Genomic DNA, 60948 nt, shown 5'->3' on the forward strand with positions numbered 1-60948 from the left:
ACACACTTTTAGGTATAGTCTTTTTCTCTACACAAGCCAAAGGATAACTTCGAAAACACACAGCCCTCGGTTGAGTGCAATTTACGGCTGGAATTTTGCAATCGGCTGACTGCACACAAAAATTTTGAAGGTAGCAACGGAAGCGGGATCGGTTGAGCCAACACGATGTAATCATCTAATAGCGAATACGTTTTTGTTCAGTTTCAACCCCAGTGCCGCACTAACTGCTGTCAAAACGTTTTTTTATTCACTCAGTTTCGCACTCAGTGTCGCACTAGTTCGCCCCGAAAGCTGTTAGTTTCGCACTGAGATGTTTCACGGGTTGGCACTCGGGTTCACCAATACAACTATACTGAACTGTCAAGTTCCGAATATTGTTTTGGAAAATCTAAAAATAAAGACTATGAAAATGGAAAACCTGCTGCTTTTGCTTTTGTGTTATTGGAATCGTAATCCAATTCGGATTCTGATTTTGAAGAGTAAAGTAGACGGCATTTTGCTACGTGTGCTTTCATTGGGAGGTGAAAATAATGATGGATATTCAGGTGGAATAAATTTCAAAATCAAAATTATGAATGAAAATTTACTTTAACGCATCGAATATTTATTTTATGTGATTAAATAAAAGTTTTTTTCCGATATCGCAGAATATTGAACGAAAACTGTGTCTAATGATGGTTTTATATTATAATAGTAATTATTTGTGGAACAAACAGGAAATGCATCGACAAATGGTTAAGTGAGTGTCAGAACTACATGTGTTAGGTAATCAAACAATATTAAGTAAAAATTTTCATTCAAACTTTTATATGTTTACACTGCACTTGGCCCTTCTGATCTGATGGAGAACAATTTACCTCCCAAGCGCTAATATCACCACCAGACGCCGACACTGTACATTTGCCGTCGTAAATATAAACAAATCAGACTATATAACGCACACCAACAAACCACCGCATTCGTGAAACTGAAAACGTTTTTTTATTACAGAGTCAATTTGGCACTGACTCAGTTTTAAAAACGAATTCGCTATAAGACAAGACGTGACAACTGGCTTCTTACTCTTCTTTCTGCATTTTCTTCGACCAAGTGCTAGATAACAGGGAAGCGAGATGTGAAGTAGAGATGGGCAAACCGTTCACGAACGGTACGAAAGAACTAGTTCGCCGAAAAGAGTGAACGAACGGTCGTTCTTTTTCAAAGAACGTTAGTTCTCCCCATGAACTGATTGCGAGCGAACAGTTTGTGAACGAACTGATTCCGAAAGAAATGTTTGTGAGTGAACTAATTGAGAGTGAACCGTTTGCGAATGAACTGTATGGGAAAGAACTGATTGAGAGTGAACTGTTTGAGAACGAAGTATTTGCGGGCAAATTGTTTGTGAACGAACGAGTGCAGCTGAACTGATTTGCGCTGGACGGAATGAATAGAACGATTATGCTTGTAAGAAAAATAAAACGATATTGTTATTTACGAGCAAAATGCATATAACGCAGGGTTTATTTTGTTGATGTATACTCAATTTTGGGTTAAACATTGAATTAGATTTTCGTAGTTTTAAAACCGAAGCTATATCTTTTCAATTTCATGTATTTTTTTCAATTCCGCGAAACATTCATATACTTTCTGATCATCAAAAAAAAATCTGGGGGAAGCTGGGGCGATGCATGAATTAGGTAAACATGAAATCTTCTAGTGAGGGCAAATTGAGCAAAAAGGTTTTTCGTTGCTTTCAATCCATTGCATGGCCTATTGCGTGTACGAGTTATCGTAATTGTTTGTACGAGTGATTGTGAGTGAAGATCGCTGCTGATTTTTTTCTCTGAATGAACATTATGAAAAATGTTCTTACATGGAACCTATGTGTTGTCCAAACAGAAAATATGAAAAATTGCACATATTTTGTGCGCATCAAATGTCGGCCAATAACCATGTTTTCACATACAGTTTGCGACTTTTAAAGAAGAAGCAGCTCATCTTTCCCCACTAAATTTCAAAAATATGAATTCAACGATATCAATTAATAGCTGTCTATTGATGTTGGGTTTCAGCTAACATTCTATGTTTTTCTTAATATAACTGGACGAAAGAGCGAAAGAACGGTTCAAAAGAACTGATTCACTTATATGAACGGTTAGTGACTGAACCGTTCATCAAAGTGAACTGTTTTGCCCATCTCTAGAAGCTGCATCGAACACCTCTCAACAAACATAGATCATCGTAGCTAGATCATTTTCGACCCGCGCTAGTACATGCAATGCATCCGAAACAGCGCAGTCTGTCAAAACGACTCATTCGCGTTCGATGAACACTCTTATCCTCTCTCCCCTACCAAAACAACTTCGACATCTGAAACTGTCCCGGAAGAAACGAAAAATGCAGCTGCTCACTACTATTTTATTTATAATCGATTCGATTCAGACACCAATTCCGACGACCAAAACGTCACCTATACCATAGCCGAACTTAGTCGCACTCGCAACGCCTCCCGAAAAACGCAAATCGGGCTAGCTAGTTCACTCAACCGCCAATGGACAGTTGCCCACAAATCCGGTCGTTATTCTGGAACTAAGGACAATTGAAGCCCGTATTCTAAAGTACACACTGAAGGAAAGAATGGATTTCTGATACCTGTATGATTTCAATTGAAAACTAGATTTGTGTTTGGTTCTTGTTAATTTTGTTTTGTGGATTTGTGTTATTGTTTTTAACCGCCGGAAAATAAAACGTGAGTGGGGCTTTGTCTCTGAACCGTCGTTATGTAGAACTGATGGTGCTACGAATTACTGGCGTGGACAACGACGGCAAGGATAAGGCGCTCCCTACCGTACCATTCCCCATTCGTAAGTCGACAGAGAAATTGAAGGTGCACTCTCCGAAGGTGGCTGTGCGAAATTACACGCTGAAAGTCCCCCTAACAAGAAACAGGCAGAGAGACTACTGTAACTGACCAATCTAGCGCACGAAACTGAGGTGAGGAGAATAAAGCGACGAACCGACCCGACCACTTTCGAGGATACTTTGACGATAATACTCATTATAAACGGTACTCTAGCTCCGGAATTCATTGATATTTGAGTGTCAGAACAAGGCCTTACCACCCGTCGCCCATGCAATGCTTCAATTACTGGGTGTTCGGTCATACCAGAACAAAATGCAAACAAGACACGCCGACTTGTGGAAATTGATCTGAAAAACACGCGATTCCGGCGGAGGGTCCCAAATGCGAACGGACATTGTTTTGTATAAAATGTGGATCGAATCTCGTTCCTGTCCTGAATACTGGAAAGAAAACACCATCCAGAGCTTGAACTTGAGCTTGGGTAGACTGTACTCTCCGTTGCTCTCCGCGATTGAATTGCACCAAATTGCACAATGAAGACTCAGAATGACGCTTGGGACTAGCAAATCATTCTCGTTGTGCAATTTTCGGTGATTCGAGCTTTAAATGGGCAATAACGACGCCGGCCACGTCCTTACAGTCACCAGGGGAAGGGAAGGAATGTTAGTATGATATTCGCCGCCCGAAGGCCAGAAGGGTCACCTCTATAGCGTGGTTCCCTAGCGAATATCATGGAAGGGATATTTGTTAGTGGGGAAGGTAAGAATCAGGATTCACTGAGGTAAGTGATGTGATTATGTGAACGGAACTATCGATAGATCATCGTAGCTAGATCATTTTCGACCCGCGCTAGTACATCCAATGCATCCGGAACAGCGCAGCCTGTCAAACTCATTTGCGTTCGATGAACACTCTTATCCTCTCTCCCCTACCAAAACAACTTCGACATCTGAAACTGTCCCGGAAGAAACGAAAAATGCAGCTGCTCACTACTATTTTATTTATAATCGATTCGATTCAGACACCGATTCCGACGACCAAAACGTCACCTATACCACAGCCGAACTTAGTCGCACTCGCAACGCCTCCCGAAAAACGCAAATCGGGCTAGCTAGTTCACTCAACCGCCAATGGACAGTTGCCCACAAATCCGGTCGTTATTCTGGAACTAAGGCCAATTGAAGAATACGGGTAAAGTACACACTGAAGGAAAGAATGGATTTCTGATACCTGTATGATTTCAATTGAAAACGAGATTTGTGTTTGGTTCTTGTTAATTTTGTTTTGTGGATTTGTGTTATTGTTTTTAACCGCCGGAAAATAAAACGCGAGTGGGGCTTTGTCTCCGAACCGTCGTTATGTAGAACTGATGGTGCTACGAATTACTGGCGTGGACAACGACGGCAAGGATAAGGCGCTCCCTACCGTACCATTCCCCATTCGTAAGTCGACAGAGAAATTGAAGGTGCACTCTCCGAAGGTGGCTGTGCGAAATTATACGCTGGAAGTCCCCCTAACAAGAAACAGGTAGAGAGACTACTGGAACTGACCAATCTAGCGCACGAAACTGAGGTGAGGAGAATAAAGCGACGAACCGACCCGACCACTTTCGAGGATACGATAATAAAGGGTGTGTCACATCAAATTGCATTACGGAAAAAACGCTGTAGAAATTTAATTTTTAGGAATTATATTATCAGCTTTGGTTTTATAATCAGATAAGAGTGTATAGATCACGTTGGCCATGCTTCACTGTCAATTTTACGTAAATTTGGAAAAATGTCGTCGAACGAAAAAGAGCGTCGTGAATTAATCTTGTACACTCATTTCGAGAATCCGGAGTTGTCACATCGGGACATCGGTAAGATGCTGGGAATCGTCCAATCCACGGTCAGCAGAGTACTTAAACGATACTTCGAGAACCTAACCATCGACCGGAAGGTGAAGAAAGGCAAAAATGGATGCTCCGTCAGTGAAAAAGATCACAAGCGCGTAGTTAAGCAGTTTAGACGTGATCCGAGAAGTTCGGTCCGGGATGTCGCCAATAAGCTGAATTTGTCAAGTTCATTCGTCCAGTGGACCAAGCAGCGGGAGGGCCTGCGTACATACAAGGTTCAGAAGGCTCCTAACCGCGACGAAAGGCAAAACATGGTGGGGAAGACGCGAGCCCGGAAGCTGTACACCGAAATGCTGACGAAGCCGCATTGCCTGGTAATGGACGACGAAACCTACGTCAAAGCGGACTTTCATCAGCTGCCGGGCCTGTTGTTCTTCTCCGCAGAGGACAAATTCAGCGTTCCGGAGGAGATTCGCAAGCAGAAAATATCCAAGTTTGCCAAAAAGTACATGATGTGGCAAGCGATCTGCTCTTGCGGAAAGCGGAGCGCCCCCTTCGTGATGACCGGCACGGTAAACGGGCAGGTTTACCTTAAGGAGTGCCTACAGAAGCGCTTACTACCACTATTGAAGCAGCACGAGGGCCCGACCATCTTCTGGCCGGATCTCGCTTTGTGCCACTATTCAAAGGACGTGTTGGAATGGTACGAAGCCCACGGGGTCACCTTCGTGCCAAAGGAAATGAACCCGTCCAACGCGCCGGAGCTTCGCCCAATAGAGAAATATTGGGCGATTATGAAGCAGGCCCTCCGGAAGAACCCAAAAGTTGTCAAATCGGAGGCGGATTTCAAGAGAAAATGGATTTCTGTTCAAAAAAAACTACAACCTGACGTTGTACAGAACCTTATGGACGGGGTAAAGAGGAAGGTGCGAGCATACGGGCTGGGCTCGAAGTATGAATAAAAAGAAAATGCCAAATACCGGAAAGAAAACACCATCCAGAGCTTGAACTTGAGCTTGGGTAGACTGTACAATTCGTAGTTGCTCTCCGCGATTGAATTGCACCAAATTGCACAATGAAGACTCAGAATGACGCTTGGGACTAGCAAATCGTTCTCGTTGTGCAATTTTCGTTGATTCGAGCTTTAAATGGTCAATAACGACGCCGGCCACGTCCTTACAGTCACCAGGGGAAGGGAAGGAATGTTAGTATGATATTCGCCGCCCGAAGGCCAGAATGGTCACCTCTATAGCGTGGTTCCCTAGCGAATATCATGGAAGGGATATTTGTTAGTGGGGAAGGTAAGAATCAGGATTCACTGAGGTAAGTGATGTGATTATGTGAACGGAACTATCGAACGAAAACTCGAAAATCAAATGCATTTCGTAGCAGCATTATATATAAATGGGTGACCTGAAAAGGTCTCCTCTGCAATATGATCGTAGCTCCAGTAAGTGTTTTGATTCTATAAGTGCGAAAACAACAATTTGACGAAACGAAAACTCGAAAGCCAAACAAATTTCGTAGCCGCTAAAGATATTGAAGGGTGATCTGAAAAGATCTCTTCTGTTCGTCGAAACGAACAATCAGAAATCAAATGAAGTTCGTAGCGGCTGAATATACTAAAGGATGACCTGAAAAGGTTTCCTATGCAATATAACCGGAACTCCGGTAAGTGACTTAATGTTATAAGCGCGGAAACAACTACTCGACGGAACGAAAAGTCTAAAATCAACTAAAGATGTTGTAAGGCGGCCTGAAATATATTGGAATAAAATCCTGAAACTTTTAATACTTAAATATAAAAAAAAATAATACTTATCAAGAACAACCCGGTTTCATCGGGTTGCATCGATAACACAGCCGACACATGTGTTAATGATGACGTCACATTGCTGCTTCTACCGACATCGCTATGTTTACGTAGATGTATATCTTCATTTACTGGGATAGCAACTAACTCACACACTCAGAAAATTGCATAGACCGTCGCCCGTCTCGCTGCACACTCACATATCGCAGTTATCGCATCAAAAATAAAACCATGTTTGTCGTTTGCCATGTTGGCATACCGCAGGCACTCTCACAGTTGACGAATTATTTCGTCATTTTACATGATAATTCTCACGAGAATTAGACTCGAGAGAGCGGAGAGTCAGAGCAGCTATAAAAACATATTCACGCACACCCTCCCCACATCGATGAGTTAAAGATGGGGGAAATGAATATGTATCACGAGAAAACACGTTTCTTTCTTTGTTCTTCCGCTAAAATTTGATTGAATATTCATTTTTCTTGTGGTATCACTTCCCGAAGAAATGGCAAATCGTGTTTCCTAATAAACAGAATGATGCCAGAGCTATTTCGATTCTCACACACGCGGCGGGAATAGAATGTAGTTTCAACGAGAACACACGGGGCTATCCTTGAGAAGACTCTCGGATTATGGAATTCCCGCAGGAGAGAAACTAACACAGCGTGTTGTCGGTTTGGAATACAATTTTCTAATGACGTTTATTCAATAACGGTTAATATGAAATAACAGAGCAAGATATGTTAATCAAAGGTGGAGCAGAATGCACACTAAATATATTGTGATCAGATTGATCTCAACACCCCTCCTCAATCTAATCACTGTTTAATCCCTAAAGCAAAACAATGTTTCCTAAATGTAACTGGCGGTAGACCTTTTGTCAATAGATCTGCTGGCTGGTCACCGCTTGGTTTGAATCGTACGATTACCTTTTGCTTTTCGACGCAATGAACTGCAGCTTCACATCTGAATGTTTCAGCCTCCTTGAAGGTGCCTCCGATTCTGCGATTGCTATTGCTGATTGATTATCTTCATATAGAACAACAGCCTGATTCTTCCGCAACTCTAATTCCTCGAAAAGCTTGTTAATCCACAGTGCTTCGCATATACAGTCTGCCAGAGCACTGCACTCCGATTCAGTAGAAGAAAGCGCAATCGTTGTTTGCTTTTTGGTGCTCCAAGAAACAGTACAACCGTATACCTGGAACACATATCCAGAAACAGAATGGCGATCTCCAGGATCCGTCGCCCAGTTCGCGTCCGCAAAACCAATTATTTGATCGGCAGACTTCTGTCTACAATAGACCAAACCACCAATGCTGTGACCAATGCTCTTGTGACGGATTACACTGGAATTTGCTGAAATACAACACAGCCGAACTCAAATCTGGACGCGATGTCACCATAAGATAGGTTAGACAACCTACTAGCTCCCTTTATGGCTTCTCTAGGTTCTGCTGTTCTTTTGGCCTCCGCAACTGTAAGTTTGCACACATGGGAGTGGACGCTGGCTTACACGACTCCATCCCGAAACGACGTAGAATTACTTCGGTGTAACCCGGTTGACTCAGTTTCATTGTACCGTTGCTCACATCTCGTTCGACTTTGATCCCTAAGAACATCTGCACTTCGCCGAGATCCACCATACGAAATTCGCGCTGCAACATTTTCTTCACTACTTGTATTTGAGCCAACTCCTTACAAATAACAAGCACATCATCTACGTAGAGGAGAAGATAAATCGGACCACGCATGCTACTCCGCACATACAAACATCTGTCCTCCTTACAACGTCGAAAGCCGATTCTAGCTGCAAACTCGTTGAACCTTTCGTTCCATGCTTTCGAAGCTTGTTTCAGCCCATAAATCGATTTGTTGAGCTTACAGACTCGATTCCCCTCCTCAAATCCTTTAGGCTGACGCATGTATATTTCCTCTGTTAAACGCCCGTTGAGGAACGCGGCTTTCACGTCCATTTGATGGACGACAAGGTTTTGCTGGTTCGCTATGGCGAGCATCATACGAACCGTGGACATTCTAATCACAGGAGAGTACGTTTCACCATAATCGACGCCGTAACGTTGAGTGAAACCCTTGGCAACCAATCTCGCTTTTCTTTTCATGATTGTGCCATCCGCATTCGTTTTAATTCGAAAAACCCCCTTACAATCGACTGGCTTCCGACCTTCTGGTAAGTCGACCAGTTTCCACGTCTCGATACCCATTTATACCGTATCCGACGAAATAACAGCTCTTACTTCTTGACTCCAACTTATTTCGCTTCTCCTTAGGTACGACACTAAAAGCTCTGGAACCGAATATGCGAAACTTCGATACGTCCGGCTTGTGACCATACCACAACTCATACGGTGTCTTGTTTGTTGTTAACGCCGCCGTGGGACTCCTGTTTATAACATAAACCGCCGCAAAAACCGCCTCACACCACAATACTTTCGACAACCCAGCATCTTCAATCATGGCTCTTGCCTTGTCCATTATTGTGCGGTTGAGCCTTTCGCTCACACCATTCTGCTGTGGTGTGTATGGAACAGTATACTCAAGCTGAATCCCTTTTATACGGCAAAAATCACGAAATTTTCTTCCCACATACTCACCACCATTATCACAGCGCAGGCGAGATATGCGACTGTCGAAATGTGATTCTGCCATCGCAGCGTACGTTTCGAAGGCCTCAAGCACTTCATCTTTCGTACTCAGTATGTATACAGCGGTAAAATGTGAATAGTCATCAATGAAAGATACGAAATATTTCTTGCCATTCCATGCAGCAGGTGTCATCGGTCCGCACACGTCGCTATGAATCAACTCGAGGGGACGACCACTTCGAGGCAACGCCATCTCCATGAAAGGCTTCCTCGTCTGTTTCCCTTTGAGACAGGGCTCACAAACCACTCGTTCAGCTAATTCGCTTTTCTTCAAAATTAGACCGTTCACCATTTCAGTGTCCACCATCTTCACAAGTCCACTTTTTCCGATGTGGCCGAAACGCCTGTGCCATAGCTCTTCGTTGCTCATGGCGCTTTGAGACACTAGTGCAGCTGGCTCTTTCACTCGCGACACGTACGCGTTCAGTACATATAACTTGTCGTTCCGTTTCCCCGTGCAAATGACCTCTCCGTTTCGTAGAATCTCGGCACTGTTTTTCGCGAACACTACTTTCATTCCCAACTGTCCAATGCGTTGGATTGAAAATAAATTGTACCGCAATCCGGGGACGTAAAGAACTTCACTAACTATTCAATTGATGTCTAACCCCTGGTATCCGACGATTGCACGAGTGAGACTCCCCCGTAGTGATCCTCGATAATCGTTCGATTAATCGATTAATCGAATACTTCTTAGAGAAATCGATTATTAGTCGAACGAATCCTGCGCAACCAATAACCCACATTCAGAGATGCCAACCATCCTGATTTTTCAGGATTTCCCAGACTTTTTAGCACGCTCCCTGATATCCTGACGAACACTCAATTTATCCTGATTTTTCTAAAATGATCCTGATTTTCCCTGATTTTTGTACTCTTTAGATTATTCGTAATAAATATACTGGTTTCCATGCCAAGTTTTCTGTCATGATAGTTCTCCAGTTCGCACTTGTATACATCTTACATTAATTTAAACTTTGTACTTATCCTTTTTTATCTCTACCCTCTAATGTTTCGTGGCTTTCTAAAACAGTGCTAGAAAAATTCATGAAACCAGATTGTCTGACGAAATTATAAAATTACAACGAGATTAAGTTTGAGGAACAACATTGCTTTATTGAGGATAATGTATCCCCAGAGTTATTTATGTAGGAGTACGTTAGAGAGTGTAAAATTACTCAAAAGAAAATTTTTGAATTCTCAGTCAATGTAAAAAGATTTTATATGTAATTTGTTCGTCTGATTCAAAGTAGAATAAACTGGGTCTATGGTATTATTATTGTATTATGAGTATTATGAGCTACCAAGCATCCTGTTTCTCACATGTATGGCTCGCAGCAGTTTTCGACGAGGAAGCAAACATGTTCTGGGAGAATAGAATATTTAAGTTGTGTGAAAGATGGCGAAAAATTGTGAAACAGAACTATGGATATAAAATCAAATTATAATGCTTCGATTAAAAATGATGTTTTTGTTTTCCCAAAAATCGACATTAACTTCTCGAACAACCCAAAATGAGCTATCCTGATGTATCCTGATTTTTATTTTCATTCTTCCTGATTTTTTCAAATTATAGTTGGCAACCCTGCCCACATTCCGTTTTGCCTGCCAAGATCGGGTCGATGAAATGTCAACAATCGACCTCAAATGCTGCCACCTTGCAATCGAGTTATCGACCTTTCATATGCATTCATCGAACAACTTGACGCCACTTTTTCGCCAACATGTGCAAGGCGTCGACCTGCTTGCAGCGCTGCTTTCAGCACTGCTTGCTGCTTGTTTGTATTGGTTTGTTATTGAAAATGAAAAGGAAATACATTGATCGATTTTAATCATTTTATTGAAAAAAAAATAATAAAAATCCATGTATAATAAAAATAAGGTATATAATGGAATCGGTGCATCCGGGTTGTCTGGATTGACGATTCAAATCCGACTGAGTACATTGATGAATACCTCCTTGCCCTTGATGACACAGATATGTGGCTGAGGAGGATTCTTCAATGTGCGTGAAGCACGGGATCTCCGATGGGGAAAATTGCTCGAAATACTATCGATGGCCAGGACCTGCTGTTACTGTTGATGCTGTTCCCCGGAATAGCACCCTGGACTTAAAGGATACTGCTGCGGGAAAGCTGATGCTGTTGGCTGGTGTGACAGAAGTGGAAATAAGCAATGTGGTGATGAGGGAAATCATCTTTCTCACTCGCCGATTGATTGAGTCGGATGTATTCATAGCTGAAACAAAATAAAATGATTAGTAAGTGAAAAGCAGAAATGAATTCCCTACACACCAGTTGTATGATCCGGATAAAAATGCGAACATTAAAATATCATGCGATTACGTTCGCTTACCTCACCTATTTTCATTCTACTATACAACGGAATCAGTGCATTCGGGTTCTTCCGGGGTGGTAATTCAGCTGAGCAAGTTGATAAATACCTCCTTGTTGAGTTTTCGTGTCTGAAGAGGATTTTTGAATGTGCGCGAAGCACGGAACCTCTAATGAGGAAAGTTCTCCGCAATACCATACCATGGTCAAATTCTGCTGCTGCTGCTGTTAATGCTGTCCCCCGGCATTGCCAACAGGGGTTGTAGGTTACTGCTGCAGGAAAACGGATGTTGTTGGCTGCTGTGATAGAAGTGGAAATCCGCACTGTGGTGATGGGAGAAATCATCTTTCTACCTTACCGATTGATGGAAGCAAACGAGTCGAATGTATTCATAGCTGATAAGACAAGATAAAATAATTAATAATTAAAAAGCCGAAATATATTTCATACTCACCAGTTGTATGATCCATTTGTTTTTGTTTGAGATGACAGTTTAGCGGAGTGGAAAAAAGAACCACCAGTGATGCCATTTGGTTTGTTTAATTATTCAGTATTTCGACTAACGAACTATCCGCGTTGACGATATTGGGGAATAGGCATGACAGTATGGATTTGCAGAAGGAATAAATACACTTTTAAAATGAAAATTATGAATGAACATGATTTTTCCTTAATCAAATTAGTACTCTATGTAAGTGAAAATCACCATTGCCTGCAAGTGGTGAAAAAACGTCATAAAAAATATGTTTGAAGATAATTTTATATTATAATGACAAGTTTTTTTGAGAATATCTGAACGTCTATAAAAAATAATTCAATTTAGGGTCATGACAACGTACTTTAAGTTGAAAAAATTATGCCAAGAAAAAAATTTCATACAAATTTTAGCAAATAAAAACTGATTCGGGCCGACTAATATGATAGAGAATAGTTTTTTTTTTTTTTTTATTAAATCGTTTATTTTTACAGGCTCAGTTACATAAGTTTAAAGGAGCCAAACTCCTGACTGTATTGTTACAAGTATATATAAACATTTTTCCTTAATTCTAATGTTAATGGTGTAGAAAACCGATTACTCGCGGTCTACTCGAGTTTAGAAGGGTGACATATTTTCTTCAGGAAAAGGAAGGGATAAAAGGATATGTTGACAATGTTCACTCTCACATTCACACTCACATTCATTACACTCAATTCTTAAGCCTATCTTATATCTAAAATGTTTTTACAGTTCACCTTATTCTATTGTTAATAAGAAGGGATTTGATTTCTCGCGAAGAAAAAGGAAAAGGAGAATATAAGGATATAAGGATAATCAGACACGAAGATCGATAACTTTTAGGAAGACATATATTTGGGACATGTAATCAAGGTCTAAACCAGCCAACACATCTCTCACCGGCACATTGGGCTGCCTTCCTCTAGCCCGAAGAGAGTTTTCTAAATTCGATCTGGCAACAAGATACTCCTCGCACGACCAAACAACGTGTTCGACGTCGTGGTAACCTTGGCCGCAGGCACAGATATTGCTGTCGGCAAGATCAAAACGAAAGAGTAGCGCGTTTAACGAACAGTGATTGGACATGAGTCGGGAGAAGGTGCGAATAAAGTCCCGACTCAAGTCCAGACTTTTGAACCATGGTTTGAGGCTAACCTTAGGGATAATTGAGTGGAGCCACCGGCCCAATTCATCTTCGTTCCATTTGCGTTGCCAGTTAACGATGGTATTTTTACGAACTAAAGAATAAAATTCATTGAAGGCGATTTGACGCTGATAAATTTCGCCTTCAATTGCACCTACCTTTGCTAATGAGTCAGCCCTCTCATTACCCGGAATTGAGCAATGTGAAGGGACCCAGACAAAGGTAATGACATAACAGCGTCTGGATAAAGCACTCAAAATTTCTCGTATTCTCTCAAGGAAGTACGGCGAGTGCTTTTCCGGCCTCACTGAACGGATAGCTTCAACAGAGCTAAGACTATCTGTTACAATGTAATAGTGTTCAACAGGTCGTGAGGCGACGCTGTCCAGCGCCCAGTGTATTGCTGCCAATTCAGCAATATACACTGAGCAAGGATACTGAAGACTGTGTGAGGTGCTAAAAAAATTGTTGAACACTCCAAATCCTGTGGACTCATTCATAGAGGACCCATCAGTAAAGTACATATTATCACAATTGACACGCCCATACTTTGCTTCGAAAATCGTAGGAACGATCCCCGATCGATGATAATCTGGAATTCCATGGATATCCTGCTTCATGGACAGATCAAAATGTACAGAGGAATTGATGTAGTCAGGAAAACAAACACGGTTGGGAATATACGAAGAAGGATCAACCTGCATGGAGACGAATTCATGATATGAGCTCATGAATCCAGAATGAAAATTTAGCTCGATCAGCTGCTCAAAATTTCCGATCACCAATGGGTTACACATGACCTTACACCGGATGAGGAACCGAAGAGATAATAAATTGAAGCGATCTTTTAGTGGGAGTAGGCCTGCCAAAACCTCGAGACTCATGGTATGCGTTGAGGGCATACATCCCAACGCAATACGGAGACAAAGATACTGAATTCGCTCGAGTTTAATGAGGTGTGTTTTGGCAGCTGATTGAAAACAGAAACTGCCATACTCCATCACTGAGAGAATAGTTGTTCGATACAACATTATAAGATCTTCGGGATGGGCTCCCCACCAGGTGCCGGTAATTGTACGGAGAAAGTTTATTCTTTGTTGACATTTTTTACTCAGATACCTAATATGGGCCCCCCAAGTACATTTGGAGTCGAACCATACCCCAAGATACTTGAATGACATAGCATGAGTGATCGGTTTACCCAAAATTTGAAGCTTTGGTTTTGCTGGTCTATGCTTCCTAGAAAAAACCACCATCTCTGTTTTCTCCGTGGAGAATTCGATCCCTAGCCCAATGGCCCAGGTTGAAAAATTGTTCAAAGTATCTTGTAAGGGTCCTTGCAGGTCGGATTCGTTTGATCCTACGACAGACACCACTCCATCATCTGCAAGTTGTCTTAGGCTGCAATTTTGTGTAAGGCAATTGTCGATATCGCTTACATAGAAGTTGTACAAAAGGGGGCTTAAACATGAGCCCTGGGGGAGGCCCATGTAAGAGAACCGACTTACTGCCGAATCTCCGTGAGAAAAGTTCAAATGTTTCTCACAAAGCAAGTTATATAACATATTATTCAATAGAGGCGGCAGACCCCGAAAGTGTAATTTGTCTGACAAAACCTCTATTGAAACAGAATCAAAGGTCCCCTTTATGTCCAAGAATACTGAAGCCATTTGTTTTTTTCCGGCGTAAGCCATTTGAATTTCTGAAGAAAGCAACGCAAGACAATCATTCGTCCCCTTGCCCCTGCGGAACCCATATTGTGTATCTGAGAGTAAGCCATTCGTTTCAACCCAACGATCAAGGCGAAACAAGATCATTTTCTCCAACAATTTCCGTATACAAGACAGCATTGCTATTGGGCGGTACGAATTGAAGTCGGACGCGGGCTTTCCGGGTTTTTGAATAGCTATAACTCGTACTTGTCTCCAATCATCTGGAACAATATTATGCTCCATAAACCGATTGAATAAATTCAACAAGCGATGTTTCGCCACATCAGGGAGGTTTTTCAGCAAGTTGAACTTAATTCTATCCGATCCCGGCGCAGAATTGTTACATGAAAGGAGAGCAAGAGAGAATTCTACCATCGAAAACTCGGAATCAAGATCGCACCTATCTTGTGAAATATCTCGAACAATTTTTTGTACAGGAACGGAATCGGGACAAACCTTCCGTGCAAAATTTAAAATCCATCGATGTGAATATTCCTCGCTTTCATTCGTTGAAGAGCGATTTCTCATGTTTCGAGCCACTTTCCATAATTTTTTCATTGACGTTTCTCGTGACAGACCTCCCACGAAATTTCGCCAATAAGCACGTTTTTTCCCTTTGATCAAGTTTTTAAATTGATTTTCAAGGGATAAATACGTTTGAAAATTCTCAATGGTTCCACTTTTCCGAAAAGCTTTAAATGCATTCGATTTATCCTGATAAAGCTTGGAACATTGGCTATCCCACCATGGATTGGGAGGCCTTCGACGAATAGTGGAACCTGGGATGGGTTTCGTTTGAGCGCGAACCGCGCTGTCATAGATCAAACGAGAAAGGAAGTTATACTCCTCCAATGGAGGTAAACCATCTTTGGAATTGATGGCTAGAGCAATCGCGTCCGCATATTTTTTCCAGTCAATGTGTCTTGTGAGGTCATATGCCATGTTTATAGATTCAGAAGAATTCGACCCAATGGTGATGGAAATTTCGATTGGCAAGTGATCACTACCGTTGGGATCCTGGATTACATTCCACTTGCAATCTAACGATAGTGAATTCGAGCAAAGCGAGAGGTCAAGAGCACTTGGGTTAGCAGGAGGTTTAGGTACACGTGTTGTTTCCCCAGTGTTCAAAACGGTCATATTGAAGCTGTTACAAAGGTCATATATCAACGATGAACGATTGTCGTCGTACTGTTCCCCCCAGGCAGTTCCGTGAGAGTTGAAGTCTCCCAAGATCAATCGTGGCTCAGGAAGGAGTGAGCACATGTCAACAAGTTGCTTGCGGCTAACCGCAGATCTCGGAGGCCAATACAAGCTGACTATACAAAGGTCTTTGCCTCTGATGTTTGCATGACAGGCAACAGCTTCGATCCCTCCAATAGGTGGAAGGTCAATTCTAAAAAAAGAGTGACACTTATTGATCCCCAATAGTACCCCTCCGTATCTGTCATCGCGGTCCAAGCGTATTATATTAAAATCGTGGAAAGAGAGATCATTTTGAGAAGAGAGCCAGGTTTCGGACAGTGCAAAAACATCACAATTGACTTTATGAATTAGAAATTTGAATGTATCCAATTTAGGGGTAAGACTACGACAATTCCACTGTAAAACAGTGATATCTCCGACCTCTCTATTTAAATTAGACATCAAGAGAGATAATCATTGCAAGGAGGGGCCATGTTACATCAATTGTTGCAAAATTGTCTTTAATACTGGAAGCATTGAGATGACAATGGTCCTGATGGAGTCGGAAACATTAAAACACTTGAAGATTTGATCCAAAAGGTCAGACAACTTTATAAATCCCGATTGGGAAGTTGAGCTGGACGGAAAAATAGGGACAGTTGGGGTTTTTGATGTCCCCTCGAGTGCTGGGTCGTTCGAAGATGAACTATTCCCACGGAAACCAGGGGGAACCTGATTTTGCTTGTCCGCTGCACTCGATTTTTTAGACAAGCTAACAGGGGGTATCACCGGAGGGACTTGTCCTTGAACTTTGGGAGTGGTCACATTTTTGCGCCGGGGATTCCCTTTGGAAATAACCGTTGTGCCCCCGCTAGCTGTGTCCGCTTCTATTTCGTCAACTGGCAACGTAGCGAAAACATTATGTGTGTTGATTGGTTGTTGCTCTTGAGCCAGTGGAGAAGCGCCCTTCAAAATTTCCGCAAAAGTGCGCTTCGAGCGTTCCTTCAAAGAGCGCTTCTGTTTATCCCAGCGACTCTTGTAAGTTTCACAAGCTGAGAGCTCATGTGGGGATCCCCCGCAATATGGACATTTATGCTCAGTCGCACTGCAGGATTTCCCCTCATGTTGCTCTCCGCAAGTGGCACAGCGCTCCTTGTTGGCGCAATAATCTGCTGTATGACCAACTGATTTGCATTTGTTGCAAGTCATGGGCTTTGGCACGAAGAGTCGCACTGGAAGCCTTAATTTATCCACCATAACGTAGTCAGGGAGGGCGGAACCAGCAAAAGTTACTCGAAACGAGTTGGACGGCGTGAATTTTTTTTCTTCCCCATTCTGGGAAACTTTTCCTAGTTGCTGGCAGTCCAATATTTTAATTTGCTTCAAAGGGAGCTGTTTAAATCTGCCATCTCCCTCTTTTATTATTTCGCTCGTCAGACCCGTTTCTGTAATCACCCCCGCAATTTCTACGTTATGGCAGGGCACATATACGCGATATTCTATTACAAAACGATTGTCGACAACAATATCGTTAGCGTGCTTCCGATTAGCCACGACAACACGCAGTTTGTTCGGTCTAGCCTTTCTAATTTCGACCACGGAGGAATAATATCTTGCCAGATCTTTAGAAATTTGAATGACATTTAGAGATTTTCCTTTTGGTTTGGGCCGGAAGAAAACAACCCATGGGCCAGATCCAGGTGAATCTTCTGGATAGACCTTGACACGAGGAGAGGAAACAACTGAGGGGGACGAGGTCGATTGTTGAGCGGGATCAGGAACAGTAGGGCTGGGAGGCAAGTTCGGGAGTTGATCGGAAGCGGGAGCAGGAGATTGAGGGGGTGAAGAGGAAAGGTTTGCAAATTTTCTTGAGGGGGGCTTGTTTAGGTGACTTAACTCTCCCTCTAAAGAGACATCCGAGGGGGGAACGCGTTTAAGCGACTTTCCAGCTCCCGTAGATATGGAGGGGTAGACAGTGGATTCAATCTCCATGTCAACGGTTCCTTCTTCATCTGCCATTTAAAGTGGCAGATGTACACTTTTTAGTTAATTTTTCAATTTTTTGTTTGTTTTTTCTTTCTAAAGCTAATAAACTTAACCTAATAAAATTATTGATACTTATAATGCACACCACACCAATGCGGATAATCTCCAACGCGTATCAATCCTTCGGTGCAGCTGAACCGGTGTATCGCACCACAGCACGATAATGGTGTCGATGACGAGAGGCGATAAATTCACCAGCACACAGCACACAGCGCCCGCGCTGCAGGCCTTCTTCCTCCTGCTTGTTGTGTCCGCTTCAATGCAATCCAGCTACAATCTAGGGAATCCCGTTATTGCGCACAATCACTTGACCAGTCACGAGAATAACGGTATCACTTCAACGATACACGATCACGAAATATATGCGTCCGGCGGCTTCGAACTTAGGAAGACGAATGATAGAGAATAGTTTGCCTCATTCAAACTAATGCCGTATCCAGATGTCGATACCTAATCGTCGTCATCGTGAATAGGTAACAGCGTTAAGGTCGTTGTTAGGTCGATGTTTTTTTCGTCGATTGGATTGTGGGAATCGAAACGAACGAATAATTTACGTCGATTAATCGATCCAAACCCAGAGAGAAAAAAACGTACGACTGCCGCGGTTTTATCCTGAAAAACAATCATTATTTTTTACGCTCACCTAAACTCGTAAACGAAGCTCAACGCCATCAACGTTTCGTTTACGAGTTAGGGGAGCGTAAAAGATAAGAATTGATTTTCAGACGGAATGAACACTTTTTTGACGTAGGACTACGTCTTTCATTTCTATACCGGGGTGTAAAATCAAAGTTTCGAAAACGAAAGCGTTACGCCGGAGACCGAGACTTTGAGCGTTAATAGCTCCTAAACAACTGAACTAAATGGTATGATAAACACTTCATTCGAAAGATAAAATGTCTACGCGTTATATACTTGTTACTTTTTGATCCAAAAACTTGTTTCAATAGTCTTAAAATTGCTTTCAAAACAGGCTATTGAAATCACCAATCGGTATATAAGCGAGCGGCGCTCGGAAATCCACTCAGTTCTAATTGAACAGCGATTGGAGCATGTTGTCGCTGTTGCGGTGAAGCTCTTTATTTATCATGAAAGCGCGGATGAACGGTGTCACCAAGAGCCTGTTTGTGCACCCTAGGCCAGAAAGGAATCTATCAGGAGGAGAGTGATGCCACAAACGGTTCCCTGGGAAGACATCGCTACACACACATACACGCGCGGCTATTAACAGGTGGTTATCGAGTTGGCATTAACCACTGGTGGGCTTCCAGTATCGAGGAAAATGTGGAAATATCTAATCGTTACTGAAAATAATCTGCCAGTTCCTCTAGGAATTTTCAAAATATATTCATGTGAAAGAGTTTAATTGAATGTTTTCTATCCATGTTACACTGTGACCAAATATGTTTCAATCAAGTGCTATTAACAGGTGGTTATCGAGTTGGCATTAACCACTGGTGGGCTTCCAGTATCGAGGAAAATGAGGAAATATCTAATCGTTACTGAAAATAATCTGCCAGTTCCTTTGGGAATTTTCAAAATATATTCATGTGAAAGAGTTTAATTGAATGTTTTCTATCCATGTAACACTGTGACCAAATATGTTTCAAACAAGTGCTATTAACAGGTGGTTATCGAGTTGGCATTAACCACTGATGGGCTTCCAGTATCGAGGAAAATGTGGAAATATCTAATCGTTACTGAAAATAATCTGCCAGTTCCTTTAGGAATTTTCAAAATATATTCATGTGAAAGAGTTTAATTGAATGTTTTCTATCCATGTAACACTGTGACCAAATATGTTTCAATCAAGTGCTATTAACAGGTGGTTATCGAGTTGGCATTAACCACTGATGGGCTTCCAGTATCGAGGAAAATGTGGAAATATCTAATCGTTACTAAAAATAATCTGCCAGTTCCTTTGGGAATTTTCAAAATATATTCATGTGAAAGAGTTTAATTGAATGTTTTCTATCCATGTAACACTGTGACCAAATATGTTTCAATCAAGTGCTATTAACAGGTGGTTATCGAGTTGGCATTAACCACTGATGGGCTTCCAGTATCGAGGAAAATGTGGAAATATCTAATCGTTACTGAAAATAATCTGCCAGTTCCTTTAGGAATTTTCAAAATATATTCATGTGAAAGAGTTTAATTGAATGTTTTCTATCCATGTAACACTGTGACCAAATATGTTTCAATCAAGTGCTATTAACAGGTGGTTATCGAGTTGGCATTAACCACTGATGGGCTTCCAGTATCGAGGAAAATGTGGAAATATCTAATCGTTACTGAAAATAATCTGCCAGTTCCTTTGGGAATTTTCAAAATATATTCATGTGAAAGAGTTTAATTGAATGTTTTCTATCCATGTAACACTGTGACCAAATACATTTGGTTTTGTGGTTTTTCAATAAATCGCAATAAACAGGATAGCTTCAGAAGATTATTCTTCCCCATCAGTAGGATATTTCCGTATCCAATATTGTATGCGCCCGCAATCGATTATTGCTCATTCGCCGAAAGTTCCGAGCTCAGAGAGTTCATTCCCCTCTAGTTTGCCTTCCAAATTGCCATCGTAAACCACACCTTCTCTCGATTCAATCACACACAAAAAGCATACTTAAGCGATATTCTGGTGGTGAGACACATCATACTGATTTTAACCTCCGACCGAGAAGGTCGATTTTTCTTTCAGCAGCTCGGATTTTTGGCGTTTCTGGACAACGGACTGGGACGTTCCCCCTGGCGATTTTGGAAGGAGATTTGTTGCAATTGTTTAGACGTGACAGCAAAAGGAGAGCGGGAAAAGGCAATAGCTCGCTTCGACCGTGGAGAGCGGGCGCTCACCGGCTTGCCGGAAAAAGCGCACGCTTTTTCGGCGTCACCGACGCCACGCCCCCTTTTTTCTTTCGGGCAGTGTTGCCAGTTTTATTGTAGTGCCAGTAGTGAATCTTAATTATTGAATAAAATCTAAAAAGAAAAAAAAACACGCATACAAACAGTGAAGTGACTGAAGCAATTATTAGATTAAGTGTAATTTGCAATTTTTCCGCACCTATTGGTGGCTTTTCAAAGTGCTTTATTGGAACAAAGTGTAATTTTCTGGGAAAATACCCCTTAGTGAATATCCCCCAATAAGGAATTTTAGTGATTTTATATCCGTACCTGCTGACTATAACCTAGGTATAGTCAAGCAGAAGCATGGCTTCAAGTAGCTCCGGGCCTCCGGGAGGCCGGGCTACAAATTTCCATGAGGGCAGGCCCACCGAAGCCACCGCTCCACTATGGGCGGACCCCTCGAACGGTAATCTCCAGATACTGCTTCTGAGAGCTACAGGAGACAAGGTGCTTCCAACAAACCCCTTCACAGTCAGCAATACCATCAAGGCAGTTGTAAAAAAATTCAACAGCGCCAAACCACAGCGAGATGATAAAAAGAAACTCCAGTACATCTTGACAACCAGGGATGAGGATACAGTCGGTAAGTTACTTTCGATTACCAAACTGATTGATAATACCCCTGTAGAAGTGATCTTCCACCCAACTTTAAACCAACGCAAATGCGTTGTGACTTGCCGCGAAGTCCTGAATCCGAACTGGTGAAAGAACTCACCGCTCAAGGTGTGATCGGCGTCAAACGCATCACCAGAAAGGACAACAACATTGTTGTGCCGACGGCCACTTTAATATTGACCATTCGCGGAACTGTCGTTCCCAATTTCATTTACTTTGGGTTCATTCGAGCCGGGACTAGAAATTTTTATCCCAATCCCATGCAATGCTACAAGTGCTACAAATTTGGGCATACGAACAAGCGATGCAAACGCGAAAATCCGCTTTGCAGAAACTGCGGCCAAGAACATCCGGAACAACAAACAGACGCAAACAAAGTATGCGATGCTTCAGCTTTTTGTGTCAACTGCCAAGGGAACCACTCCTCTTCTAGTAGGAATTGTCCCGTATGGCAAACCGAAAATAAAATCACCAGAATAAGAATCGACAATGGAATCTCATACAAAGAGGCAAAGGAACAGCTGCAACTTCAAAACAATGCTCCAACATTCGCAAGTGTTCTGCAAGACAGACTATCCAACTTGCAAAAGCCAGCACCCAGCTGCAACTGCAAATGTAACTGCGCCTCGGCCGCTTCGGCCACTTCTAGCCGCGAAAGCACCCCCCCAATTGACACTACATTCGATACAACCATGACAGATTCAACAACTGGTAGTTCATCAACTGAATCCGAAAGCGAATCAGTCATTTCTATGGATACGTCTGATGTTCCAAACAAAAACAAAAACAAAAGAAAAATAACTAAAGGATCATCCTCAGAGTCAGATCAAAAATCTGAAGATGAGACCCAAACAAACAAGGACAAGAAAAGAACTAAGAATGAACAAAGACAGACACCAACAACAAATAACAATACAACCCCAACAGAAAACATCAACAACAACAACAACACACATCAAACAAAAAACAACAATAACAACAACAGCAACGCACATTCAACAAAAAACAACACAAACACAACAAACACTCCAAAGACTTCTACATCAAACAAAAACAACACCAATACCTCAAAGAAAGCTTCTCTTTCCAAGGGTAAAGGACCATCGAACTAATTCTCTTTGAATAGTTCAAACATACACACAATTAAGACTTAGGAATTAGAGTAAAAACACCAACACATTCACTCCAACACAGAAATTCGGGATACAATGGAACATCAGAAGTATCCGACGAAATATTCTAGAATTGAAAATGCTTTTTTCAAACTCTAATCCCACAGTCATAGCCCTTCAAGAAACTATGACTCCAAACAATTTCAATAAACACTTCATCTCAAAATACATCACATATTTCAAAGAGGGTCCCAACCCCTCAAAACAGGGAGTTGCAATCGCAATCAAGGATGGCACTCCACATGATCTTCTTCCCATTTCCACTGATCTTCAGGCAGTGGTAGTGCGCATTAAACACCCCTTTCCTATCACCGTCGTTAGCATCTACATCACTAATGATTCCGATCCGAACACTCTACGCGGACAACTGGACCATCTGTTCGCCCAACTTCCCGCCCCAATCATGCTTATGGGTGATTTCAACGCCCACTCATACGCCTGGGGAGGTGCATACTTCGATCGAAAAGGATCCATCATTGAGGATTTCATATCCGACCATTCTCTTCTCCTTCTTAACAACGGCCAACACACCAGAATCCATTATTCTGGTACTACTTCAGCCATCGATCTCACTAAAGTATCAGACAAACTCTCTTCAAAGCTTTCTTGGAACATCCACGATGATACTTGCGGAAGCGATCATTTTCCAATCTTCACTTCCTTCCGGCCAAACTTCTCCAGAGTTTTCAACAAGGCCAAGATGGAAATTTGAATACGCTGACTGGGCTGGCTATCAGTTTGACATTGAAAACCGCCTCTCCGCTAAACGAGATTGGACAGCCGAGGAATTCTCCAAAGTTGCCCTAGAAGTTGCAATGGTGCATATCCCCAGAACCAGTGGCATCCCTGGCAGGAAATGTGTCCCATGGTGGTCGCCTGAGCTGAAGGCAGCGATCAAAGGTCGACGTAAGGCCCTACGCAAATTAAGAAAGGCCCATCCGAACAGCCCACTGAGACCCACTCTGCTTACAGAGTTCCAAAGGGCTCGCAAAGAAGCTAAGACTGTTATCAACACAGCACAACAGTTGGGTTAAATTCGTCAGCGAAATTAATCCCAACGCGTCAACAAAGGAGTTATGGAGTAAGATTGGCAGGCTTCATGGAAAGAAAAGAAGCAAAGAATATAATCTTCTAATTAACGGTCAATACACCAATGACCGGAAAATCATCGCCGAGGCGTTTGGAGATTTCTTTGCATCCGCCTCCTCCAATCAAAACTACGACCAAACCTTTCTAACCCACAAAACGGAATACGAAAGAATTCCCATCGATTTTCATACCGATGTGGAATTTGACTTCAACAAAAACCTCTCCCTCAAAGAGCTCGATTGGGTACTGAACAAAGTCAAACAAGGATCCACAGGACCTGATGACATCAGCTACCCTATGCTTAAGAATCTACCCCATCTCGGGAAAAAAAGCACTTCTGAAGCACCTCAACAAAGTCTGGGACAGTGGAACCCTCCCCAGTTGCTGGAAAGAGGGTTTAATGATCTGTATCCCGAAACCAGACATGAACAACCATCTTCTTGACAATTTCCGCCCCATCACTCTTCTAAGTTGTGTTGGGAAAGTCTTGGAAAAAATGATCAATCGACGCTTAACGACTTTTCTAGAGTCAAATAAGCTGATTGATCCCAGACAATTCGCATTCCGTGCGGGAAAAGGCACAGAAGATTTCCTTGTAGCAATCGAAAAAATCCTAGACGACGCAACTGAAAAATTACACCACATTGATATTGTTTCCCTGGATTTATCCAAGGCCTTCGATCGGACATGGAGGTACCCAGTGCTGAAAAGCCTTTTCGACTGGGGGATTCGTGGGAGATTAGGTCTCTTCATTAAAAGTTTTCTAGAAAACCGGTCTTTCAAAACCGTTATTAACAACCACCAATCTTCTCTAAAAATCCCAGAAAACGGCTTCCCACAAGGCTCAGCACACATATATTCACCAACCCTCTTCAACATTGCCATGCAATCTCTATTCGAGATTATCCCGGACCATATAAAGATCATAGTCTATGCAGATGACATCACTCTTATCTCTACGAGCTGCTTCGGCTTAATTCAGAGAAAGAGGCTTCAAAAAACCTTAGACTCCATCCAAAACTGGGCTCTAAAAACAGGTTTCAAAATTTCCCCGGAGAAATCCAAACACATACATATCGTAAAAGCTCTCAGAAGGAGAACCTATCTTCAGCTCAACAAAATCTCGATCCCTACAATGAGGACATTGAAAATACTAGGGGTTACTTTCGACAAGAAACTCAACTTCCTATCACATTCTCAAAAGACCAAAATAGCCACCAGAAAGAAACTGAACATCATCAAGATTATCGCAGGCAACCTAGCCTCTGGTCATAGAAAGACGCTGCTAAATGTTGTAAATGTTTGGTTGGTCCCCCAAATCCTTTACGGAATAGGCACCTTCAGCCGTGGAGGGGACAGGGTGTTGAACACCATTCAACCAATTTACAATAAACATGGTTCAAAAATCTCACGAACAAAGATCTTCCCGATATATGTGAACGTTCATCCGCGACGGGAAGAAATTGGAACGTCAAACCGCCGAACAATAACCTTGAACTTCTCAAGGCAGTTCGGGCGGGAGACTCTTCTCCAAAAGTCAAAGCCTGCTTCAATAACCTCGTTGCATCCAATTTTCAAATTAATCACCAGGTATACACAGACGGTTCAGTCAGTGCCGATGGAGTTGGATGTGGAATCTTTGAGAGTAGATACACTGGTAGCTTTTCTCTTCCACCGCAATGCTCCATCTTCAGTGCGGAAGCTTTCGCTCTTTTAATAGCTACCCAAGAATGCACCCATGATTTCCTTCCTACCACAATATTCTCCACGATCTTCTGAGTGGAAACAGCAAACACCCATGGATTAAGCAAACAGAAGAGGCTGCTTCAAATAAAAACATCTCCTTCTGCTGGGTTCCTGGTCACTCAGGAATCCGCGGAAACACAGCCGCCGACATACTGGCCGGCAAGGGCAGCAAGATAGAACCCCCAGACATGCCCTGTCTGACATTGTCCGCTGGGTAAAACAGCAAGTCCGTGAAAGCTGGGACATAGGTTGGATAAACAGCCGTCCCACCCATCTTCTTCAAATTAAAAATTCCACTCTTCCTTGGGAGGACCGTCTCAATAGTAAGGAAAGGCAAGTCCTTACCCGTCTTCGAATTGGGCACACTAACTTCACCCACTCACACTTGTTCTGCAGAGCCGAAAACCCCCAATGTGCTTGCAACGAAGCTCCGGTTTCCGTTAGCCATCTTTTACTTGAATGTCAACATACCAAAGATGCTCGAGTCCGACACAACCTAGGTCAGAGTCTCCGAGATATCCTCAGTAGAGACGAGACCCAAGAAACCAATTTAATTGCGTTTCTGAAAGAAACCGACTTCTTTGGTAAAATCTAAATCGAAATACTAAGTACTTTTGAAATTGTTTATTTATTACAGTTCGCCACTTCACGGTCATGTATGCGTGTTCATGTGTGTATATACATGTATGTAACTACATACATATATATACACGCATCTATTAATACATATTCTCACATATATATTCCATTTATTACATTACTTAACTGATTTCCTAACTTTACAGCCACACTCACCAAGGAGGATAAATTCATTAAATAAACCTCTCCATTTTTCAGCTCTACTATATACCAATAAATTCAAAACCACTATATTTTATTGACGTAGGACTACGTCTAACCGGAAGATATAGGGGGTGAAATGAAAATCTAGGCACTGAACAAGTAGGAAAAAATGCAAGATTTGGAACGCTTATAACTCGAGCATTTCTCAATAGATCGCAAAGGGTTTTTGCATCAATTGATAGGAAATATATCTACGCATCTATCATAACGAATAACATTTCATTTTTCTTGAGATAAATAATTGAATAATTGTGAAATATCAAGCATTGTCCAAATGCACTATGTAACCATTTTTGATAGGTCCATTTTGTGCTCCTCAAATCGTACCGACCAAAACGGTCAACCAGAGCAGCAGCGAAATACAATGAAGCACGATTGGAAAGGAAAAAGAAAAAATATGAACGAAACATTGGTCGTAGTCTCACACATGCGTAATTCTCGAGCCAGCCAGTCAGCTTAAAAATCCCCGCTCCGCTGCCGTAGCGATCATTCTTTGTGTGGACACCGACTGGACAACATCGTTGCTGGACGAGCTGGATGGCTAGGGATCGAGTGCCTTTCTCAAGGCAATGGGGGCGGAGGTGTAATGAAGGAGTTAGAGTAGAGTTTTAAGGGCCTTTCTCAAGGCTAGAGACGAATGAACTAAAAAGTTTAAAGTCTCTATAATACAAAACCACCACCACCACCACCGTAACGATCATTCTCATCTGAACCGTACACCACATCGTTTCGCATGACATCACATCAACAAACCAACACAAGCAGCCATGGTTGGATATGGCAAAGGAGGAAAAGTGAAGGGAAAGGCAAAATCCCGCCCGAACCGTGTTAGTCTGGAGTTCCACGCAAGGGTAGCTAGGCCGAGCGCGTTAGTACCAGTGAATCAGTCCACCTAGCCGGCGTTATATAGTTTCGGCCGCCGAAGTGAAAAAGCTGCTCGCGACGATAAGAAAACCCGCATTCAGAACAGACCACATTCGGTTCGGTGGACATCAAGACAACACAACAGGCAGTTGCAGCGAGTGGCGAGTGGCAAACGCAATCGCAAAACGGCATCAGGTAGCAGAAGAAAAAAGTTTGTTCTTTATACAATCTGCTTTGGTGGCAAAACCAGAACAAGGCGGCATCGAGGGCGTTCGAAATGGTTTTTTTCAAAACCACGAGTACTAAGTTTTCTAAATTGGAACCATTCCAAAAAACACGGCGCTTATCAGGGCCATTAAACCTTTCAAAAAAGAGTTTACGAAATACAGTTCAATGCTTTCTAAAACAATATCCAAAATAATAATAAAACACAAATTGATTTTTTCATAATTTGTTTGCCAGGATATGATGAGTATGTGAATTTGGAAGTTGTTCTGAGCTTATTGATGGTTGGGGACTTTCCCGATTATTCAATTTTCACCAATTCTTAAATTGCTTCTAGATTGAAAGTACAGTAATTTATATTTAGCTCGACATTGAGCTAATTGGATGGATCTGTAATGCGACATTTTTGTAAACATAGAGTTCGGGGTCCAAATTATGACCCCACATTGAAAGTCGACACTGTACCACTGTCATCGGAAATGTTCAATTACAGGTTTCAATTGCCTCAAATACGACACTGAGTGTTTCTCCGGCACGTCGCATTAAATGTAATTTACTGAACAACATGTCACAAGCAGGATGGGCAGAAATTTTCCAACTGTGAAAGCTGTGGCGAGTGGCAAACGCAAAAGCTAAACAGGAAGGTTTAACCGAACAAGATGGGAATATCGAGTGATTAAACAGTAAACTAATCCATTTTTCAGGTAGATAGGTAGGTATTCACGTAGGAGAAGAAAATAAAACAATATATTTAAAATATATATTTAACAAAAGCTGTCCCCTTTGTATAGTCCTACGTCACTCCGGTTATGTCCCCGACATAACTCACCCGTCTTTTTATCTATTCAAACTGTATTTCATTTCATTTCCGAGGTCGAGGGTCAGATGTGATGAGTGATTTTTTTGGTTTCCCTTTCGCCAGTCCCCTCTGGGCTGGTTTTATTGTAGCTCTTCACTGTGCTAGAGGCGAATGAACTGCAAAGTTTAAAGCCTCTTAAAAACAAAGAAAGAAAGAAGAATATTCTGGTGGTGAGACACATTCATTTTTCGTGAGGACATCGACAAGACAACATCGATGCCTAACGTGCTGGAGGAGGTGGACGGCGAAGGATCGACACATACACGCGCAGAACTCTTTCCGTTAGGATGCCATTCAGCATCGAGAAAGTTCCGGAAAGATCTAATCATTGCTGGAAAATAATCTGCCAGTTCCTTTGGGAATTTTCAAAATATATTCATGTGAAAGAGTTTAATTGAATGTTTTCTATCCATGTAACACTGTGATCAAATACATTTGGTTTTGTGGTTTTTCAATCAATCGCAATTAACAGGATAGCTTCAGAAGATTATTCTTCCCCATCAGTAGGATATTTCCGTATCCAATATTGTATGCGCCCGCAATCGATTATTGCTCAGTCGCCGAAAGTTCCGAGCTTAGAGAGTTCATTCCCCTCTAGTTTGCCTTCCAAATTGCCATTGTAAACCACACCTTCTCTCGATTCAATCACACACAAAAAGCATACTTAAGCGATATTCTGGTGGTGAGACACATTCATTATTCGTGAGGACATCGACAAGACAACATCGTTGCCTAACGTGCTGGAGGAGGTGGACGGCGAAGGATCGACACATACACGCGCAGAACTCTTTCCGTTAGGATGCCATTCAGCATCGAGAAAGTTCCGGAAAGATCTAATCATTGCTGGAAAATAATCTGCCAGTTCCTTTGGGAATTTTCAAAATATATTCATGTGAAAGAGTTTAATTGAATGTTTTCTATCCATGTAACACTGTGACCAAATATGTTTCAATCAAGTGCTATTAACAGGTGTTTATCGAGTTGGTATTAACCACTGGTGGGCTTCCAGTATCGAGGAAAATGTGGAAATATCTAATCGTTACTGAAAATAATCTGCCAGTTCCTCTGGGAATTTTCAAAATATATTCATGTGAAAGAGTTTAATTGAATGTTTTCTATCCATGTAACACTGTGACCAAATATGTTTCAATCAAGTGCTATTAACAGGTGGTTATCGAGTTGGCATTAACCACTGGTGAGCTTCCAGTATCGAGGAAAATGTGGAAATATCTAATCGTTACTGAAAATAATCTGCCAGTTCCTTTGGGAATTTTCAAAATATATTCATGTGAAAGAGTTTAATTGAATGTTTTCTATCCATGTAACACTGTGACCAAATATGTTTCAATCAAGTGCTATTAACAGGTGGTTATCGAGTTGGTATTAACCACTGTTGGGCTTCCAGTATCGAGGAAAATGTGGAAATAACTAATCGTTACTGAAAATAATCTGCCAGTTCCTCTGGGAATTTTCAAAATATATTCATGTGAAAGAGTTTAATTGAATGTTTTCTATCCATAAAACATCCATATAATACATTTGGGTTTGTGATTTGTCAATCAAGTACAGTTAGGTTAGCAGGTTAGCTTCTGCAGATTATTCTTCAGAACAAGGTTTTTCGTATCCTATATTGGATGCATAAAACCTTGTGCCTCCAACGTAACGCTCTCGTTTTCGAAGTCTCCCAAATATTCATTCAGAATGGATTTAGATTCAACTTCAAACAAATGATCTAGAAACAAACGATAGTCCTACGTCACCCTTGGGGTTATACCATAGATATAACCCACTTCCTGTTTTGATTCCAGATGGCTCTCTAGCAAATGAGAAATATTAGTCTAACTAATTATTCCTCTTAGTGTAACGATTAATCGATTAATCGATTATTTGGGGCGATTAATCGTATCGAATAACAAACTGCTGAAAAGTATTCGATTAGCTGATGAACGATTAATTTCAAAAATCGGGGAGAATAAAAATAGATCGCGACGTGGATTACAAAACTGCATGAATAATTTTCGAAACAGAAAATGGTCGAACAAAAAGCTACGCCGCGGCCACTAGAGAAGTAAGCGGACAATCATCATCGACTGCGGAGGTTGCTTCTGACAAAAGATACTAGCTGATCTAGTGAAAATAATTGCGGAAAAGGACCTCATCATCGCAAACATGACCCCTTCAATTGAATCGCAGCGCACCGAAGCTGCTAGAGATGGGCAAACCGTTCACGAACGGTACGAAAGAACTAGTTCGCCGAAAAGAGTGAACGAACGGTCGTTCTTTTTCAAAGAATGGTAGTTCTCCCCATGAACTGATTGCGAGCGAACGGTTTGTGAACGAACTGATTCCGAAAGAAATGTTTGTGAGTGAACTGATTGAGAGTGAACCGTTTGCGAATGAACTGTATGGGAAAGAACTGTTTGAGAACGAAGTATAGGCGGGCAAATTGTTTGTGAACGAACGAGTGCAGCTGAACTGATTTGCGCTGGACGGAATCAATAGAACGATTATGCTTGTAAGAAAAATAAAACGATATTGTTATTTACGAGCAAAATGCATATAACGCAGGGTTTATTTTGTTGACGTATACTCAATTTTGGGTTAAACATTGAATTATATTTTCATAGTTTTAAAACCGAAGCTATATATTTTCAATTTCATGTATTTTTTTCAATTCCGCGAAACATTCATATACTTCCTGATCATCAGAAAAAAAAATCTGGGGGAAGCTGGGGCGATGCATGAATTAGGTAAACATGAAATCTTCTAGTGAGGGCAAATTGGGCAAAAAGGTTTTTCGTTGCTTTCAATCCATTGCATGGCCTATTGCGTGTACGAGTTATCGTAATTGTTTGTACAATTGATTGTGAGTGAAGATCGTTGCTGATTTTTTTCTTTGAATGAACATTATGAAAAATGTTCTTACATGGAACCTATATGTTGACCAAACAGAAAATATGAAAAATTGCACATATTTTGTGCGCATCAAATGTCGGCCGATAACCATGTTTTCACATACAGTTTGCAGCTTTTAAAGAAGAAGCAGCTCATCTTTCCCCACTAAATTTCAAAAATATGAATTCAACGATATCAATTAATAGCTGTCTAATGATGTTGGGTTTCAGCTAACATTCTATGTTTTTATTAATATAACTGAACGAAAGAGCGAAAGAACGGTTCAAAAGAACTGATTCACTTAGATGAACGGTTAGTGACTGAACCGTTCATCAAAGTGAACTGTTTTGTCCATCTCTAATCACAATGACCGACTGAGTGAGACTGACTTTGCTATGACGAGAGAGCATACCGAGAGCCGACGCATATGATGGACATTCATGTATGTGTGAATCATTCTACCACAAGTACTACCCCACAAAGTGTGATGAGTTGAAGTATTTGTTGATTTCTCTGCAATCATTTACAAACGCGTTATTTACGCTATGAATATAAAGAAGCGCGAAATTTTTATAACTATTTCCCTAAAATAATTATTCAAACAAAGCTCAATCTTGTCGATCCATATAAATCCCGTACAGCGATCATTTTTGCCTGCCCAACAGATTACTAACACATAACAGTTCGGCTGAAAAATTTATAAGGTAACACAGTTAAACAATTTTTTTTGCAACACTCAATTTTATTATTCAGCAGTCAGTTTGGAATTAAACCAGTTTCAAAAATGAATTCTCTGAGTTGCTGCATGCACACAAGGGACCATACGACACACATACATTTACATGCTCACTCACCTTTGAATCCGATGCGTGATGCTCTATGAGTGACTCCGTAAGCGCTCTTTTTTTCTGTCAAACCTTTTCTTCCAGCCTCTCTGGCTTTTCCTCTCTGCAATCGCAAGGAAATGTACGATCTACCCAAGCGGAAGGTCAATTTCTTATTCTACGTTCAAACAATTTCTCTAAAATTATAATCTCCGTACGTTGTACCATTAAACATTCATTCATTCCATTTTTCATTTAATTCTGACTCGTTTATTGTGATGACTTTTTTTTACTATCTATGGATACATTATTCGGGCTAATAGTTGAAAATGCATTCAAGTACATTTTTGGAATCTCAGACACTGATATCGAGCTCCCGAAACCACCTGATAAATTTGATTTACTTGGTGAAAATGCTGAGGTTAATCCATGGCATGTACTACTCGATGCAGATATTTCCGCTTGAATCACATTTAATACGTTAACAGGTGTAATTGTTAATCCAGGCAAAGAAGATGAAACAATTGTTGAAGGACCTGTAGGCACATATTTCGAATAGGACGTTGGAGCCGCAATCTCCGGCGTTAAAATAGTTGGCGTTGATGGTTGATGTTTGTTCACATTTACCTTGCGTGATTTAGTTAATCCTGGAATATAAGACTGAGAAATTTTGATATTAGTCAACAAAGCGTATATATTTTGAAACCAAATTTTAGGAGATCCGCTCAAAAATAAATTCGGTTTATATTCCCCTTATTCCGCGCGGCTAATGAGGTGAGATGACAAAGTTTCTCGGTTTATTCTGTAAGTCACCTTACTCCTAGCTCTAATTTGATACCAGACTTGATAAAATATGAACAATTCGAATCTAGCCTCTCATAAACTATAGTCACCCCATTCGCTTTCGGGAACACCGTGACTTGAGACATCTCACGTCATTCGCCACGTAGAATAGAAGGAATTATCTTGTAGAGTCGAAAGAGAGATGTGACCATGCTAACAATTTGGTCGGTTGGACTCAGAGAAGACATTTTCGATTATATTATCAAAAAGATGCTTATAGTTTGACCTCTGCTTTTCTCTTTTGGCCGAGTAGTTAGCGGCACACATATCATTACTTCAATTACAATTACAACGGTAACCTTCTACGGTGCACCCGTGGCCTAGTGATTAGAGTCACACCTGACATGCCGGGGGTTCGGGTTCGATTCCCGTTCTGGTCGGGGGAATTTTTCGTCAATGGAATTTCCTCTCATTGCACTGTGGTCCCGCGTATTCTAGAGCTTGCCCTCAGAAAGCATTCAAGGCGTGCTATTTGGCATAAAAATCTCTACAAAGTACTAATAAAAAATGACGCAAGTCATTTACTACGTTGAGACGGCGAAGTTCTCCTAGGTACGTTGGTGCTATTTAAGATGAAGAAGAACCATCTACGAGTCTGGGAGATCAACACAGCTTGAAACGGAATGCCAACGGACATATTAGGATCGAGACTAGTGAGATTCTAATTACGACATACTAAGGCGTCGTGCACAAAATACGTAACGCTAAAAATCCGGATTTTGGACACACTCCCCCCCCCCCCTACGTAACGCAATTTCCTATCTCTAATACACAGAAAGTAACGCAACCTCGACCCCCCTCCCCCCTCATGTTACGTAATTTGTGCACGACGCCTAACAAGGCCATACGATTTGGAATGATTTGGAAAAGACACTACAGGGATGTGAGCCGTATTATTCCGTTATGCCAGTAGAGCAGTGTGACTCCTGCTTGAAACGGCTAGCGGGTTAATGATGCGACTGCCCCCGTCCCGGTAAAACTTTGGCAGGCTTCCAGGTACGTTCAAAACTCGTTAATCATGAAGGCTCTGATGTAGCATTCCCAACTAGCGTTGATCAGGTTGATCTGCTGAAACAATCGTCAGCAATAAAAACAGGAAGTGGGTTATATCTATGGTATAACCGCAAGGGTGACGTAGGACTATCGTTGATTTAGAGATCATTTGTATGAAGTTGAATCTGAATTCATTCTGAATGAATGAATATTTGGAGAACTTCGAAAACGAGAGCGTTACGTTGGAGGCACAAGGTTTTATGCATCCAATATTGGATACGGAAATATCCTACTGATGGGGAAGAATAATCTTCAGAAGCTATCCTGTTGATTGCGATTGATTGAAAAACCCCAAAACCAAATGTATTTGGTCACAGTGTTACATGGATAGAAAACATTCAATTAAACTCTTTCACATGAATATATTTTGAAAATTCCCAAAGGAGCTGGCAGATTATTTTCCAGCAAAGATTAGATCTTTCCGGAACTTTCTCGATGCTGAATGGCATCCTAACGGAAAGAGTTCTGCGCGTGTATGTGTCGATCCTTCGCCGTCCACCTCCTCCAGCACGTTAGGCAACGATGTTGTCTTGTCGATGTCCTCACGAAAAATGAATGTGTCTCACCACCAGAATATCGCTTAAGTATGCTTTTTGTGTGTGATTGAATCGAGAGAAGGTGTGGTTTACGATGGCAATTTGGAAGGCAAACTAGAGGGGAATGAACTCTCTGAGCTCGGAACTTTCGGCGACTGAGCAATAATCGATTGCGGGCGCATACAATATTGGATACGGAAATATCCTACTGATGGGGAAGAATAATCTTCTGAAGCTATCCTGTTAATTGCGATTGATTGAAAAACCACAAAACCAAATGTATTTGGTCACAGTGTTACATGGATAGAAAACATTCAATTAAACTCTTTCACATGAATATATTTTGAAAATTCCCAGAGGAACTGGCAGATTATTTTCAGTAACGATTAGTTATTTCCACATTTTCCTCGATACTGGAAGCCCACCAGTGGTTAATGCCAACTCGATAACCACCTGTTAATAGCACTTGATTGAAACATATTTGGTCACAGTGTTACATGGATAGAAAACATTCAATTAAACTCTTTCACATGAATATATTTTGAAAATTCCCAGAGGAACTGGCTGATCATTTTCAGTAACGATTAGTTATTTCCACATTTTCCTCGATACTGGAAACCCACCAGTGGTTAATACCAACTCGATAACCACCTGTTAATAGCACTTGATTGAAACATATTTGGTCACAGTGTTACATGGATAGAAAACATTCAATTAAACTCTTTCACAAGAATATATTTTGAAAATTCCCAAAGGAACTGGCAGATTATTTTCCAGCAATGATTAGATCTTTCCGGAACTTTCTCGATGCTGAATGGCATCCTAACGGAAAGAGTTCTGCGCGTGTATGTGTCGATCCTTCGCCGTCCACCTCCTCCAGCACGTTAGGCAACGATGTTGTCTTGTCGATGTCCTCACGAAAAATGAATGTGTCTCACCACCAGAATATCGCTTAAGTATGCTTTTTGTGTGTGATTGAATCGAGAGAAGGTGTGGTTTGCAATGGCAATTTGGAAGGCAAACTAGAGGGGAATGAACTCTCTAAGCTCGGAACTTTCGGCGACTGAGCAATAATCGATTGCGGGCGCATACATTATTGGATACGGAAATATCCTACTGATGGGGAAGAATAATCTTCTGAAGCTATCCTGTTAATTGCGATTGATTGAAAAACCACAAAACCAAATGTATTTGATCACAGTGTTACATGGATAGAAAACATTCAATTAAACTCTTTCACATGAATATATTTTGAAAATTCCCAAAGGAACTGGCAGATTATTTTCCAGCAATGATTAGATCTTTCCGGAACTTTCTCGATGCTGAATGGCATCCTAACGGAAAGAGTTCTGCGCGTGTATGTGTCGATCCTTCGCCGTCCACCTCCTCCAGCACGTTAGGCAACGATGTTGTCTTGTCGATGTCCTCACGAAAAATGAATGTGTCTCACCACCAGAATATCGCTTAAGTATGCTTTTTGTGTGTGATTGAATCGAGAGAAGGTGTGGTTTACGATGGCAATTTGGAAGGCAAACTAGAGGGGAATGAACTCTCTGAGCTCGGAACTTTCGGCGACTGAGCAATAATCGATTGCGGGCGCATACAATATTGGATACGGAAATATCCTACTGATGGGGAAGAATAATCTTCTGAAGCTATCCTGTTAATTGCGATTGATTGAAAAACCACAAAACCAAATGTATTTGGTCACAGTGTTACATGGATAGAAAACATTCAATTAAACTCTTTCACATGAATATATTTTGAAAATTCCCAAAGGAACTGGCAGATTATTTTCAGTAACGATTAGATATTTCCACATTTTCCTCGATACTGGAAGCCCACCAGTGGTTAATGCCAACTCGATAACCACCTGTTAATAGCACTTGATTGAAACATATTTGGTCACAGTGTTACATGGATAGAAAACATTCAATTAAACTCTTTCACATGAATATATTTTGAAAATTCCCAAAGGAACTGGCAGATTATTTTCAGTAACGATTAGATATTTCCACATTTTCCTCGATACTGGAAGCCCACCAGTGGTTAATGCCAACTCGATAACCACCTGTTAATAGCACTTGATTGAAACATTTGGTCACAGTGTAACATGGATAGAAAACATTCAATTAAACTCTTTCACATGAATATATTTTGAAAATTCCCAGAGGAACTGGCAGATTATTTTCAGTAACGATTAGATATTTCCACATTTTCCTCGATACTGGAAGCCCACCAGTGGTTAATGCCAACTCGATAACCACCTGTTAATAGCCGCGCGTGTATGTGTGTGTAGCGATGTCTTCCCAGGGAACCGTTTGTGGCATCACTCTCCTCCTGATAGATTCCCTTCTGGCCTAGGGTGCACAAACAGGCTCTGTTCATCCGCGCTTTCATGATAAATAAAGAGCTTCACCGCAACAGCGACAACATGCTCCAATCGCTGTTCATTTAGAACTGAGTGGATTTCCGAGCGCCGCTCGCTTATATACCGATTGGTGATTTCAATAGCCTGTTTCAAAGCAATTTTAAGACTATTGAAACAAGTTTTTGGATCAAAAAGTAACAAGTATATAACGCGTAGACATTTTATCTTTCGAATGAAGTGTTTATCATACCATTTCGTTCAGTTGTTTAGGAGCTATTAACGCTCAAAATCTCGGTCTCCGGCGTAACGCTTTCGTTTTCGAAACTTTGATTTTACACCCCGGTATAGAAATGAAAGACATAGTCCTACGTCAAAACATGTAGTAATACCTCCCCCAAGCAGCTTGCAGCAGCTGTACGGGAACAGCAGTTTTGTAGCAAATTGGAACTTTGAACAGCAGTCTTGGAAAGCCAGAGCAGAAAAGGTGGAGACTGCATTGTAAGAGGCTGTACGCAGTAAGCCAAAAGAAGTGATTTCAACACCAACAGGAGGCTCAACTCCGTTAACAGTAAAGAGGAGAAAACAAACTACAGAGAAACAGAAAGAGGGCTGTAAAAAGTATTAGAGATGAAAATAAGCAACACCATGATGAACCGATGAGTGGCAAAAGGTCGCAAGAATTAAGGTGAGGAAGCGAAAGACAGGCCAAAATTCCTGAAGAAGTGGCTGAAATCAGATGCTCTGATCATGTCCACATCCGGGCATTACGACCTATACCGATATTTTAAGGATTAAAAATCATTCGTCCCTGGAACATCTCGGAGAGAATGTAGTGAAAATAAGGCGCACTCAGAACGGCGAAGTGTTGTTTGAACTAAAAAAACCGACGATAAAGAGTTTAACGAGATATTGTTTGGGGAACCAACGCAAAACTATGTCCCAAGAGACAGTGATCGAATGCAGGAATATGGATGATCACGATAGAGGAGGAATTGAGAAAAGCCTTAAACGAATAGTTTCAGCAGAGAGATGTCGCGTCGAACATTCAACTAGAGAAAGCGTTCGGAGACACGCAAACTGCATTAATAAGACTGTAGAAAATATAGCTGCTCGAGACAGGGAATATAAAAATAGGATGGGCGGTGTGCCCCCTGAGAGTTACCCGACAATTAGTAAGGTGCTTTAAGTATATGGATTTTGGCCACCGAGCTAAGGTTTGCATGAGATTGGATATATCAGGCCGCTGTATAAGATGTGGTAATAAGGGATATATGGCAAAAGATTGCATCAAGCTACCGAGATGCATGCTCTGCCTAACAGAGTCAGAAAGTGATCAAACTTCAGGATGCCCGAGATGCCCGAGATGCCCGGTCTTTAGAAGGGCGCTAGCTGCAATGACTAAATGGAGGTAACGCAGATAAACCTTAACCACTCGTGTCGTAGTTGCAGCACAACAATTTCTAGGGCCGGCTACAACAGAAACAACGCGATCATAGCAGAGCCGTACCAAGTCCCGTTGAACGATGGAGATTGGCTGGTCGATAAAGCCAGGATAGCCGCATTGGTGGCAATGGTATCCCATACAAGGAATGATGTCCAATGCATACGAAGGGTTCGTGGTTGCCAAAATCAACGGAATCTTCGTGTTCAGTTGGTATGCATCCCCGAGAGCAATTCGACCGAATGCTAAACATTTTAACAGAACAGCTAATCGGACGGAAGCCTGTTGTCATCGGTGGGGACTTCAACGCCTGTACACTGGAGTGGGGGAGTAGACTAACCAACGTTCAGGTTCAGTTCACTTGAAGCTTTGGCAAAGTTGAGTTCCAGCAGTATCACCATGAATTAGGGAGTCTGCGATAGTTATACATACAGTGACCACCAAGCGATTCACTACACCATTTAAATTCGGATCCCACCAATAAGGCGAGGGACGAGGGTAGACGACCGGAAGTGGAAGACAAAGTTGTTTGATAAAAATCTTCTCGTGGAAGCACTCCAAATGGAACGACCAATAACTTTATTGCAAGCTCATTGACAGATATTATTGTCAGAGCATGTGACATCAGCATATCACGAAAAGTAACAACGAAGAACGAACGGAGCCCAGTCTTTTGGTGGAACGAAGAAATCAATTCACTTCGGAAAAGTTGTATCCGAGCCTCCGAGTGCAATCAAACAGAAGAAACAGCAGACCATGTGGTCTTCGACTATCCTCGATTTGCTCGGCAGAAAAGAGAAATGAACCTACGGGGTGCGGAGACATTGTAGAGAAAATGGGCGAGAACTGTTGAAATGCAGTGAATAGAGATATAATCGAAATAATGACGGAACTCCAACGAAGGTGGAAAGTAAATCAAAGAGAAAACATAAGACACATTGAGTAAGGAGTGCATAAACCCAACCTCCTCTCCGAAGTAATAATAAACAGTGGTTCACTAACTCGTAAAACGTAGTTCAATGGCGTACCGTTCATTTCGTTTCCACCGTGAAGTGTATTCGAGAATCAGGCCCGATATCACAGATTATATATATATATAAGTGATATATATATATATATATATATATATATATATATATATATATATATATATATATATATATATATATATATATATATATATATATATATATATATATATATATATATATATATATATATATATATATATATATATATATATATATATATATATATATATATATATATATATATATATATATATATAGCAATTCCACGCCGATTTCAGCCGGTCGCTGCTGGGATCCTCTATGATGGTTCTACTCAGATTTATGGTTTTCATTATCATATGAACAATTTTAATTTCGACTAACCCTAACTTTTATCGAAGAATCGTAGCTCTAAATGTAGAAGTCTAATTGAAATATAAAATGCGGCAAAGTTGTTGAAAAATCAACAATTCAACTTTGCCGCAAATCAACAACAGTTCATATGAACTGTATACCCAGTTCAGAACGAACTGACGGCTGACTGAACTGTGTATACAGTTCAGTTCAGAACGAACCGTGTACGGTGAACGATGAACTGTGTATGCAGTTCAGAACCAGTTCAGAACGAACTGTGTACGATGACCGCTGGCGGAACTGTATATACAGTTCAGAACGAACTAACCACTGGCTGATCTATGCATACAGTTCAGAACGAACTGTGTGGGGTGATCGGTGTATAAGGCTAAGGTTACTTTGGATAGGAGTACGCACGAAAATTTGATTGTACGAATAGAAACAAACAATTTTGTTCGATAGAACGAGTGATAGATGAATGGTGCTGCAAGGTAAATAGTCCTCAAATTAACGAAGGGAAACAAACGATAGCCCCATGAAGCAATAAAAATAAGATGTCGGTATTGTCGTTTTCATAATAAAACGCAGCATTTCAGGATACGATGGTTTTTAAATTCAATTGTTTGATTATTGATCAAACAAAATTATAATTTCATATTTTTAAGTTGAGAGTAAATATTTCAGTAAGATGATATGTAAATCGACCTCACCAAGAAAATACAGTCGAAAACGAAATGTTCCAAACAGTCTTGTTAAACAGTAATTGAATATCGGGTCGCTGATATGAAACATTTTTTCTATCATATAATATTGTGCTCCATAATTTTGAGATAGGCGTTCGCGTTTTGGTATAGTTTTACTATAGCAGTTATTGTCAAACATCGTAAGAAGAGCACGCAAAGCTAGTTTGTGCTGAAAAAAGTAAATCAAGGTTCAAACTAAATCAAAATTTCAAAATCAAAGTTTGATTTGAGATATTTTTCACAAAATTCGGACGAATAATTATTCGCTAATAAATATAATTTTATGAATGAACAGAACAGTCCTACATAACATCCCACACTTTTTTATACTTGCTTTGACATATCCCTCTACTGTGCGAAAGAGTGAGTGAACTGCTCAAAAGAACTAATTCTTTTAAGTGAACGGTTGGTCAGTGAACGGTTCATTGAAGTGAACCGTTTTGCCCACCTCTAGTTTCGAACCCTCGAATCCATGATCCCCACGCATTTCGAATTTCCGATTATGGCAAATGCTTGTATTTAAAATGTGGTAAGTTGTATGAGGCGGGACTGAAGACCGATAGGTTTTGTTGGATTATCGAAGTGTTAGTTGCACCTTCGATCAGTTCTGGATCATCCATGTTGACTGTATCTGCCAATAATATATACAAAATATTTTTAATTGAGAGCATTTGCTTTTTCTCACATGAAATCCAAAGATACATATTTAAGTTTATTTATTTATTCATTTATTATATATTTCGGTTCAGAATCTACTCGGCATAATCCAATAGACCCTTTTATTCTGTAACTTGCCATAGGTAATATTAGTAATTCATTAGAAATCATAAACACAGTCATACCTGTTATTTATTGCAGCATTTAAGAGCATACACCTTGTCCTTTCAACGATCAACAATCATTCATTTCATCATTCTCGCTACATCCAAGAGCAATTATGGATTATTCAAATAAAATTCCAGTGGCCGACACATTTGTGCCTTTGTTCTTTGAATTTATTTCAAATACATCTTTTAAATTTACAACAACATAATTCATAACTCCATATTGATTTTAATTCCCTTTTTCACAACATCCAAGAGCGCCATACATACACTCTTGTGTGTATGTATGTACCATTTATTCACATAACAACCTTATTTCTTATTCCTATCGGTATCGATCCATAAGTGTGAAAAAAAATTATATTTTTTTCCCATCAATCACATTCGAGTACCATTTGGTAAAGGGTGTGTCACATCAAATTGCATCACGGAAAAAACGCTGTAGAAATTCGCCCAGTAGACCGATCCTTTTGAAAATTTTAGACAGTAAAATAAAAACTATTAAACAACTTTTGGCATTTTCTGTTTATTCATACTTCGAGCCCAAGCCCGTATGCTCGCACCTTCCTCTTTACCCCGTCCATAAGGTTCTGTACAACGTAAGGTTGTAGTTTTTTTTTGAACAGAAATCCATTTTCTCTTGAAGTCCGCCTCCGATTTGACAACTTTTGGGTTCTTCCGGAGGGCCTGCTTCATAAACGCCCAATATTCCTCTATTGGGCGAAGCTCCGGCGCGTTGGGCGGGTTCATTCCCTTTGGCACGAAGGTGACCCCGTTGGCTTCGTACCACTCCAACACGTCCTTTGAATAGTGGCACGAAGCGAGATCCGGCCAGAAGATGGTTGGGCCCTCGTGCTGCTTCAATAGTGGTAGTAAGCGCTTCTGTAGGCACTCCTTAAGGTAAACCTGCCCGTTTACCGCGCCGGTCATCACGAAGGGGGCGCTCCGCTTCCCGCAAGAGCAGATTGCTTGCCACACCATGTACTTTTTGGCAAACTTGGATAGTTTCTGCTTGCGAATCTCCTCCGGAACGCTGAATTTGTCCTCTGCGAAGAAGAACAACAGGCCCGGCAGCTGACGAAAGTCCGCTTTGACGTAGGTTTCGTCGTCCATTACCAGGCAATGCGGCTTCGTCAGCATTTCGATGTACAGCTTCCGGGCTCACGTCTTCCCCACCATGTTTTGCCTTTCGTCGCGGTTAGGAGCCTTCTGAACCTTGTATGTACGCAGGCCCTCCTGCTGCTTGGTCCGCTGGACGAATGAACTTGACAAATTCAGCTTATTGGCGACATCCCGGACCGAACTTCTCGGATCACGTCTAAACTGCTTAACTACGCGCTTGTGATCTTTTTCACTGACGGAGCATCCATTTTTGCCGTTTTTCACCTTCCGGTCGATGGTTAGGTTCTCGAAGTATCGTTTTAGTACTCTGCTGACCGTGGATTGGACGATTCCCAGCATCTTACCGATGTCCCGATGTGACAACTCCGGATTCTCGAAATAAGTGCGCATTTTTCCAAATTTACGAAAAATTGACAGTGAAGCATGGCCAACGTGATCTATACACTCTTATCTGATTATAAGCGAAAGCTGAAGATATAATTCCTAAAAATTAAATTTCTACAGCGTTTTTTCCGTGATGCAATTTGATGTGACACACCCTTTATCTTCATTCCAATTGATTTTTTTTCCACTCAACTGATTTCACCTTTTGTACTACATATGTGCTTCATTTACTGTTGCAGTCCATTGAACTCACTTTCATGTACCCGTGACCATGACCGTGGTTCCAAAGTTCACGCATGAATCTTTCTCACACAAACACAAAGCAGTCTAGCGATCCTGCTTCCACGCTGGCAATATTTTCTTCGGCAATCACACGCCTACATACTAAGCTAGGTCGCTATATACTAGAGATGGGCAAACCGTTCACGAACGGTACGATAGAACTAGTTCGCATAAAAGAGCGATCGTTCTTTGAAAAAGAACGATAGTTCTCCCCACGAACTGATTGCGAGCGAACGGTTTGTGAACGAACTGATTCCGTAAGAACGGTTTGCGAGTGAACTGTTTGAGAGTGAACTGTTGAAGAGTGAACTGTTTGTGAACGAACTGTTTGCGAGTGAACTGTATGGGAAAGAACTGATTGAGAGTGAACTGTTTTGGAACGAACTGTTTGAGAAAGAAGTGTTTGCGGGCAATTTGTTTGCGAACGAACGAGTGCAGCTGAACTGATTTGCGCTGGGCGGAATGGTTAAATATAACGAAAACGCTTGTAAGGAAAATAAAACGATTTGTCATTACCCCTCCTGTACTCGTGTGCAAAATCATAACACGTATACTCGCACACGGTGTCACAGACCGAAAATTAAACTTCTCTGTAATGTTGCCATTGTGTATTTTTCAGGCTTTATTGGCATTTATTTGAAGAAGAGGGTATGATTGAATGAAAAAACTCCAAAAACTATGTTTTCTTCGTCTTTATTATGTTTTAATAGTCATCTAATTCAGCCTCCTCAAAACAGAGTAATTTTTGATACTCCAACACAAATATCTAAATTCGAATTTTTCACTGTTATTAATTAAAAGTAAGCAACTGAATATAATTCATGGAAGTATAAAGAGCTATAAAATAACATAAAAACGTATTAATCGATTGTGGTTTAATTGGAGTAAGAACCAGAACGTAGCAACAAACATATTTTTTACATTTCATGCAGTTGTTACGTGTTTTTCGGGTTTTTTTTTATCAAAGAGAAGAATGTATAACGTATTCTAGATAATTACCAGATGATAAAGGTTCTGGAATATAAAATTTGCATATTTATAATATTCTTTGTCTCTGTATTCTTGGTAAACTAAGATATAATGCCTTTTTTAGATGAGGCATAAAAAGATTATATAGAAGGATTTCTAGGAACTTCCTTTTCTTTTTCTTGTTTTCTTGTAGATAATGTCCTTTATAAAAAAAATATCCTCGAAACTGTAACTGATAAAAATTACAATAAGACCGATTAGTTTATAGTGTACTGTTTACAATTCCTCCACAAGTTAAATTCTTTCACAAGTGTGTATATTTATGACCATTATATTTTTCGAATAACTCTACGAAAGTCAAACATTCATATTTTGCTTTTGAACGTATGAATCTAACGACGAATATATCGACGAATAGTTAATATATGGATCCGTTCAATCCAATTACAAAAGGGACTGAAATCAAATAGAATAGTCCGGTAATGATCTTATGCAATATATTCAATAAATATTCCACGCCGCTAACATAATTTTATACATTTCATTCAACAATATTCTAGAATATGAAAAATGGCACTTGTCCAAAAAAGTTACTCCTATACTCGCGTCGGTGTGTCAGACCGAAAGTGTTAAAAAAGTGGCACACGTCCCTTTTGTACCAACACATGCGATACGCTAAACGATGACGAACGACGAATAACGATGCTAGAGAGAATCGCAAAGTCGTAGTGTTGATATTTTCTGAGAAATGAACGAATTATTGATTTCTCGGTCTGACAGACCAATGCGCGAGTATAGGAGTGTTAATGAGCAAAATGCATGTAACGCAGGGTTTATTTTGTTAATGTATTCTCAATTTTGGGTTAAAAATTAAATTACATTTTCGTAGTTTTAAAAGCAAAACTTCATATACATATCATATACTTTCTGATTATCAGAAAAAATCTGGGGGAAGCTGGGGCGATTCATGGATTAGGTAAATATAAAATTTTATAGTGAGGGCATGTTGAGAAAAAAGTTTTTTCGTTGCTTTCAATTCATTGTTTGGCCTCTTGCGTGTACGTGTTATCGTGATTATTTGTATGACTGATTGTTAGTGAAAATTGCTGCTGATTTTTTTCCCTGAATGAACATTATGAAATATGATCTTACATGGAACCTGTGTGTTGTCCAAAAAGAGAATATGAAAAATTGCACATATTTTTGGCAAATCAAATTATTACATAAACTTTTGTCGACCGATATACATATTTTCACATGCAGTTTGCGACTTTTAATGAAGCAGCTTATCTTTCCCCACTAAATTTCAAAAATATAAATCCCATACGTACATTATCCAATCCAACGATATCAATTAATAGCTGTCTATTGATGTTGGGTTCCAGCCAACATTCTATGTTGTTCTTAATATCGCTGAACGAAAGAGCGAAAGAACGGTTCAAAAGAACTGATTCACTTAGATGAACGGTTAGTGAGTGAACTGTTCAACAAAGTGAACTGTTTTGCCCATCTCTACTATATACTATGAGTGAGGGAAGCAGTTTGTTATAAATATTTACGACGATCGTGCAGTGTTCTGAGCAGGGTGTTAATGCTCTTGCTCTCACATGTATCTGGTTGAGTAAGAGAGAGGAGATTATTTCTCCCCCCCCCATGTTCTCTTACACGTACTGTAATTCATGCTCGGCCTACCTCGTCGGAGCTTCCACAAATACAATTTCACCACCTCAGCATTTCAATAAATAGAAGAATTATGGATTATGATATGAATATATGTATCGGTTTGAGCACACAACATCAACACGAGTAGAATTTGTGTAGAAAATATTAGTATGTAAAGGCAAAATACATTTGTGCACAAACTATAAACACTCCAGCTCCGCACACGAGAGCGAGATTATTATTGGAATTGTAGATAACGTAGCGTTTCCTTCATCAGACCGTAATTGATCCACTACCAGGCACGGCATCCCTATATCACATTGTCAAAATATTGAGAGAAGAATGACATACCTTTAATCCATAGAACCCAACTTGGACTTTACAGCTTGCTAATCCATCATGCCTCACATCAACAAACACACTCTCACTATTTTTTTCCAAACACACTATAATTTCCGCTCTCGATATTTTGGATTAAATACACACGCGCACACACTCAATCGTTCTCTTTCAACTCTGGCACACTCCCATAAATTTCACCAAACTTCCCAATATGGCGCCTCCAACGGCATCTCTGCACCTCCACGGTATAACACGTGTTCTATTTGGTAGCCAAAAATCAATCTTTTGGCACTTTTCTGCATATATTGCATATCTAGAATTGCACTAGCACAGCTCTTCGATATAAAAATAAACAGCACGTTCCCTTAATTATTTCTATTAAGCTTTTTGACGTAGGACTACGTCTTTCATTTCTATACCGGGGTGTAAAATCAAAGTTTCGAAAACGAAAGCGTTACGCCGGAGACCGAGATTTTGAGCGTTAATAGCTCCTAAACAACTGAACGAAATGGTATGATAAATACTTCATTCGAAAGATAAAATGTCTACGCGTTCTATACTTGCTACTTTTTGATCCAAAAACTTGTTTCAATAGTGTTAAAATTGCTTTCAAAACAGGTTATTGAAATCACCAATCGGTATATAAGCGAGCGCCGCTCGAAAATCCACTCAGTGCTAATTGAACAGCGATGGGAGCATGTTGTCGCTGTTGTGGTGAAGCTCTTCGTTTATCATGAAAGCGCGAATGAACGGTGTCACTAAGAGCCTGTTTGTGCACATTAGGCCAGAAGGGAATCCATCAGGAGGAGAGTGATGCCACAAACGGTTCCCCGGGAAGATCTCGAAGCAGCCGCTACACACACACACATACACGCGCGGAATTCTTTCCGTTTGGATGCCATTCAGCATCGAGAAAGATCCGGAAAATTATCTGCCAGTTCCTGTGGGAATTTATAAATAAATTCATGTGAAAGAGTTTATTTGGATGTTTTCTATCCATGTAACACTGTGACCAAATACATTTGGTTTTGTGATTTTTCAATCAATCGCAATTAACAGGATAGCTTCAGAAGATTATTCTTCCCCATCAGTAGGATATTTCCGTATCCAATATTGTATGCGCCCGCAATCGATTATTGCTCAGTCGCCGAAAGTTTCGAGCTCAGAGAGTTCATTTCCCTATAGTTTGCCTTCCAAATTGCCATCGTAAACCACGCCTTCTCTCGATTCAATCCCGCACAAAAAGCATACTTAAGCGATATTCTGGTGGTGAGACGCATTCATTTTTCGTGAGGACATCGATAAGACAACATTGTTGCTGAGGCAGCTGGACAGCGAAGGATCGAGATCTGCTCTGAAACGCAAGCAGTTTGTTTGAAACTCTCCCTCACAGTTTCAAACAGAGAAGCCGATCCTTCAGGAGAAGAGAAGGTGACCATCGAAGCAGCCGCTACACACACACATACACGCACGGAATTCTTTCCGTTTGGATGCCATTCAGCATCGAGAAAGATTCGGAAAATAATCTGCCAGTTCCTCTGGGAATTTAAAAATACATTCATGTGAAAGAGCTTATTTGAATGTTTTCTATCCATGTAACACTGTGACCAAATATGTTTCAATCAAGTGCTATTAACAGATGGTTATCGAGTTAGCATTAACCACTGGTGGGCTTCCAGTATCGAGGAAAATGTGGAAATATCTAATCGTTGCTGGAAAATAATCTGCCAGTTCTCCTTGGAATTGAAAATTACATTCAAGCGAAAGAGTTTATTTTAATGTTTTCTATCCATAAAATATCCATATAATACATTTGGGTTTGTGATTTGTAAATCAAGTGCAGTTAGCAGGAAAGCTTCTGAAGATTATTCTTCAGAACAAGGTTTTTCGTATCCTATATTGATTGCATAAAACCTTGTGCCTCCAACGTAGCGCTCTCGTTTTCGAAGTCCCCCAAATATTCATTCATTCATTCATTCAAAATGGATTTAGATTCAACTTCAAACAAATGATCTCTAAATCAACGATAGTCCTACGTCACCCTTGCGGTTATACCATAGATATAACCCACTTCCTGTTTTTTTGACGTAGGACTACGTCTTTCATTTCTATACCGGGGTGTAAAACCAAAGTTTCGAGAACGAAAGCGTTACGCTGGAGACCGAGATTTTGAGCGTTAATAGCTCTTAAACAACTGAACGAAATGGTATGATAAACACTTCATTTGAAAGATAAAATGTCTACGCGTCATATACTTGTTACTTTTTCATCCAAAAACTTGTTTCAATAGTCTTAAAATTGCTTTCAAAACAGGCTATTGAAATCAAAAATCGGTATATAAGCGAGCGGCGCTCGTAAACCCACTCAGTTATGATTGAACAGCGATTGGAGCATGTTGTCGCTGTTGTTGTGAAGCTAATTTCGCTTATCATGAATGCGCTGATGAACGGTGTCACCAAGAGCCTGTTTGTGCACCTAAGGCCAAAAGGGAATCCATCAGGAGGAGAGTGATGCCAAGGTTCCGCTTGAAACGGTGTCACCAAGAACCTGTTTGTGCACATTAGGCCAGAAGGGAATCCATCAGGAGGAGAGTGATGCCACAAACGGTTCCCCGGGAAGATCTCGAAGCAGCCGCCACACGCACACACACACACATACACGCGCGGAATTCTCGTTGCTATCATCGTTGCTGAAAAATAATCTGCCAGTTCCCCTGGGAATTGAAAAATACATTCATGCGAAATAGTTTATTTTAATGTTTTCTATCCATATAACACTGCAACCAAATACATTTGGTTTTGTTATTTTTCAATCAATCGCAATTAACAGGAAAGCTTCTGAATATTTTTTTTCCCCATCAGTGGAAATTTTCGTATCCAATATTGGATGCATAACATGAAAAACGGAAAATGTTTCACATCGCGAAAATCAAGTCATTTTCGAGCGATTATTTGCTTTCTACTCATATAATGCTTCGACCAAATACATTTCGTTTTGGATTTTTTCAATCAAGTGCGATCAACGTAAGACCACGTCTATCGGCAATTTATTAGAGGTGCAATGAATCTTTAGGAATTCCCGCTCTACGCGCACTGGCAAACAATGTTTACTCAACAATTTCTCAAACTAGAAATGGGTGTTGTGAGAAAGGATTAGCGAACGCGAAAACGACAAACGGGAGAAAGATACGTTTGGAGGTTGAAGGAAATTGGCAGAAAACTTCTTCATTCTATCATTCAAATAATGTGATTCATACCACATCGTTTTGCCAGAAAGAGATTATTAATGCTCAAAGGAGGAATCGAGTCCTCCGAGGAAATTACCCAGCGCAAATTAGAGTCGACTATCGATTGCGGCATTCGTACACAAATAATTTTATAATGCAGTTTCACCAAAGTGATTTCTTCGGATATATTCACTACATCATGTCATGTATTTCATATTCTTCATAAGGAAATCCATATCCATGGCACCTATCGGTAACGAATTATTATCGAAACCACGATTTTCGCTAAATGCTCCTTTCAGTTCTGCCTGTAAAAAACTTTTCTGTACTCTAATCCCTCAAATTTGGAGCCCTGAAAAGGGCCGTTGATTATATGCTAAGCTTATATAGCACGCTCTCCTCGGATACGATGGGCCAGCTGGATGTCCTTGGGCATGATGTGACGCGTTTTGCATGGATAGCACACAAATTGGTATCTTCGAATAAGCCTCCTGCAGCGTCATAACCGCGGAACTTTGGAAGCGCAAGTCGGTTTTGAAGTCCTGAGCAATTCCACGAACCAAATGCTGCAAAGGTAGCTTGCGGATCAGCAATTCGGTCGATATCTGATAGCGACGAATTTCATGCGAAGTTCACGGTCGATAGCGATGTGGCTTCTCCACCTATCCTGCTACTGGTGCGCTTATCCGAGCTGACTTCGTGTGCCTTACCACCGAATGACTAACGAGCTGTCTGCGAAAGACTAACGAGCTCGAGTCCTCACGGTGCGAGAGTAGAGTAAGAAATGAACCAAAGCAAAGGAAGCGTCATTTTATAAACCATAAAAGTATAAAATCTAAATCCCACCCTTATTATATTCGTGAGTATACAGTAAGCTTATACAATAAAGAGGGTGGGGTTTACATTCGATTCTTTTCTGTTTTATAAAATGACACTTCCCTTGCTTTCGTTCATTTCTTACTCTACTCTCGCCCCGTGAGGACTCGTTTCATCGGGACTAAGCAGACAGCTCGTTAGTCTTTCGGTAGTAAGGCACCACGAAAGCAGCTCGGATAAGCGCATCAGCTGCAGGAAGCGTGAAGAAGCCACATCGCTATCGACCGGGAACTTCGCATGAAATTCGTCGCTATCAGAAGTCGACCGAATTGCTGATCCGCAAGCTACCTTTGCAGCATTTGGTTCGTGGAATTGCTCAGGACTTCAAAACCGACTTGCGCTTCCAAAGTTCCGCGGTTATGACGCTGCAGGAGGCTTATTAGAAGATACCAATTTGTGTGCTATCCATGCAAAACGCGTCACATCATACCCAAGGACATCCAGCTGGCCCATCGTATCCGAGGAGAGCGTGCTATATTAGCTTAGCATATAATCAACGGCCCTTTTCAGGGCTCCAAATTTGATGGATTAGAGTACAGAAAAGTTTTTTACAGGCCGAACTGAAAGGAGCATTTAGCGAAAATCGTGGTGTCGATGATAATTCGATACCGATAGGTGCCATGGATATGGATTTTATAATGAAAAATATGAAATATATGACATGATGTAGTGAATATATCCCCATATCGAAGAAATCACTTTGATGAAACTGTTTACCGTTTGTCGTTTTTAATTGTTGGGAAAGGGCATTATTTCTGCTGACTAAATTCCAAGAAAAAATCCATTCCTTCTTTAAGCGTGATTCATTCTGCTTCGGATCAACGGAACAGTATGATAATCATTTCATACAAAAGATAAAATGTCCAAGAGTTATATGATTGCTATTTATTGAGTCGAAAAATTGTTTCAATAGCTTAATGATAGCTTCGAAAACAGGTTATTGAAATCATTCGTATCCGTATGTAGCGCGCCCACTTGGAAACCCATTAATCTTATTGGAATGTGAGATGGGGGAGCTCATACTTACGTATATGCATTATGCTGTACACTACAGACTTTTTTCTCCGTATTGATTAAGAAGCCGACCGAACTATCGGTCGACATGTCAGTCTGCAGTCGGCGGGGTCTCTTAATTTCGTTTTTGCAGGCCGATCCGAAAAAATTTCAGTCGAGTTAACTCTTTTTTACAGTAATGCTTTTGAATCCGGACACTTTGCATTACATTCAATATCATACCACAGCCATAACATTTTTTTCATGTTGAATTTATGCGATTAATAGTTGCTAATATAGTTACTGATAGTTTCTTGATAGTTACTTATCAATCGCATTAATTCAACATGCACAAAATGTTGTGGCTGCGGTATGGTATTAAATGTAACGCAAAGTGTCCGGATTCAAATACATTACTGTATACTTACTTCGATGTTATTCGTTTCTCTCTCAGGGTAAGCAACGAATATAATAAGGGTGGGGTTTAGATTCTATACTTTTATGGTTTATAAAATGACGCTTCCTTTGCTTTCGTTCATTTCTTACTCTACTCTCGCACCGTGACGACTCGTTTGTTTGGGACCAAGCAGATAGCTAGTTAGTCTTTCAGTGGTAAGGCACACGAAAGCAGCTCGGATAAGCGCACCAGCCGCAGGATAGGTGAAGAAGCCACATCGCTATCGACCGGGAACTTTGCGTGAAATTCATCGCTATCGGAAGTCGACCGAATTGCTGATCCGCAAGCTACCTTTGCAGCTTTTGGATCGTGGAATTGCTCAGGACTTCAAAACCGACTTGCGCTTCCAAAGTTCCGCGGTTATGACGCTGCAGGAGGCTTATTCGAAGATACAAATTTGTGTGATATCCACGCAAAACGCGTCACATCATGCCCAAGGACATTCAGCTGGCCCATCGAATCCAAGGAGAGGGTGCTATATTAGCTTAGCATATAATCATCGGCCCTTTTCAGGGCTCCAAATTTGATGGATTAGAGTTTAGAAAAGTTTTTTGCAGGCCAAACTGAAACGAGAATTTTCGTTTGGATGCCATACAGCATCGAGAAAATTCCGGAAAGATCTAATCGTTGCTGAAAAATAATCTGCCAGTTCCCTGGGAATTGAAGAATACATCCATGCGAAAGAGTTTATTTTAATGTTTTCTAATTATATGGCGAACACAGCGACCAAATACATTTGATTTCGTAAATTTTCAATCAAGTGTAATTAGCTAGAAAGCTTCTGAAGATTATTCTTTCCCATCAGTAGGATATTTTCGTATCCAATATTGGATGCATAACATGAAAAACGGAAAATGTTTCGTATCGCGAAAATTATATAATTTTCAATCGATTATTGCTCAGTCGCCGAAATTTTCATACTCAGAGAGTTCATTCTCCTCTAGTTTGCCTTCCAAATTGCCATCGTATTGCCTCTCGATTCAATCACGCACGAAAGCATACTGAAATGATATTCTGGTGGTGAAACCGATTCATTTTTCGTGAGGCGTCGTGCACAAATTACGTAACGTGATAAGGGGGGAGGGGGTAGATGTTGCGTTACTTTCTGTTTATTAGAGATAGGAAATTGCGTTACGAAGGGGGGGGGGAGAGGTGGTTCAAAATTCGGATTTTTAGCGTTACGTAATTTGTACACGACGCCTGAGGACATCGACAAGACAACATCGTTACTGAACGAGCTGAACGGCGAGGGATCGAGGGATTCATTACCTGGCCTGACCTGACCTGATATGCAATCAGTTTGTTTTAACTGTGAGGGAGCGCAGGAAAGCCGATGCTGATACTCTCGTGACCAAGATAGTATCAGCATCGAAATACGGTTTCTCGGGAAGACATAGAAGCAGCCGCCACACACACACATACACGCGCGCAACTCTTTTCGTTTGCTGGTTATCGAGAGGAAACCTGGAAAAAAAATGATCGTTGCTGAAAAATAATCTGCCAGTTCCCCTTGGAATTGAAAATTACATTCAAGCGAGTTTATTTTAATGTTTTCTATCCATATAATACTGCGACCACATACATTTGGTTTTGTGATTTGTCAATCAAGTGCAGTTAGCAGGAAAGCTTCTGAAGATTATTCTTCAGAACAAGGTTTTTTGTATCCAATATTGGATGCATAAAACCTTGAGTCTCCAACGTAACACTCTCGTTTTTGAAGTCACCCAAATATTTATTTATTCATTCATTCAGGATGGATTTAGATTCAACTGCAAACAAATGATCTCTAAATCAACGATAGTCCTACGTCACCCTTGCGGTTATACCATAGATATAACCCACTTCCTGTTTTTTTATTGAACTATTTGCTTCTGCCGGGGTGGATTCTGAGAACACTTTTTTCCATTTTTTTTACCTGAATATTTCACATCACTGCAGTTTTACCTTTTTTTCTAATTAAAACCAAAAATTCCACTGCTTATATTTCTTTTGTTATTCTTTTTATATTTGATATGTGATCGAAATTACTGAGGGTACACATCTCTCGTCGCCATCTTGTAGTAATCAATAACTTGCACACGCGATTGCTAGAAGCCGAAAGATCGGACCGATCACAATGACCGACAGAGTGAGTCTGACTTTGCTATGACGAGAGAGCATACCGAGAGCCGACGCATATGATGGACATTCATGTATGTGTGAATCATTCTAGCACAAGTACTACCCCACAAAGTGTGATGAGCGTTGACATCACAGCCGATGTTGAAGTATTTGTTGATTTCTCTGCAATCATTTACAAACGCGTTATTTACGCTATTAATATAAAGAAGCGCGTAATTTTTATAACTATTTCCCTAAAATAATTATTCAAACAAAGCTCAATCTTGTCGATCCATATAAATCCCGTGCAGCGATCATTTTTGCCTGCCCAACAGATTACTAACACATAACACATTTGCAAAATACAATTTTATTATTCAGCAGTCAGTTTGGAATTAAACCAGTTTCAAAAATGAATTCTCTGAGTTGCCATACGACAGACATACATTTACATGCTCACTCACCTTTGAATCCGATGCGTGATGCTCTATGAGTGACTCCGTAAGCGCTCTTTTTTTCTGTCAAACCTTTTCTTCCAGCCTCTCTGGCTTTTCCTCTCTGCAATCGCAAGGAAATGTACGATCTTCTCAAGCGGAAGCTCAATTTCTTATTCTACGTTCAAACAATTTCTCTAAAATTATAATCTCCGTACGTTGTACCATTAAACATTCATTCATTCCATTTTTCATTTAATTCTGACTCGTTTATTGTGATGACTTTTTTTTACCATCTATGGATACATTATTCGGGCTAATAGTTGAAAATGCATTCAAGTACATTTTTGGAATCTCAGACACTGATATCGAGCTCCCGAAACCACCTGATAAATTTGATTTACTTGGTGAAAATGCTGAGATTAATCCATGGCATGTACTACTCGATGCAGATATTTCCGCTTGAATCACATTTAATATGTTAACAGGTGTAATTGTTAATCCAGGCAAAGAAGATGAAACAATTGTTGAAGGACCTGTAGGCACATATTTCGAATAGGACGTTGGAGCCGCAATCTCCGGCGTTAAAATAGTTGGCGTTGATGGTTGATGTTTGTTCACATTTACCTTGCGTGATTTAGTTAATCCTGGAATATAAGACTGAGAAATTTTGATATTAGTCAACAAAGCGTATATATTTTGAAACCAAATTTTAGGAGATCCGCCCAAAAATAAATTCGGTTTATATTCCCCTTATTCCGCGCGGCTAATGAGGTGAGATGACAAAGTTTCTCGGTTTATTCTGTAAGTCACCTTACTCCTAACTCTAATTTGATACCAGACTTGATAAAATATGAACAATTCGAATCTAGCCTCTCATAAACTATAGTCACCCCATTCGCTTTCGGGAACACCGTGACTTGAGACATCTCACGTCATTCGCCACGTAGAATAGGGGGAATTATCTTGTAGAGTCGAAAGAGAGATGTGACCATGCTAACAATTTGGTCGGTTGGACTCAGAGAAGACCATCATTTTCGAATATATTATCAAAAAGATGCTTATAGTTTGACCTCTGCTTTTCTCTTTTGGCCGACTAGTTAGCGGCACACATATCATTACTTCAATTACAATTACAACGGTAACCTTCTACGGTGCACCCGTGGCCTAGTGGTTAGAGTCACACCTGACATGCCGGGGGTTCGGGTTCGATTTCCGTTCTGGTCGGGGGAATTTTTCGTCAATGGAATTTCCTCTCATTGCACTGTGGTCACGCGTATTCTAGAGCTTGCCCTCAGAAAGCATTCAAGGCATGCTATTTGGCATAAAAATCTCTACAAAGTACTAATAAAAAATGACGCAAGTCATTTACTACGTTGAGACTAGGGATTGCATTACCGTGCCAACATTTCAATAACCGGTTATTCGGTAATGAAAATTTTATAACCGGTAAAACCGGTAAATTACCGGTAAAAAATATACTTTAAAATAAATCATTTTCTTGAAGCAATGGCTTTTATTTGTAATAATTAATTTACAAAAAAACATTTTGCAAGTTTTTGCTGGTTAAAGTAATACTTAAGGACACAGAGAATGTTAATTTTGTCGTCTTCTAATCAAGATCGGATCTCATTAACGAAGTTTCCAGAAGAGGAAAACGTCTTTTCAGAGTTTTTTATGTTGGGTAGAAGAGTATCGAATACCATTGTCATTTGCCTCTGATGCCTTCTGTACGAAAACTCTTGTCCGAGGGTTTTCATCAATCCGTTTATAGACGTTGAGTTTGGGCTGGACGTTGATACCTTTTATTGTTGCAATCGTGCAATCGTTGCGCAGGTTTCGCATCGTCCAGTGGTTTTTTTCCTCCTGTTGTCCAGCTACTGAATCAATATCATAATCGTCAAATTTGATCAAGTCAAAAACAATTTCCAATGGCTGCTTAATCAATGCAGTCCGTGACGTCGATAGAAGACGCCAAAGTCATCATCAGTGTTGCCACACGTACAGATTTATCTGGAAAGGTACAGATTTTTCCGTTATTTTTAGTGCAGATTCTGTACGGTAAATAGTACAGATTTTCGTCAAAAAATACAGATTGGTACAGATTTTTTCCGCGGGTGAAATTTTTTACATTTGAACAAAGCTACATTAAGGTACTTTTTTGAGCCTTAGTATCGCTTGGTGCGGTGGCCCGAAATTTTTAATAAATCATTGTATGCAATCTAGATTTAGAAAAAACAATGCATAAGCATCATCAAACACACGAATGGCGAATGAAATGTAAATCTGATATTTGTAGTAAATAAATGAGTTTTTTTACTATGAAATGGATTTTTTCTCTACAACGAATATTTTCGATGGTACAGATTTTTGGAAGAAAAAGTACAGATGAGTAAGATTTTAAACCCCTCTGGTACAGATTAAAATGTGGCAACACTGGTCATCTTCAATTGTGTCACGATCACGAGCAGAATGATTATTCATATACGGTAACAAATCTGCATATACGAAACGTCTTTCTGCAATCTTTCCAATCAGGACTTCAGCAGCTGTTTCGAAATTTCTGATGGTTGCTCCGATAGCTGTCTGTAGCAATCTGACGTGAGCTTCATAAAGGGTGCATTTCTTCCACAATAGCAGTTCAACAGCGACCAGAACTGGTACGAAGGCATCTACCAATTCTTTTATCGCTGTCAATTCTTCATCGCTGAAGCTTATCTTGTGTTTTATTTTTAGATCTAGCAGCGATTTTTGAACTGAAGTTCGTAGGTCGTAGAGTCGGCGCAACACTGCCAGTTGTGTTTTTTCGATCTTATTTGATTCTCGAGCAATATTTCAAAGCGGCACAAAGGCAAATACAGTGGAACCCCGATTATCCGCGAGCGGATAGCTCCATAGTAAATCTATAGGGCTTCCCCGAATTTGTCAGTGAATAATAGGCTCATGCACTTTTGTTTTGGGCATGGCTTTCACATTATCTGATCACCGGTGTACACGACCTGGTAGATTGATACGTTAATGAATTCTGTATTGATAAAACATTGTTTTCATGCTGAAATACCTTTTTTTCGTGTTTGGAACTCATTTTTAGTCCTTCATAACGTTATCCGCGATTTTTGTTATTCGCGGTGAGATAGCCAGGCTTTTCCGCGGATAATCGGGGTTCTACTGTATTATTTATGGTGTAAGAATTAAAATTACTGAAATTTCCGGTTATTGATTGTAAAATTACCGGTAATTCGGTAATGGAAAATGATCCGGTATCACCGGTGAAACCGGTAACGGTAAAACCGGTTAACAATCCCTAGTTGAGACGGCGAAGTTCTTATAGGTACGTTGGTGCTATTTAAGATGAAGAAGAACCATCTACGAGTCTGGGAGATCAACACAGCTTGAAACGGAATGCCAACGGACATATTAGGATCGAGACTAGTGAGATTCTAATTACGACATACTTAAGGTGTCGTGCACAAATTACGTAACGCTAAAAATCCGGATTATGGACACACTCCCCCCCCCCCTACGTAACGCAATTTCCTATCTCTAATACACAGAAAGTAACGCAACCTCGACCCCCCTCCCCCCTCATGTTACGTAATTTGTGCACGACGCCTAACAAGGCCATACGATTTGGAATGATTTGGAAAAGACACTACAGGAATGTGAGCCGTATAATTCCGTTATGCCAGTAGAGCAGTGTGACTCCTGCATGAAACGGCTAGCGGGTTAATGATGCGACTGCCCCCGTCCCGGTAAAACTTTGGCAGGCTTCCAGGTACGTTCAAAACTCGTTAATCATGAAGGCTCTGATGTAGCATTCCCAACTAGCGTTGATCAGGTTGATCTGCTGAAACAATCGTCAGCAATAAAAACATGTAGTAATACCTCCCCCAAGGAGCTTGCAGCAGCTATACGGGAACAGCAGTTTTGTAGCAAGTTGGAACTTGGAACAGCAGTCTTGGAAAGCAAGAGCAGAAAAGGTGGAGACTGCATTGTAAGAGGCTGTACGCAGTATGCCAAAAGAAGTGATTTCAACACCAACAGGAGGCTCAACTCCGTTAACAGTAAAGAGGAGAAAACAAACTACAGAGAAACAGAAAGAGGGCTGTGAAAGTATTAGAGATGAAAATAAGCAACACCATGATGAACCAATGAGTGGCAAAAGGTCGCAAGAATTAAGGTGAGGAAGCGAAAGACAGGCCAAAATTCCTGAAGAAGAGGCTGAAATCAGATGCTCTGATCATGTCCACATCCGGGCATTACGACCTATACCGATATTTTAAGGATTAAAAATGATTCGTCCCTGGAACATCTCGGAGAGAATGTAGTGAAAATAAGGCGCACTCAGAACGGCGAAGTGTTGTTTGAACTAAAAAAAACGACGATAAAGAGTTTAACGAGATATTGTTTGGGGAAGCAACGCAAAACTATGTCCCAAGAGACAGTGATCGAATGCAGGAATATGGATGATCACGATAGAGGAGGAATTGAGAAAAGCCTTAAACGAATAGTTTCAGCAGAGAGATGTCGCGTCGAACATTCAACTAGAGAAAGCGTTCGGAGACACGCAAACTGCATTAATAAGACTGTAGAAAATATAGCTGCTCGAGACAGGGAATATTAAAATAGGATGGGCGGTATGCCCTGAGAGTTACCCGACAATTAGTAAGGTGCTTTAAGTATATGGATTTTAGCCACCGAGCTAAGGTTTGCATGAGATTGGATATATCAGGCCGCTGTATAAGATGTGGTAATAAGGGATATATGGCAAAAGATTGCATCAAGCTACCGAGATGCATGCTCTGCTAACAGAGTCAGAAAGTGATCAAACTTCAGGATGCCCGAGATGCCCGGTCTTTAGAAGGGCGCTAGCTGCAATGACTAAATGGAGGTAACGCAGATAAACCTTAACCACTCGTGTCGTAGTTGCAGCACAACAATTTCTAGGGCCGGCTACAACAGAAACAAAGCGATCATAGCAGAGCCGTACCAAGTCCCGTTGAACGATGGAGATTGGCTGGTCGATAAAGCCAGGATAGCCGCATTGGTGACAATGGTATCCCATACAAGGAATGATGTCCAATGCATACGAAGGGTTCGTGGTTGCCAAAAACAACGGAGTCTTCGTGTTCAGTTGGTATGCATCCCCGAGAGCAATTCGACCGAATGCTAAACAATTTGACAGAACAGCTCATCGGACGGAAGCCTGTTGTCATCGGTGGGGACTTCAACGCCTGTACACTGGAGTGGGGGAGTAGACTAACCAACGTTCAGGTTCAGTTCACTTGAAGCATTGGCAAAGTTGAGTTCCAGCAGTATCACCATGAATTAGGGAGTCTGCGATAGTTATACATACAGTGACCACCAAACGATTCACTACACCATTTAAATTCGGATCCCATCAATAAGGCGAGGGACGAGGGTAGACGACCGGAAGTGAAAGACAAAGTTGTTTGATAAAAATCTTCTCGTGGAAGCACTCCAAATGGAACGACCAATAACTTTATTGCAAGCTCATTGACAGATATAATTGTCAGAGCATGTGACATCAGCATATCACGAAAAGTAACAACGAAGAACGAACGGAGCCCAGTCTTTTGGTGGAACGAAGAAATTAATTCACTTCGGAAAAGTTGTATCCGAGCCTCCGAGTGCAATCAAACAGAAGAAACAGCAGACCATGTGGTCTTCGACTATCCTCGATTTGCTCGGCAGAAAAGAGAAATGAACCTACGGGGTGCGGAAAACATTGTAGAGAAAATGGGCGAGAACTGTTGAAATGCAGTGAATAGAGATATAATCGAAATAATGACGGAACTCCAACGAAGGTGGAAAGTAAATCAAAGAGAAAACATAAGACACATTGAGTAAGGAGTGCATAAACCCAACCTCCTCTCCGAAGTAATAATAAACAGTGGTTCCTCAGACCAGACAAGAAGCATAAGGGGGTGGTTTAATGAATAAAAATTTCACACTACGCTGTCAACAAAATGTCTGTTACCTTCTTCCCAAAAAACAGAGATATACAATTGAGATGTTGGCACTTTCAGAGCAATGTCAATACCCTGAGTATAATGGACCATATTATGTAAGTCGAATCGAGCGATCCATACGATCCCTATCGCCATCACACCTACCTAAATAATAGTTGTGTTGCGAATTGCATATTTTAAAGCGTTTCTCTGAATTGTTCCCCATAGCAAAATATCTGGGGTATAAACCAAACAGCTGGCGAAAATTATAGCCGACAGCTTTTACTCAGAATATTTATAATAGCAAAATAAAGCTAAAACGTTAAATTCTGCTCGACTCAAATTACAAAATGCAATCATCATTACTCCGAAAATTTCGCTGATATCGCTTTCGAAATTTACTCTGAATAATAGTAATAACTTACCGCCGATATGGGTTGCATAGGTGTAACGATTGTTGCGGCTGTTTCTACCGTTGCTACTTATTTTCTCTGTTGTTTTTCGATAATTTATTTCGTATGTCCATAATTTTATAGCCAAGTCTAGGATGTTTGCGTTATTTGGTAATTCGGCTTTACCCTGGATGTATGTTTTATACAAATGTACTAGAATAGTTGAGAACATTCGTTCCTTGATTTGCATGTGCTTGATAGTTTTTCTATAAGCCTTGAAAATGCTAACCATTAGGTTTAACATTTCATTGTCATCATTATTCTGTACATTTTTTTTTTCCAACTTTTGCTGATAAACTTCAATACAACAAGAAACTGCTACTTCAAATAATTTCTCACGGTCAGCGTCGTTCAGATATTTCCTATAACACAAAATATTTACTGAAATGAT

At 40.7% G+C, this 60948-nt stretch overlaps 2 long non-coding RNA genes across 2 annotated transcripts; both read right to left on the reverse strand.

Annotated features, from left to right (window-relative positions):
- Positions 1-10980: 10980 nt before the first annotated feature.
- LOC129779538 (uncharacterized) lies at positions 10981-12103 on the reverse strand. Its single transcript, XR_008743690.1, has 3 exons — positions 11947-12103; positions 11453-11887; positions 10981-11396 (listed from the first exon to the last, which is right to left on the reverse strand). It is a non-coding gene; the product is annotated as an uncharacterized LOC129779538 (long non-coding RNA).
- A 20307-nt stretch (positions 12104-32410) lies between these two features.
- LOC129779548 (uncharacterized) lies at positions 32411-60576 on the reverse strand. The gene is made up of 3 exons (XR_008743700.1): positions 60531-60576; positions 54164-54793; positions 32411-32771 (listed from the first exon to the last, which is right to left on the reverse strand). It is a non-coding gene; the product is annotated as an uncharacterized LOC129779548 (long non-coding RNA).
- Positions 60577-60948: the final 372 nt, after the last annotated feature.

Source organism: Toxorhynchites rutilus, chromosome 3 (genome assembly GCF_029784135.1).
Source record: "Toxorhynchites rutilus septentrionalis strain SRP chromosome 3, ASM2978413v1, whole genome shotgun sequence".
NCBI classification, from domain to species: Eukaryota; Metazoa; Arthropoda; class Insecta; order Diptera; family Culicidae; genus Toxorhynchites; species Toxorhynchites rutilus.